The 72,089-nt window shown below is 37.8% G+C and overlaps 3 protein-coding genes across 4 annotated transcripts in view; 2 read left to right on the top strand and 1 right to left on the bottom strand.

Annotated features, from left to right (window-relative positions):
* Positions 1-4,493, bottom strand: part of DOCK8 (dedicator of cytokinesis 8) — a 92,425-nt gene extending 87,932 nt beyond the window's left edge. The window contains exon 1 of one of the 2 annotated variants that reach the window (XM_072404190.1): positions 3,919-4,493. In XM_072404190.1, the coding sequence (XP_072260291.1) occupies positions 3,919-3,971 (53 nt within the window). In that variant the 5' untranslated portion in view covers positions 3,972-4,493. The remainder of the gene's footprint in view (positions 1-3,918) is intronic. The other variant, XM_072404191.1, reaches the window with a different exon arrangement.
* An 8,508-nt stretch (positions 4,494-13,001) lies between these two features.
* On the top strand, positions 13,002-55,354 carry LOC140326011 (zinc-regulated GTPase metalloprotein activator 1A-like). Its single transcript, XM_072404189.1, is given in 15 exon segments — positions 13,002-13,150; positions 22,868-22,975; positions 25,714-25,800; positions 29,355-29,451; positions 30,893-30,984; positions 35,510-35,569; positions 39,899-39,983; positions 40,249-40,335; positions 40,886-40,930; positions 43,817-43,873; positions 46,239-46,287; positions 53,047-53,115; positions 53,198-53,263; positions 54,305-54,428; positions 55,136-55,354. Coding segments are annotated over 14 exon segments (1,071 nt in total). The 5' UTR covers positions 13,002-13,150; positions 22,868-22,881; the 3' UTR covers positions 55,195-55,354.
* An 11,461-nt stretch (positions 55,355-66,815) lies between these two features.
* Positions 66,816-70,669, top strand: LOC140327687 (probable G-protein coupled receptor 21). Its single transcript, XM_072407051.1, has 2 exons — positions 66,816-67,815; positions 69,406-70,669. The coding sequence occupies exons 1-2, from the start codon at positions 66,867-66,869 to the stop codon at positions 69,702-69,704; spliced, it is 1,248 nt and encodes a 415-aa protein (XP_072263152.1). The 5' UTR covers positions 66,816-66,866; the 3' UTR covers positions 69,705-70,669.
* The last annotated feature ends 1,420 nt before the right edge of the window (positions 70,670-72,089 follow it).

Here is a 72,089-nt window from a genome sequence, read left to right as displayed (position 1 = left end):
TCTAAGTGTATTCTTAGTATATTTGCCATAAAATGTTGCATAGCTCAAGCAGGGTGTAAAATAGTTACACACATGTCACTACCTGTCATGGAGTTACAACTCAGTAGTTAAGTCAATAAGAAATATCTGACAGACACATAAGCTGGCTTTCAGAGGCGGTGTCATATTAACCCTCGTCTGTTGATTTGTACCTCTATCATCTCCTGGGCTTGTAGATCACAATAAACAATTTCTAGCACCCAAAAAGATGGACAATTAGAATCAAGGGTAACTGCAGTGTCTTAAAATTATTAAAATGGTATAAATGTGGAAACACAGTAAAAAAGGAAACATAGTGTGGAAATTCTGTGTGTGCATTGCAACAAACAAGAAGGAAGGTTTCACAAATCTCTTTCCTCTGCTAACCACAATCCTTCCCAAAAGGACCCAGTTGTGAAATGTCCTGTAATATTACCTACCTTGGTGATGGACAAGCCTTAAAAATAAAGACTGTAATCTAATATACATTACTACCATTGGAAACTCTTGCAGGATCTGTAATATTACCTATTGGTAATGGGCAAGTCTTTAAAACATAGAGTGTGCCCCAATAAATATTACTACAATTGGAAATTCTTGCAGTATGATTGTAAGAAGCAGAAGGGTTATACTGTTTTATATTATGTTTGTTTAAAAATGTTGTGTTGATATTAATCTTACAACCTGATTGTATCACAATCATAATGTAAAAGTGTACCTAAACCTCAAAACATAGCCATAGAAAATCCTAATATGTAAATTGTAACCAGATTACAGAAAGAACCCTGCAAAGTGTTTTTTTTTTTTCATTTCCTGTTGTGCTTGTTGTGTTACTCTGATAACAAATAAAGGGCAAGGCTTTTTAGATATATCTTAAAGAAGAGCTGAACTCTAAAAGCTGTGTCCAAAAAGACAGACGGGGCAAAAGACTAGTCTTAGTATTCCCTGTGGTCTCCTTGCAATAATAATAAACATAAAAAGTATACAATATATTTAAGTATACTTGTATACAATGTATACAAGTTCTTTGGGCTAATTTAGATCATTGCAGATAATATTGCACTTTTGTGTGTAAATTTGTGTTGCATTACAGAGCTATAGACAGCCAATAGAAATGAATGGGCAGGCCAGGCATCCCAACATGTTTTTAGAAGTGTAAGGACAACAGACCACTTTGGACTACTGTGCTGCAGTCCATTGCCTTGATGAATTGAGGAGCATATTCGATAAATAAATGTACATTACTAAAATGCAATGATCTAAACAGGCCCAAAAATGATCTCAGGATTTGATTAGACCTAATTGGTTTGTTTAACATTTCCATGTTTGCTATGGCTTCCCTGAGGTAGTTAATAGTAATTACCACTGAAAGCTGCTTAGATGTTGTGTGCCTAAATATAGTCTTAGTTACTGATATAAAGTGCTCTCAGTGGTTTCAGCCCGCGGAATAGAAGTCTAGTGTCACACTGACACACTTTCAAATAACTTGTTTTTAGGGAGATCCTTTGTTGGCCACCATTGTCTTTTAACATGACTAAGGTAATGTAAAGATTGTAAAGTGAAACCCCAGATATAACATATTTTGTTTTGACTGGATGGCTACTTAAATTATATTGTATTGACATGGTGTTATGGTTTGACAAACATACCAGAAATATAGATTTTCCCAAAATTTTTCTCAAAAGAACTGTCACTAGCATTGCTGTGACACCTTATTTTGGATTAGGTGTGTATGGAACTATATTTGCATGGTATACCCTTGAAGATCTGGCATCAGGAAGGTGCTCAATAGAAGTGGGAAATGCCCAATAAAAACATTTTTAATGCATGTGTGAAAAATATGTTTGTCTCTGTGTAGGATCTGCAAACTATCTAGCTCTTATTCGAAATTAGAAATGTATTAGCATCATACTGCCCACTGTCATACCCTCTGCATTCCTTCTTAATCTACTACCTCCTTTCCTATACATGTGGCCCAATGTCATATCACCTGCACACCTGCCCTGCACACACTGTCCCTGTCAAACCTTCCACAATTTTCTCCTCCATAATCTACACTGCTCTCCTGCACATGATACCACGTACCATACCCCCACATTCTTCTCCAGCAAATAATGACTGTCCTAATAGTCTCCACACTGCTCTTCTGCAAGTAATGCCCCTGGCCATACTTTCTGCACTGTTCTCCTGCATGTAAGTTTCTGTCCTCAACTCTCCACACTCCTCTCCTGCACATAACACATCATTCCTCCTGTACTTCTCTCCCTCACATACTGCCAACCTGATACAAGCCCACACTCCTTCTCCTGCACATAATGCATGCTGCCATAGCCTCTACACTTCTCCCCTGTCCATAGTGCCCATTACCATTCCCTCCACGCACCTCATTCCCTCTGTACTTCTCTCCTTCACATACTGCCCACCTGATACCCTCCACACTCTTCTCCTGCACATAATGCATGCTGCCATAGCCTCTACACTTCTCCCCTGTCCATAGTGCCCATTACCATTTCCTTCACCTGCCTCTCCTGCACATATAAACTCATACCCTCTGTACTTCTCTCCTTCACATACTGCCCACCCGATACCCTCCATATTCCTCTCCTAACCATAATGTCCACCTGATACCCTCCACACTCTTCACATGCACATAATGCATGCTGCCATAGCCTCTTCACTCCTCTCCTAATTATAGTGTCCCCTACCATTCCCACTCCTCTCCTGCACATAGCACCTCATACCTTCTGCACTTCTCTCTTTCACATACTCCCCCCACCTAATACCCTACACACTTCTCTCCTAACCATAATGCCCCCCTGATACCCTCCACAATCTTCTCAAGCACATAATGCATGCTGCCATGGCCTCTGCACTCCTCTCCTGATTATAGTGTCCCCTACTATTCCCACTCCTCTCCTGCACATAGCACCTCATACCTTCTGTACCTCTCTCTTTCACATACTGCCCACCCAATACCCTACACACTCCTCTCCTAACCATAATGCCCGCCTGATACCCTCCACAATCTTCTCAAGCACATAATGCATGCTGCCATAGCCTCTGCACTCCTCTCCTGTCCATAGTGCCCATTACCATTCCCTGCACACTCCTCTCCTGTACATAAACATGCTATCTAACCTACTTACACACATGACTATGGAATGATTATGACATGTACTCCTGACTCGCTCATTATCCCTCCCTCCTCCATAGAACAGAACAGTGCTGTGTGTACATATTGGTTAGTTCTATTCTTGCTAGAAATGACCAGGAAAGATCTTTTCCCACTACATTATTCTAATGTGTGTACAGAAGCATGATCTTCATACTAAACTTCTGCACACTGCCCACTGTCATACCCCCTGCACTCCTCTCAAGCAGATAATAGAACAGATCTTCAGCTTTATTTGTTATATCAGCAATCCTAATGCAAGTATTCCCAGGCAGATAATAACTCATTATTTTATTTTCTATAGTATTTCTTTAGTAAGTGACAAAGCTGACAGTATGGATCAGAGCTTATATAGGAGGCTGTGCCCTATAGGTGAGCTCTGTGCTCCTTCATTCCTCCCTAACTTGTGCCCAGGGGCCACTAAAATCCACACCAAACACACTGCACATGGATTACATTCTCCAACCTGGAAAATCCAATAATAAAAAACTCTTATATAATATAAAGGAAATGTGTAGAAACAAAAACAGTTCCCTGCAAACTCTGATAAAGTAGTTGTGTTTTGGTTGAGGCACAGCAAATATACAAAACAATGCAGCATACTGATAATATTATTATATTATATCATATATTATATAAATACAGTGCTGATCCCCAGTATAATGACAATGTGTTGGCAGAGGAGCAATGAATACTAAAGAAGAAGAATAGTTAAGGTGAGCCTTTACCTGTTGAGTTTTAGAGCGAATGCCCTCCTTTCAGCGCTGGAGAGTGAAGCCATGGAGGGTGATGTTGTGCCAGTGCTGATGTCTCCTTCATAGCTGTGTGTGCTATCAGTGAGCTGTCATTTCTCACTTCCGTATTCCCCTCCCTGCCCTTCTGCCACCCTGCCTGCCTGAGACCAGGGCTGGGGGAGGGATGCACAGCCTGCACGACTTCTTACAATCTCTTCTACACTTTCATTGGGATCTCCTTTTTTTTATCTTGCTCAAAGGTTGTCAACAGGATGAGCTCCATTCAATGTTTAAAATAAACTTATTTCCGAGTTTTTGGACCATCAGTATAAGTCATATCCGCAGATGTCAGCTGTCATCAAGGTTTATATAGATGATACAAAATCAGATGAGGAACTTCACTGTCCCACGTTGTAGATTGAAGGAATTTGCTCACACAGGCTTGTTAGGCTTAATCATGGTGAAATGTGACCCTGCATTGACAGGGGGTTAATCTGCTCTTTCAAAGTCTTCTGTTCTCATTCCCACATTCATTTATTAGTATTACAGTGTGGATGCAGGATTATTCAATACTGTAGTCCTGATCTTTGTTGTATTATTGTATAGTCACATAGAGTTACATCACTCCTCAATTTCCTGCTTTTGTCTAGAAATCTTTATGTGGCTAAACATGCAAAATGTAACTTCTGCTTTCACAAGCTGATGCAGTGCTCTCATATTTTCATTTTTTGAAAGCACTAGCTCTAAGCATGCCTTCCCCAGAAAACAAAACACTCCCCTATTATGCTGAGCCAGCATGACACCCCAATTCTATTTCTGGCTTGCAGAAACCCCAACACCCTCCCTAGATAGTAAGACACCCCAAGCCCTTCTCACAAGCCAAACGGGAGTTTTATCCCATTTGAGTTCAATAGATAACTATTGTAGTAATTGCCAAGCCATGAGGAATTATAGTAGGCAGATAATGACAGATCCCGCCATTATCTGCCCTCTCACATGCCAGCAAGACAGCCCAATGCCCCTCCAGCCAGTAAGAAACCCCAATACCCTCCCAAACTAGTAAGACACCCCAAGCCCTTCTCACAAGCCAGCAAAATAGCCCAATGTCCCTCCAGCCAGTAAGAAACCCCAATACCCTCCCAAACTAGTAAGACACCCCAAGCCCTTCTCACAAGCCAGCAAAATAGCCCAATGTCCCTCCAGCCAGTAAGAAACCCCAATACCCTCCCAAACTATTAAGACACCCCAAGCCCCTCTCACTAGCCAGCAAGACAGCCCAATTCCTTTTCCATCCAGCAAGAAACCCCAATACCTTCACCAACTATTAAGTCACCCCAAGCCCCACTCACAAGCCAGCAAGACACCCTGATCTAGAGTTTCTCAAACTGGATTCCTTTAGAGGTTGCCAAATGGTTCCTTGATGAGCAATTAATGCCTCTCTGGTCAATTCAATTGACACCAATGATTTTTTTCAATGGTGACAATCATCCCACTGGCCAACAATGTAAGAGGCATTGTTCACAATGATCATCACCCTAATCTCCTGTGAGCTGTGGATACAGTAAATATAACCAGAGATTCACTGAAGACCTGAAAGTTATTTCAGGGGTTCCACCATGCTTAAAGGTCAAGAAACACTGTCCTGAAATATCCCTCCAGTCAGCAAGACACCAAATACCCTACCCTGCCAACTAGAAACCCTGATCCCCTTTCATGCCAGAAAGACACCTTAAGGCTGCATACACACATGCAATAATTGTCTTTCACGATCCTTTCCTATGACTAAGCACTGCTCCATGCAAGCACTGTTCTGCTCTATGGACAGGGGAGGGGAAGAACAACGGAGCGGCACACCGCTGCACGCACTCCCCTTTCACTTCCATTAAAATTGTTTGTCGTCCATCGTTTGTGGATCCACCAGGACAGTCGGCTTTTCCTGGGGGTCCCACTTTAACTATTACAGAAAGTTATATGGGTGGCTACTATGTAACTATCCCTTTAAAAACTTTTTTGCTTTGTGACTAACATTGCCAAATGCTTCATTGGATTAGCTGATAACCCGATAAATTCATAAATCTGTCTACAAATTGGTAAAACTACACAATCTGTCAAATGCCCGTTGCATGGCTACCAGCCAAGGCGGCCTGCCTTCCTTAAATGCATTCCAAGCAAATGAAACATTTGTCTGCTCTGCAGGTCGAAGGGTTAACATACAGCAATATATAGTTTGTTTACAAATACATACTTAGAGCTTGTGTACACTGTTTTGCATTGCACATGCCTATATAAGGGATCTAAAATGTAGGTTTTGAATTGAATGATGTGGAATATTGTTTACCTTAATTTATTGTGCCATTGAAACTTTGATTTATTTTTATAACTATATACAAATCAGTGTGACCATAAGTTAGACACATCTCAACCCATTTCTATTTAAAATAAACTAGAAGCTTATTTTAACTCTTGAGTTTATAGTAAATGACAGACTACTGAAGATGTTGTCCATTGAAACCTGAAATTAAGGAAGAACTGGAGCCCGCTGTGCCATGTCTTCGAGCTTCCTCACCAGCACCGACATCTTCACCTGGTCTTCTTATGGAATTGCCATTTTCAGTCATAAAAAAGGTCTTGCCTGTGATGCAAACAGATGACAATTCTTGCTGACCAAAAGGCATATTGAGAGTGTAACTTGTTTTAATGTCAAAAAATATACCAACCAGCAAAGTTTTCTTTACTCAGTCTTCTTCTGAATTTTCAAATATTGATTGGCTGGCCCACATATATATAAATATATATATATATTTGTAAAAAAGCCATGTAGATGTACAGAAAAATATTACTAAATGGCAGTAAACTTCCATCAAAGTTTCTTCCAGCACATTCCTAGGTGGTTTTTGGAAATATCTTTTGCAGTGTGGTGCTGTGTTAACCACATCAACTTTATCTTTGCACTGCTGTCTTCCTGGGAGTGTGTAGCTTTCATTCATCAAGAAAAGAAAGAAATATTCAGCTGGAGCAAAAGGCCTCCAAAAATAAGTTTTGGTCTTGGCAGAAAACATCGGTAGAGGTTATAACTGGCTCTCTGCACTTTCCACAGGGCTTAGCTACATTTATCTGGACAAGTAAATATTTTACAGAACTCTGCACTAAAAATAAGGCTTTATTCAAACATTTAGCAGATCTGGCAATGCTCTATGTGCAGGTATAAACTGTTGTAGTTCATTTGAAAAAAATGCACTATATAACTATACAATATACATACATATATATATATATATATATATATATATATATATAGATATATATATTTTTTTTTTAAACATTTTTTTAAAAGTCATCTATTATTTATATGTTTGTTTTTAAATCCCATATGAATTGTTCTTCTGTGTGATTTTTCTATCAGTGGGTAACTATGTTATATATATATTTATTAGAGCAAAAGCTACTGCAGAGTCATCTTCGCCACATACATGAATAATATATTTGGATATTTTGGATCTCGTAGCCATGTTTGTGCAGTGTGGCATTATATGGTGTCAAGCTATGGTGTGCCAAACACACCCTCAGCTGGCCTGCAGTCACATTTACTATGCTTGCACTAAGAATGCAAACAAAAATGATTCCATACACTTTTTGTGTGATTTCATGCAGCAGGAAGCTCATTTAAATAAATGGGGCAAATGTCTTTCCTCATCGCACTGTGGAACATATTACAACGCACATGCCTCAGCCATTGCAAATGGCATCCTAATCTATGAAAAAGGCAAAAGTGCTCAGTGGAGCTTAGAGATACAAAGGAATAGATATATTTATACTCGAAATGTGGGAAATAAATATTAAAAATAGCTGTGCTCGGAGCGGGGCTTTAAATCTGAACTCCTGCCTTGACTCTTGCATAGGCCCTTCTGTACTGAAATTGTTCACGGTGCATAACTATTACCCATGTGACATCTGCAGTCGCTGGTGGGCCCAGGAGGGAAGGGCCCTTAAAAGTGTTGCTCTTTTTAAGGGGATAATTGCTTCCTGTGCCCCTGCTGCTTCCACTTACTGATTTGATAACCAAGATGTCAATAGACAGGGTAGAAGACTGTGACTGGCCACAAGTAGAGGAGCCTGTGGCCCAGGAGCCTAAGAAGAGAGACCAGTGGGTGACACATCACCAAGAAGCATAGTGAGGAACATATACTGCCAGGAGTTCAGGGTTACAGATAGAGCTCAGGCAAATACACTCAAGACTGACTTCCACACATCAAGGCATTCTTATATTTGCATATTCTTCACATGAGCCAACCTACTGCATGCATCAGGGCTGAGAGACTGTTGGTCCTGGTCATCATCGGCTTGCATTGCATAAAGAAAAACAGAAAGGCTTTAAAAAAAAAAAATACTAATATGCCAATGAGAGGAAACAGTAAACCAGAATGCAAAATCTTGAATTAAACTTCAGCTTTAAATAATATTTGCTTGAATATTCTCTGCAAGTATATCTAAGAGTTTAATTAAAATATATGGACTACAATAAATGTGACGCTGCTATTAGGATCTAAACAGTGCCTTTGCACTGTTATAAACATATTTACCACACTTTTCATGCACATAACTGGGTCATGCTACATTCACAAACACTTGCCCTCATTATGTGCTTCATTTGTTTTTTTTTTTTGTTTTTTTTATAATGAAGCAAGTCTTTTTTGCTTGTTTGCATTTTTGCTTTTAATTTGGTCATCTGTTGAACATATCTTAAAAGTTTGGATGGTAAAAAGTAATGAAATGATTACTGAAGGCAATTTAATCTAAGTAGGTAATCTAAAGTAGGTGTAAACCCAAATCAGATTAAATGTTGTTTGTTGAAGTGTATCACACAAATGTCTTCTTGTTTCTCCACCTAAATTTCCTCCATTGCATTTCCTGTACTGGACCCTTATTCCACCATTTCCTCTCTGCATGCACTTGCTCCAGTGTTAGATGTACATTGTTGCTTTGGATTCGGGGAGGATTTATATTTTTTTTCTTCTCTAGGCCAGTTTTTTTAAATATATGTCCTATATACTAAACAAAGGATGTAATTACACACGGACTCAACCTGTGCGCGCACACCACAACCGCCACCCGCAGAGCGAACGCCGCCACCCAAAGCGTGCACGCCACCGCCGCTGAAACAGTTGTTATGGTGACATGTAAATTGCCAAAACAAAACAGCAGGTGACACTTTCAGTCAGTGTACCCAACTCCACAGTGCCAACACACTATTTATTGATTAAATGAAAACTTTCCCTGGACGCTCCACCCGCCATGATTGCAAGTGATTGCCATTCTTGGATTTACGATTCTTTTGAGAAGTCTAGAGGGTCACAATTAGAACCACAGTGACAAAGCTAAAACATTTCCAGATAGAATTAGTACTTTACTAACATAACCAGAAACATGTAAAGTGCGACACAATCAGTACCGTACTAACACACCACAAACATGTCTACATAATCACATTTAGTACCATACTGACACAACCAGAAACATGTCCAGGGAGACACAATTGGGAACACATTTACAAAGGCATAATCAATACTGTCTTAGCACAGCCAGAAATTAGTCTGCTTACAGTCATTTTTGCACTCGTACTGTACACAAGCAAAGAAGTAGAAACAGACAAATTTAGAACAGTAGATAAAACCAGCAACATATTTACACAGAAACAATTCGTACCATAACAAAATAACCAGAAATGTTTGTACCAGGACACAATGAGCAATGTGCTTACAAAACCAGTAATGTGTCTGAACAGATATACGGATAACCAGAAACATGAACTGTGGCACCAACCTGGGAAGGTGGAGGTGGTATTTATAGTATTATTAGTGGCATACCACTGAAACATATCACAGGTATTGCAGGAAAATGATGGAGCATGCAGGTATATGAAATTAAATTGCCATGTAGCCAAGAACAAAAACCAGCTGTGTTCTAACCAGCTTCTTTATAATGACATTGGAGGACCACGCTTTCCCACTTTGTGTTGCCCCAGCACCTTACAGTCTCCACCTGGGGTATAAGTAACATAACGCATAGCTTTCAACCTGTAATAGAAATTGACTAGACTAGGAACGATGGGAAATATTCAACGCTGCATAATTACAAGTGGTAAAAGAACATTACACAAGCATATTAAACTTGTATGAGGTATTAGAAAATAAGTTTATATATTGTTATATGAGTTTATATATATATAACTCCTGTTGGACTTTTCACCACAGAGCTTGAGTGGTTTCTTTGGATGAGTAACCTGATAAGGTGGTGCAGACTTTTGGTTCTCTTTTCTTGCCATCTATAAGCTTTTTTAGACTTAAAATAAAGAATATGTGGTTGCTGGCAACTAAGGATAAGGTGTTGTTTGTGATGTGCAAGCAGCTTATGGTTTTGCACTTTGCAGGTAATGCCATGTTCCAGCATGACACTGCATGCTTTATTGGTATGAATCAGCCCAGCATCTCCAGGATTCCAAGCAGGTGTTATTGTCAGTTCAGTAATATATGTACCGTTGTGCATTTTGGAAAATTATTAATTGAAATAGTTGAAGAAAACTGATACTTGCAGAATGTCTGAGTGCAAAAGAATACACTTACATTACATAGAATGGACTTGTTACAACCCTTGCACTGGACACAAAAGAACCCAAAGTTTTAGTGGATAAATGATTTCTAAAAAGCTTTACAACAGTACAGCTGTACTTTTTTTCCTAACTAGTTTATTCAACCAGCCTGAATGAAGTCTCCTAAGCATTATACTTGTCTTCAGGCCCAATTCAAAGATCTGAGTAATTCTTCTCTGCACAGCACTCCATATAAAAATGGCCATTTCATAATGCCTGTAGAGATTTCTTTGAGTATGGCTTTCAAAATAGGACTAAATACGAGTGAAGTAGGCATATGCAAGATGAAGTGCAGCAAGAAATGGCTGTGTGGCTCTGAGCAGAGCCAGAATTTGAAGATTACTGGATCAGGACTCAGGGTAAGTAAAACATCAAGTAAGGAGCCTTCAATGAAGTGGAAGAAAATTTGAGAAAAAAATATATGAATATACCCTCTTAGTCAAAGTTAGAATGCAATTAACTCCATAATACGCTCTGATATGTTTGCAGAGTAAGATAGCATAAGTGTATCAATACTGTGAGGATACAATTTTACAGTCTGGTCAAGGCTGTGTGCACAGAAGCTCCAGTAGCTCGGTTTATATTAAATTGGACAATTTATAGGACCTATGTACAACCTTTGTTGCCGAAATATAATCTCTGCAATTGTAATGCTGGGCATACACAAATTCACTTCACTTCCATTGATGTTCTATTTGATTGTTTAATAAAAATTTCAACTGTTGATTGAAAGTAAATTTATCATATTACGACACACTCCAATTGGTGCATGATCCAATAGGCTTCAAAATGCAATGTGCTACTTGGGGGGGGTTTAACCCTTTTCTTTTTTAAAAGGGTGGCAATAAAGACAGAATGGTAGCGCAGAGCCTCCAGGGATTCATACATCAGGCATGTGCAGTGAGATCCGCACTCTTTTCTTCCCCATCTACCGCAGGCTAAGTCACTCCTTTCTGCAGAGTGCGAGATTGGATGACGTGGGCACAAGGGAAAGAAGATGGTGGAGCCTGATCTTTTTCTGCTTTGGGAGGAAGGAGGATTCAAGAACGATGTGGGATTTGATCTCGGAAACCTCCAGAAGGATTTATAAATATGCAAAAGTAAAGGTGTTTTTTTTAGTTTACTTCTACTGCTTTAAATAACAGGTAAGTGGGTTATAAACAATCCTGTCACTAACATGAACTAAACCCACCTCTCCTCATGTTGACATCTTCACCTGGTCCGCTCCTCTGGGTTTCGGTTCTTAGCCATCTTGACTGGCCATGCTGGAATGACGTGCATTCATTCATTCCCAAGACCAGTTACCAGTCAGGATCATCCATAACTCTGCAAACATTTAAGAAATTATTGTGAGCAGGCAAGTAAGTTTTCTTTTTTGAAGAAGAAGAGACATAGCATGCTCCTTCTGTAATAAAGTAATGTAATTTTTTATTTAGTCCTGCTTCAGGTAACCTTGTTGCTAGTTAGCAGCAGGGGTGTAGTGGGACGGCAACGGGTGGGAGCGCCGTGCCCTCACTTTTTTTGTGAATGGGCACTCTCTTGCCCACTGGTGCCCACTCTTATTTTGCAAAAAAATCTTTGGTGGGCTGTGGCTCGGGCCGGTCCACCCCCAGCGGGGTCAGGAGAAGGGCTCTGCTGGGGTGGCGTACCGGCCAGAGCCGCAGACCATGTCTCCCGTAATGAATTGCAGGACGGTTAGTGGGTTGTCTCTCTGAACACAACCCCCCCTCCCATCGCAGGTCTGGGAGTGGGCAGGTTCTGGTATTATGACATCACTCTGGGGGAAGTTTCTTCCCCTTTGAGTGACACATAGGCAGGGGCGTAGTGGGGCGGGCATGTGTGCCCGTCATGGATAGTACTGTTCCCCCTCTTCTTTTTTACGAATACACCCCTGGTTAGCAGACATTACAAAATATTTGTGTAAAATAAGACATAAATGTATCAGGGAGTGGGGGTAGTCTTCATTCTTCTCATGAACTATTCAGAATCTGGTGCTTTGGGTGTTTTGGTTTCTAGATGGGAGTTGTGATTCTCTGGACAACTTCCATGTCACTATGAAAAGGGTAAAGGTGTCTTATCATCCACCAGCCAGCTATTATTATTACTAAACAGTATTTATATAGCACCAACATATTATGCAGCGCTGTACTTTAAATATAGGATATCCTCTGTAACCTGTATAGTAACTAATTTACAAATCTCTACATTTAACACAGGAGGACATATTTAACACAAAGTCCCACCAAACATTATTCAAGGTAAAAACTGTGAAAGTGAGTGCTGTTTAATAAAACTATCTGCAGTGTGTGAACACAACTTTTAGAACACAGCCTATTCCATGATTACAGCCCAGTAGTCATTGTGCTGTATACACATGGATGACTTCAGCCTGAGTACACTGAACTTCGCTCCTTGTAAACATTGTTTACTCCTATTACTTCTGGAGCTCTATGAACGCAGCACGTGTTTCAGGAGGAAGCATTTGACAACTGCACCGGAAGCAGCTGCATGAGCTTACAACACGTGATATGCAGTGTGCCATGTGAGCGGTGCAGCCAGAAGTGATCCGTGCAGGGTGATGTATGTAGCGTTGTGTTGGGGGAGGGGGTAATGGGGCGGCTGGGGGGAGCCAGGATAAGATATCAGCATTACAGACATTCGCAGCAGCTATATAGGTATCCTGTTGCTTTGCATGATGGGAGTTGTAGTTCTGAGCAGCATCAGGGCTTCTGGTTTGTTATGATTGTGTTGCAGAAAAAGTGTCTTCTGCTGATGCCCTTCTTAGGCTTAGTCTACACGGACTGTTTCCCCAGCATTTACCCTGAGTCTTTTAAAGCCCATGTTTGAAGTCTCCATGCGTTCCAATTGATTAATCTACACCAGGACGTTTCCTTCAGGCACGTTTTTGAGCGTTATCTTAAACGTTGCTTGCAACCTTTAAAAAATGAAAACGCTACCACTGAACTCAATGGAGGCTTTTTCAAGCGTTTTTAAGCTTTTTATGAAAGCTTTAATTGAAAACAACGTTGGCTTTTATAAACGTTTTTAGCAGGACTTTGGACTCTGGAAGCCCCCTTTATTAAGGAGACTCCCAAATCTCCACCACCTGGTTTCTCAGCCATTCAGCACTAGACATGAATGGGGAGACTTGTGCCCATTCATCTCTAGTGCTCTGTGATTGGCTGGGGAATAGGAAACCCTGATGACAGCTCAAGCATCATCAGGATTTCCCTTTCCTCAGACAATCAGGGAGCCGAGCAATCAGCGGAGCTTTACTATGCTGACAGCTCCGCTCCCGATTACTCCCGCAGCCCTAGAGGAGCTGTGACGTGTTCTGTATCTGTAGCACAAACTACAGCTCCTCTAGGGCTGCGGGAGCAATCGGGAGCGGAGCTGTCAGTCCGTTTCAGGGGTTTTATGTACCCATGTACTCGTTCTCTGAAAGGGTTAAAAGTAAAACTTAAACGCTTTTGTAAAATCGCGGCAATTCGCGGTAAAACATGTCATAGGCGTTTATAAAAGTTTTTTAGCGTTTTAAAGTTAAGCCTTAAAACGCTTGTAAAATTGCATGAAAACGCATGTAAACGTGGTAGGAACGTTTATATGCGTTTTTAAAACCGTTCATGTAAACTCAGCCTTAATGTTCAAATATTATTGTTAACATGTTAAGTCTGTAAAAGGAATGTTACATAGAAAACAAAAGTATTAAAAAAGCATTATAATTGTGTGCATTATATAGGCCAGGGTTGCCCAACAGATGGATCGCAATCTACGGGTAGATTGCAAAGGCAACGCGAGTAGATCTTGGAGCCCTGCCTTTCTAAATAAACTCCACCGCGCACAGGAGTTATCAAGTCCAAACTTTTATTGTTGGTAGATCATTTTGACTTGGTCATTTTAAAAGTAGCTCGCAAGCCAAAAAAATCTGGGCACCCCTGATGTAGACTATGATGTAGGTATATAATCAGAATACAGATTCAGTATAATAACCCCAGCCTTAGTATAAGCCCTGACTATACAAAGTGACAGGTTTGCAGGATAGCAGGCATGGCAAGAAGAGCCTTACTCTTGCACGCACCCTGTACTTCCAGGTATGGAGGGTCGTGTGATGTTCTCCATGCTTGCTGCATTGGATAACATAGAATTGGGAAAGCTTGTGTCCCCTGGAAATGATGGAGGATGGTCTATGAATATAATGTATGATCCTACCCATGGTATGATTGGAACCCGAATGCTGTAAATATGGCTGAGCTTTAATGATGGGAAGTTAATACAGGATCATTACCATTATTATTATTAAACAGGATTTATATAGCGCCAACATATTACGCAGCCCTGTACATTAAATAGAAGTTGCAAATGACAGACAGATACAGACAGTGACACAGGAGGAGGAGGAGGAGGAGGGAAGAACCCTGCCCCGAAGAGCTTACAATCATACATTCTATCCAGTGGTCCTATTGCCTTGTCCTGACTGTAGGTTTGTCATTCAAATGCTAAACTGCATAATTAGATAATCATATGCGTTAAATGTGTTTTTAGAATAATATTTTTGGTGTTTTTGACATACTTTGTCAAAATATTAATAATATTGTTCTGTTATTATTTTAGGACCAAGTAAAGGTTTACCAGAGAGCTCGCTTCCTCCTCAGATGATACTTACCTTCTATTTACTTACAGTGTTCTCAGTGTTCTCACCAGCTCCTTTTAGCTGGGCGCACCACCTGCACCTTTCAGTATCCACCCGGCAGTATTTGGTTACTGATGAGTTGGGTCACAATACAGGGGCTGCCACCCACCTACAATTTCTTCCCACCTGGCTTAAAAAAAAATTCTGGGTTAAACAGTAAATCTACTGAAGCCCTCCTTAATTTATCTATGTAAGTACTTGCTAGGTTCTGGTTACTTGGGGATATGGACCTTCCCTCTTCACATGACAGTGATTTGGGCTGACAAATGTACATTTAGGCACCTGCTGCTATAGGTAATAAAAACAGGGTCACCCATTTCTCCACACCTGGACTTTGGTGGATGAATGGGGTGATAAGGAGGAGCAGATGAACGTGGAGGGGGCCATTGGTGTGATGAGCGTGAAATAGCCAAACAGTGTTCTAGTTTTGGATGGGGATTAATAAAACCCCTGTCTGTTTTTTTACTGTTATTTTGTTTTCTACTAATTTCCTGTCTGTCCACCAAACAGGATGTGAAGGAACATCTGCAACAGGGACATAAACCGGTTTAAAAATCTGAGATTCTAGCCTTCTAATTAAACTGATGAAAACATTTATTTTCTGTCTGTTTTGCTGTTGACAAGTCCTATCCTTTCTTTACTGTGAAAAAAGTAAATTGCTTGACATATGTATTAAAGATGATCTCCAGGATGAAGGAGGCAGACCTGTAGGTCATGACAAGGGAGGTCTGTCCTCTCACCAAACCCCCATATTTGGGAAAAATGCTTCTGCTCCGCTCACATTTGCAGCAATATGAAAACTATACATTGGCATTCTGTTGGGTGAAATTCCATTGTGCTTAAATCTGGAGCTCACCAAGTCAGCTTTTCCAAAACACTTAGAAAACCCCTGTCCCAGTCCCCTTCTACCCTTTATATGCAGTTATCCAAGTGAGTGAGCAGGAGGCACCATTGTGACTCAGCCTAGGGACAAACCAAAGTATTCACCAGCTAGTTAGCCCCCACCTCCTAGATTGTAAGCTCTTCGGGGCAGGGTCCTCTTCTCTTCCTACATCATTGTCTGTATCTGTCTGTAATTTACAAAACCTATTTAATGCACAGCGCTGCATAATATGTTGTCACTATATAAATCCTGTTTATTAATAATAATAAGTGTATACCCTAACCGAATGTCTGGTCATGGCCAATATGGGTCAAGCTTCTATAAAAGAAAATTATTACTGCTTCAAAAATTCAAAGTACATTCTCTAGCAATAAAATGTAATTTTATAGCTGTGAAATAGGTAATTTTAAAAATGCAAAATTTTTGGATACTGTAAAATTATTCAAAACCATTGTTTATTTGGATAGAGTAGGGGACAGTTAAACACAGTTAAAATGTTTTTATTTATTTATTTTATTTTTGCAATTTGTTGCGTTTCCCTGAAATTCTGTCCCACTGACTTAATGACAGGAAATGAGGATATTTTTCCAGTGTGAAGGATCCCTCTTTTACAGTTTCCATATGAATATCTACTATTGGAGCATCTCCTCTCTATCGTGCTGCAGTTCAAAATTGTGTACCTACCCTGACTTTCATTCCCTATTAGAGAGGGTGAATCTAATAGGAACACTGGTAGTAATATAATGTAGGTTTTTGTCTATGAAACATTTAAGATTGTAAAGTTTTTCATATGCTTATTCTTTATGTAATTATTTTTGCAGCTTTCACCCAAAAATAGTTTACATAATTTAAATTTATACAGAAAATTTCAACTTGTCCCACTCTGATATTAACCAGGTTATATTTTGATATCTTTCTATGACCCAAAATTTTGTCCAGTAGGAACTACTGATGATACCACAACATGGGGACCTTGACCATTTCATCATGTGTTCTAGGTGAAGTGGCCAGATAAAGCTGCACTGTTTATGGATGATACAGTTTGTAGCTAATGTAACATTGTGATTGTTGCTGCAATGTATCTATGAAAACATAACAGAAGTTTATTCATGATTTCCTACAGGACAGGGATAGTATGAAACTGCATCTGCTGTGTATGAAAGCTGTTTTTTTATATACATTGCACAACAATAAACATGTGCTTTGTTATCACCCTAACCACCTTGGTGGAAAACACATTGACCACAATGGGGAGTGTCTTTTTGCTCAAGTTATTTTTTTCTCAGTAAATTATGTGCTATCATGCACCAAACATTTATATGATGTTTCTATAGTAAGCTGTGCTGAAAGAATGTTTATATAACTGTACAAAATATATATTTTATTCAAGATATCTTCTTTAAAAATAGAAAAAAGTTACTTGGGGTAAACATCCAAAATATGTTTCCTTGCAAAATTCTGCTCTACAAGTTTTGTGCTTGTGGAAGAAAAAGATTCCTCTCTGCAACTCAGTCCTGTCCAGTTCCAAGTTTGTTATTTCAAAGTAGTTATTTTACTGGAAATAGTTCAGTCTAGTGGAGTATGATGTGCAGTAGAAAAAACCTCTCAATAAGGGTCTTAGAAGGGTCCAACATCTTTTTTACCCTGTTCAGTCTGCTGTTCCTTGACCATATGCAGTGCCTTGTTTGGGGCATAAAGGGGAAGTTTGCTAATAATTTGCTTGCCCTGGTTACCTCTTTCCCCGTCATCAGTATTCTAATAATAATTTTTGTTAAAACTCAATCGTGACTGATTTTGTGTCTGTGCCTCTGTTCAACAGATAAATATGGGCAGCAGAAGCAGCAGACAGGGTGCTGTGCATAGCCTCCTGAAAACATCATAACACTCTGCCTCATGAAGACTGCTGTAGATAACGCCCACATGTGATGATTATGATGAGGATCAGCTTAAAAATGAGGCTTTGTCTAACTTAGGCTGTGTACACACGTCAGATGATTCTCTTTTAATAATCGTCTCAGGGCTGATATTGTACGAGAATCTGGCATGTGTATAGCGCAGGTCGTTCATGGATTCGTCCTGGCAGATCCACCAACGGTGAGCGACAAACGATCGTAATGAAAGTGAAGGGGAGAGGGTGCAGCAAGGTGATGCTCTGTCGTTGTCCTCCTGCCCTATCCATAGAGCAGAATAGTGCTGTATGTACAGCGTTTTTTTATGCATCGTTCAGTCTTTTGTCATTGGAAAGGATCTTTCATGACAATTATTGCACGTTTGTACCCAGCCTTACTGCTATTTACAAAAAACACTTTAGGAATGACTGTGTGCAAGAAGTTGTGAAGACTGGTGAAAATCGGCATACATTTTGTAGCATTATCATGTTTCTGGAAAGTTTCTATATTACTAAGCCAGTGTCCCCCATTATAGGGACCTTCCCAACACTATAGTCCAGAAGACTTATGTAATCATTTTGGGCTTTTGGGAATTTTTTTTAATTGCTGCAACTATCAGCAAATTTGGAATTGTAAACCCAAGTCCAATAACTCTAATCTCATTCCTTGTGATTAATGGGTCAAGTCATCGAAAAATTATACTTGGATAAAATGAAGACTGGTGCACAAATCAAACTTTTGCTTTCTGTATGTCTTAAATATCCTGTAACCTAATCCCCAAATTAATTTGTAAACACTTCAGGCAAATCTTTTTTTTTAACTGAATCACATCAGTTTTAATCCCAATCACTAAAATCTCATATAACCTTTAACGCCTTATAATAACTTATAATATAAAAAGTTATTTTGAATCTACAGTTTTCATGAAATATTAGCAGATGATGAAGCCTTGTTCAGGCCCATCATGCTATACGATGATAATACCTAGTCCCTTTTACACAATTGCTTTTGCTTTGTCGCCTTGTCACAAAGGTGCTACTGGTAAAAACTTAGCCACTGCGGTAACACTATAGTACAGGCTTGTTCCACTGTTGTCGCCAAGAAGTCTGTTTTAAGCATACTCATTCAGCCATTACTGGACTAAGGTAATGTAAACAGGAGGTGGCCCCAAGATATCAGCAGTGATAAGATGCGAAAAGGATGGCGAAATATGTGAACACCTTATTTCAAAGTGTAGGTTTGTCTGACCAATTCAGAAGAGTAGAAGGGAAACCTCCACAGATTTTGTATATGGCTGGTGAGTTAATGAAGGCAATGCAGTGTACAAGGACAGGAAGCTTACTGGCATCAATATTTACATATCACTATTGTGGTTTTAAATGCAACTCACACATTAGTTACAGCCTACATAGCTCTTACTGCTGATCTTCAGCCAACGTTTAATTTTGAATATTTTGAGAACATTTGTGCCAGGTGTTTATTTCTGCTAGTGAACACTAGTTGGTGATTTTTCCTGCCCTTGTGATTCTGATAACGAGTATAGTGTGAGAGAAATACTGGGAATGAAGTACAAGTTCTAACCTTTCCTTACTGTATCCAAAATTAAGTTATATGTTGGCTGAAGTTAGGCTTCGAACAGGTCACTAGAGGTGAGGTTCTCATTCCCATTCCAATCATTCCAATACATTATAAAATAATACAATGTATGCTCCAAATCCTTCTGTATGGAGGCTACCACAAACATCTAATACAACAGAATGGATAATGTATATCTAGACAACAGCAAGAACATTGTATCAAACTATGACCTTGTATGCTCATTTTGAAGGTAAATTAACAAATAGCATAATTGTAATTTCACCATTTGTACTTTAGGCTAATGAATACTTTCTATAGTTATATATTTCTGTACCACTGTGTCAGAGGTGACCTTCCCCAAGATTTCTACCCAAAAACTGCTTGTAGGGCTGGAGCTGCTTTGACTTGTTTCCTAGAGTAATCAAAGCTGCCTGTGAAAATGTAATCAGGTTGAGAACAATGGTTGATGTTGTTTGTGGGTCTTCCTAATTCCAGTAATAGGCACAACATAGACATGAATGATATGAAGCTTCCTAGTTAGAATAAAGGGTTCATTCACATGATTTCTCTTGTCAGTTTACTCATGGGTCATTGCACTGTTTTCTAAACTTCTGTTTTATTTTTTTTTTTCTGCAAAGAACCCTTGTTACTTTTTTACTTGGGTCTGATGACGGGTGTTTGCTTGGTTTAGATTTACCTAGTTTACACCCCTTGGAAGGAAGATATTTGTTCACCTACTTCCACCTATTAAAAAGATTTTTCTCTTCTATAACCAGTTAAGGGCCCTTTAAGCTGTAATAGTCCTGTCTGTATTGTTCTTTTCAACGTAGCAAGTCAAGGAATTGACCTCATCTCCAGGGTGGGCATTTAGAAATTCAAATTTTACCCACAGTGCCACTTGTTGGTGAAATTTGGTGTTGCCATACAAGCCAAATTTGCACCTGTGGACCACTTACATTCACATAACTTGCTGCAGCAGGGACAACATAGTATAGTTTAAGTGTACCTAAACGTAGACAACCCTTTTATGTAAGGTAAAAATTCTGTATTTTTAGATTTTTGTTTAAGTGCAACACCGTGCAGCACCGCCCCCCATAAAGAATGAATAGGTACGCAAAGCCTCCGGGGATACCTACGTCACGCATACCGGGAGGCTCTTGGGTGCTCCTTCTGCGCATGCCCGACAATGCGCAGAAGGAGCCTTTTTGTAAAAAGAGAAAAATTTGCAGATCTGGCGCATAAGCAGTGGGACTGGCAAGTTTTTTTTTTTTTTTTTTACAAACTACATCACCCGATCTTGTTCCTGTGTCGGGTGACGTAGGAAGAAGAACCAGGAAGAAAAAGTGAAGATGGCGCCACCCAGCGCTGGCACCGAGGCTGATACCGGGACCACGCGAGAGCCGATGGAAGACACCTCCGGACCGATTGACTGCCCTGCGGGATTAAAGGTAAATGTATTTTTTTTTTGTTTTAGGCACTTTTAAGTTTACATCCAGCAAGTACCTAGCTGTATATGCCTTCTACAACTACCAGTAATTACCTGCTTTTGCAGAACAACTGCAGTCTAACAGATTCAGATCTCCTAAAGCAGACATATCGCCATTTTTAACAGAAAAAAGTGTCGATCTTACGCATGAGCAGGTGACATACATGCGCAGATACATTTTCAGGTAGATAGGGCACCCAATCTCGCACTTGCACAGATCAGAAGACATCAGCTGAAGATAGATGGATAATAGATAGATAAATGTCACACATTCCAGGAGAGAGGCAGTGTGATTCTGAACAGGCTGCTGCTGGAAGCTCTTGTTCTGTGCAAGATCAGAAGCTTGGTCATTTACACTTATATAATGCCCACTGATGATGCAGCACCCAGTCTTGCAAGTGTGCAGAACGAGATTGTGGTTACCCATCAATCTTTCCCACTGTAACAATGACCCCCAGAAATTAAGGGAAGATATTTTAAATAATTATTTAAAAAAATCTTTATCTAGCAGTCATATTACCCAAATCTGCTGTGATGATAGGTCTGCTTTAGTTTCAGACATACCTAAACAACACAAATTTGGCCTGCATATTCCTTTATAAGTATTTAAATATTATTTTACATACAAAAAGCCAAAGCACATGAAAGTCATGATATTGGTCTCATTATCTTCTGCACAGACAAAAAGGGAGAGGCAGTCCTAGGACTCAATCTGTTCTACATATGCTGATAAGAAAAATACTAATATACTCATCAGAATGAGCAGACTTGTTGGGTTGTCAGTGTGCTACTGCTTCTTCATTGTCCATCTGAGCTACAGGCAGGAATGTAACACTGCTGTATTTATTAAGGCTACATACACGAGCAATAATTGTTGTTGAAAACGAACAATTAACGACTAACCCGATGTATCTGTTTGGCGACGATCGTTCACTTTTGTGTGTACAGTCGTTCAGTGATCGCAGATTGTTCTGTGATACACATTCTCTGGTACACGTCACTTCCTGCATTGTTCAAACGATGGTATCTAGTGTGTGTACATTATTGGTGGATTATATTTTAACAATCATATTGTTACAGCATGTTCAAAATAATTGTGAATCGTTGGTCTGTTGTTAATCGTTTGTTTTCAAACGATGATTATTGCACGTGTGTACCTAGCCTAAGTCTAACTGAGCAATGCGGTGTCACCTTCTAGGCTGCACAGGCTTTAGCCACATGTGCACACATGTGCAATAATGGTCGTTGGAAAGGATCTTCCATGATCCTTTCCAACGAATATTATCACATGATGCATGAACGAGTGCTGTACATACAGCGCCATTCTGCTCTATGCAGAGAGGAGGGGGAGAGCGATGGAGCGGCACCCTGCTGCGAGCTCTCCCCCTTCACTTGCATTACGATCGTTCATATTCCATGTATCCACCAGGACGGTCGTTCAGACGATGAACGACGCGCGCTGTACACACTTCAGATTTTGTCCGATATCAGCCTTGAGCCGATTATTGGGCGAGAACCATTAGAAGTGTAGTGTGTACGTAGCTTTAGAGAGATTTATCAATCTCAAAAATGGCTTGACAGGTTTCAAGTGATTTGGTAGATAAGACAATTGGCATGCAGCATACTGTTTTTTATACAGCTATACAAGTACATTGCAGTCAAAATGAGTGAAAAAAGAGTCTTGCATCGCATGAAAGGAAGACGGCCTACTTGAAAGTGGAAGGCCAATATTATATTTCTGTTACTAATTACCTTTTTTTTTTTTTTGCAGTACCTGTTGAACTAATGGAGGAAGATGAAGATTGCCCAGAGCTTGTCCCAATTACTGATGATCAGACACAATCTAAGATCCCAGTCACTATAATCACAGGCTATTTAGGTGAGCACAGAAAACATGTGTAAGGGTATTTACATACAAGTGTCTTTTGTCATCTTTCTTTTTTGTCAAGTAAAAGGTTAAAGGCAGAACTGAAAATCTGTAACACTGTTATTAGGATGAAAGCAGTGCAGAGTCACATCAGGCAAAAGTGCTTCATTTAGCAGCAATGGAGACACTGTTCCCTGTTTCACTGTTACTGTTTACTGCATCATTGCTTTTCCAATCTTCTCTGTAGCAAAAAGCTTGGCAAATGATGGACAAGAGAAGGGTTAAGCAAATTATATTTATACTTTAGTCTAAATATATAATCATTTTCCTTGTACAACACAATACAGACAACAGGTGTTTTAACTCTTTCCTAAGCTATTCAAAATTAAACAAAAATAGACAGCTTTAGATACATTTTAGAGCGAGCCTGTGGTCATGCGGTAGACATTCAAGTACTTACAAATTCTTAACAAGAACATTTACAGCAAATACTCACAAACCTCTGTAGTTGCGGGTACTGTGGAGCAGAGTAAGCATGGTGAATTAGGGGCCTGAAGAAAATGACTCCTTAGTGCCTTTATCCACTAACTTCACTTTTCTGATTTTAAAATTTAAAAATAAGAAGTTGCAAGTACCTACCAGTTCCCACCTGTCCTGTGAAGGAGGCAGTTTATTGCAGAAGGGACACCCTCCCCTGTCTCTTAAGCCAGTGGTCCCCAACCTTTTGGACGTCACAGACCACTAAATTTATGGACTCTGGGCCGCGCATGTGCGGGGAGCCGTGTGTCCCTCAAAGGGGAAGAAATTTCCCCCAGAGTGACGTCATGTTGCCAGAACCTGCCCACTGTCCCATTGCAGGCTTAGACCAGAGACACAAACGGCCCTGAGCCTGCAAAGCATTGGGGAGACATGGTCCGCGTCTCTGGCCGCTGGAGGATGCATCGGCCAGAGCCGCAGACCACCAAAATTGGACCACTGGTTGGGGACCACTGTCTAAAGATGTTGCCTTGGTAAGGTGAAATTTCTTCTGCAATTGTAACATACTTACCTGCCTTTTCGCAATCTTTTTGAAATGTACACTGAGCTGTGCTTGCGAAGCTTAGTGTGTGTTTCCAGCATACCCCTGTCTGCCAGAAAAAAAAAATTAACTCTCACTATCATGTGTGGGAGTTATATCATTCTGGTCTGGCCAACCAATATAACTGAAGACCTGAATCTGGAAGGGGACTGGGAGAAGATGATAATGTCCAAGACAGTGCAAAGTCAGTTTACCTAAAGCAAAAAAAGCAAACAGACTGGTAAGTTTATTTTATCTCACAATTTTTTATCTTTAAACTTTAGTTCCGCTTTAAAGCTCATGTACTGTTTCCTAAGAATCTGTAGATCATTAAGGGTCAATAGCATGGCCACTAGTTCACTGTAAATAGTTTCTGTGTATTTAGTTAAGATTTACTTTGATCCAAATTCTGCCCTGTTTTGAAAACAATATGCACCTATTTAATGGTGAACTTTAGGCAAGCAGTTGAATACAAAGTTGAACTATATGAACTGATTTCCTGACTAAATGGTTTGTAATTTTATTCAGTCGGTTAAATCTAGGTGCACTAACCACAGAGAACAGCCAGATCATAGATCTATTTCTAGATTGCCTTATAGTTAAGCAACACAACCTAGTCCAGTACCCACCCATCCTGTGAAGGAGTACGCATGGCAGTTTATATCTGCATGGAGAACTTTAAAGTATTTGACTTCAAGTTTTGTATTTTGCTTGGGCAGAGTTCCAACACTTCTCATAGTGTTACAACTTTTCTGCTTCCTACTCTTCTGTTCCTGGATAGTCCATTATTTTGATGGCTTATCCTATAGGGCCAATAGGAATTTTATATGAGACAGGATGGGACAGGCAAGCTATGAGAGAGCAGAGGAGGTTGTTTATTTGGGATTCACTTTATAATATCTTTAGAGTTCATTAAATACAAATACAATCAAATACCCGCTGAATGGAAATGAAAAAGTTTAATGATTCTGAGGATAATGAACTTTAATTGCCCTGCCTTTATTTCTGTCTTGTATGTAAATATTTGACACAGTGCTGACATCTAATGAAGCTATGTGATATAGCTAGCCAAGCCACCCAGCATTATTTCACAAATACCAAAATTATTATTATTACACAGTATTTTATATAGTGCTGACATATTACGCATAGTTATGTCACTAGCTGTCCCTCAAAGGAGCTCACAATCTAATGTCCCTACCATAGTCATATGTCTTTAATACAGTCTAAGGTCAATTTAGGGGGGAAGACAATTAACCTAAATGTATGTATTTGAAATGTGGAAGGAAACCGGAGTACCCGGCAAAAACCCATGCATCACAGGGAAAACCTGCAAACTCCATGCAGATAGTGTCCTGGCCGAGATTCAAACCTAGGACCCAGCGCCTAAAAGGCACCTTGCTGCCCATGATAGTGTTATGTAACATTACTATTCAGCTACGTCCTAAAGGATGTTTTTTATTGATTTCATTTAATTGAGTGCATTTCTTGCTTAAACACTGATTGCAGTCTATATAATGGAGTTTAGAAGAGGTTTTTTATACTTTTCCTTCCTATATATGTTTCTGTGGATGCTCAACCTACACCGAACTAACAGTAAAGAAAAAGCTCCTTATCCAAACACTGTTAAGTAATGTTGAAGTACTTTATTTGTAGATATTTGTCTTGACTGTGCTTTTTTTTAATCTTTTAGGTGCTGGAAAGTCAACTCTTTTGAATTATATTCTTACTGAGCAGCACAACAAAAGAATTGCAGTCATTGTTAATGAGTTTGGTGAAGGTAAATATGGTGTTGGACATAGTCCTCAGAAGCAGATTGTGTGGTCTGAATATGTGCTTTCCTGTAATGCTGATGGTACAGCTCTGCCATCTAGTGGAGCTGCTTTAGGATTGCAGCTGTTTCTTCCTTAAGTTGAATGTGCAGTGGAATCATAATTATAAAACATAAAGCTGATTTATAGGGATTTTTTTTTATAATTTTATTTTTTATTCAGTGAACAGTCATACATACTGGTATTAAACATGAAAACATACAAATCACCAACTGTGTTATCATCTTCCGCATTGCAAACAGATTATGAACAAACAAGCAGAATGACTGAGCACAGGCAATTTTCAAAGTATTAACAAAAATAACCAAAGAAAGAAATATAGAAATAGAAAGCAAAATAGAGGAAGAGGGGGAGGGGGAGGGGCACGCATTGCAGGCCACATTGAAGAAAGGCCAGATTTAACACAGTAGGGAACACATAATAATAATTCAATGATATCCTCTGCACTCAAAACAGATCGTCAGTACAAGCGTACTGAAAGGTACGCTTGAGTAGTGGTATACTGTATCCAATAGAACCAAGTATTTCGGAATTTATTCGTTCTACCGTCCTGGCTGGTAATAAGGTCTTCCATTGCCATAATGTCATTTACTCTTCTAAACCATTGTAACAAGGTGGGAGGAGAGGATTGTTTCCACAGGGCCGGAATACAGGCCTTAGCAGCATTTAAAAGATGTTTGAGTTAAGAAGCATGGTATTTCTTTTTAGACCAATCATTCAAATGTAAAAGGGCTAGCTCAGGTCTGTTGGGTATATCTACTTCTGTCAATTCTTCAAAAACCGCCTCCACCCCTGACCAAAAAGATTGCAATTTAGAGCACTCCCAGAATATATGAAACAGGCTGCCAGCAGCCACTTCACAACACCAGCATCTATCATCTACTCCCGGATACATTTTGGCTAACACAGTCGGGACTCTGTACCACCGCGTGAGCAATTTATAGTTCAGTTCCTGGTAAGATTTGCTGAGAGCGGCTTTATGACCCGTGTACAGGAGAGGATCCTGCTGTTCTGGGGAGAATGTGGTGTCAAGGTGATTTATAGGGATTTAAGCAAAAGTAATCTGTTTCGTACTTCAGTTTCCGGTGAACTGAGGACCTCTGCTGGTGTTTATGAATGGCATTAATGAAAGACACCAGTCAGATCCCAACCCTCATTTAGCAGCTGACTGATTGGTTTTACGTATTGCCCGGATTTGTTATTTAATATAATACGACAATATATTAAACATAATTGCAGAATAATTACTGTACACGTTATTTTGTATATAAAATTGTTATTTTTATTACACAGTATTTATATAGCACCAACATATTGCGCAGCGTTGTACAAAGTCCATAGTCATGTCACTAGCTGTCCCATTAAAGGAGCTCACAATCTAATGTCCCTACCATCATGTGTCTTTAATCAGCTCAATTTTCAGGGGGAAGCCCTTTAACCTATCTGCATATTTTTGGAATGTGGGAGGAAACCTACACAAACACGGGGAGAACCTGCAAACTCCATGCATATAGTGCCCTGGCCAAGATTAGAACCTGGGACCCAACGCTGCAAAGGCCATAGTTCTACCTCTGAGCCATTCCCGGGCAACTGGTAAAATGTCATTTCTATTTAATCTAGAAGAATATTATATTTTAGATTTTAAAAAAGGTTCTTTATTAGTAACCCTGTCATTATGCCCTTCAAAGTATCTCATCTACTTGCTTTTGATTGTCTCACTGTTTCCATGGCCGTCTATATAGTGATTTTTGTCATATTACAAGGGATCCCTATTGCATTGTGGTGATTGACTTTTACCAGGACCACATTCACAGAGATGAATCCTATCGAATACAGCTGAAAGGAATGTAATAGGGCTTATTTCAGTATTTCAGAACAAAAACAGACAAAAATCTTCAATTGAGCTTGCTTAACACATTACAATACATATGAACTACATACAACTAAATACATATGAATAGTTATATGAACATCAGCTGGACTTCACACTTGTAAAACAACTACACTCTGAGCTTTAATCTAATGGCAGGAGAGTATTTTATTTTGACTATTATCTGTGAAATGGGAAAATAACATATTGTATTAGTTAATTACAATTTATTTTGATTAGAACACAGAACATCTTTGCCAAATGTGATTTTAGGTACCCAGAAATTGCTTTATGTTCTCCCTTTACAACTCCAACTTCACAGCCCTGTGCTTTTGTCTCACATCCTGCATGTGTTCTGTTTCCATTAGCTTTAACTCTTATTAGTAGGAAATGTTGATGCTACACCATAATCCTATGTTGCTATATTTTAAAGCCACTCTGTACAAATGTAGGTATGTTGTACTTGCAATTAGAATCTAAAATCAGGGCAAATAAACAAATAGTGGCTACTGGGAAGAGTGCAGATACTATGAAGCTGCAGATAGGCTGAACATTGCAGTAAATCCAAGGCTGCACAGATGCATGATTTTTGTTAGCTCCCATAATCTGCCCCCAATTAAGCGCTAGCTATTGCTACATGTAAAGTTGCGTGCAGAAGGGTCGGCAAAGATTTGGAACATTGTCCTACTGTTGGTGATTTAACAACACTAGATGCTACACTTCATTGCTCCCTTTGTGTAGGTATTTATTGTAGGGGGAACATGGACAATCATCACTCTGGCATCCAACCAAAGCCTAATAAGTACTTGCAGCTGATTTGTTAAAAAATCTATTTATTTCTGTACTGTTCTTGCCAGTATTTACTTGTTACTTGTGTGGTTATTGTGGTTAAAGATCATTACAAGGTTGTCATTTTCTTTTATTGGTAATCTGTTTGACTTGTGGTGATCCCCCTCATATTTTTTAAAGTTTTAAAAGTTGTCTGTTATGTTTGACATTGTTTCCATGGCTTCAAAACACTATAATCCACTTCGGTCATCAGTTAACTTATTATTTTGCATAGCGCTCTAGATTTACCTATCCTTTACCAAGTTAATATTTAGTTGTAGTAACAATCTATAGTATATATGACAAATAAAACATAAAGTTAAATAACACAAAAAAAGGAACAATAGCTTAAAGTGTAGAGAGCTGTTATCTCTGAGTTTCTTTTTTTTACCCAATATAATATTCTTTTTCAAAGGTAGTTAATAAAAAAAAGTGTTCTAAAAATAATCTCCAGTCAATGCTTTGTATTTATTTATTTGTATAGTGAGCAGAATGACTAAGGGTTACAATCATTTTCTGGTTTCTTTATATGTGGTCAGGCAGGAGATGAGCAGAATCTTTTCAGATTGAAATAAAAGCCATTTTGGAGGTTTTAGATTAGTGGAAACCTTTTTATTAGGTTAATTCAGTTTTTGTCCTCACCCCGTGTAGTTACTGACACAGGATAGGAGGAAATCTCACCAGCAGTGATGAAGAAAACATTAAAAACCCTTCACCAAAATTCTGAAAGCTAATAAAATTGTCTGAAGATGAAATGTATTTGTCTTTTGCTTCATCAGTTAAAATGTCCTGTGTTTGTTGTAGGCAGTGCTGTAGAAAAGTCTTTATCCATCAGTCAAGCTGGCGAGCTGTATGAGGAATGGTTGGAACTTAGAAATGGCTGTCTGTGCTGCTCAGTAAAGTAAGTATGACTTGATGTTGGTGGGTGTGCATCTATAGGAAGGGATAAAGTACATGTAGTCCCCGGGTTACATACGAGATAGAGACTGTAGGTTTGTTCCTAAGTTGAATTTATATGTAATTTAGAACAGGTACGTTATTTTGATAAATGGAACTAGGACAGATGTTTCTCTCAACATATTATTAGGCAGCATAGTGTCAGTTACTGTATAATATCCTCAATGTGAGTTAATCACAAACAAAATCTTTACAAAGAAAAATCTTTATAGAGCCTAGACATTCCTTAACTTCTGGAGCAAGCTCTGGATGCAAAATTCCTGTCAAATCAAAATTATTAGAACAATGTCTAATATCATACTTTGCTGACTCTTAAACCTCATCGCACATTACAGTCTGCCTGGATAAAGATTGTAACATGCATGGTTAGCTTAAGCAGTGTTGCTTTTTTTACCCTGATATCTGTGTGTCTGAGTTACAAAAACCAGTAGTAGATTTATTATATTTTTATACAATTGTGATGGCTTTGTCTAAAGCTGTAGAGGAATGTAAAGCTTTTGATTTAGATTCAACAACTGCTTCACTTTCTGCCCACGATTTTGTGATTTTCTCAAGTTTCTTCTCTTACTGAAATAGATTGTTCTGTCTGTGAACCTTGAGGCTACCTAAACACCTTCCCCTTCCTACTCTGAATGTTTGAAATGTTTCAGCTTTGTTCTCACTAATATTTTTCTTTTTATTATTTGGTGCACTCAATCATGATATGATCAGAAATAGCATAACCTACATTTCAGCTACTTCTTCAGCAGTCTCCTTTAAGTATTACCTTGGACTGCCGTATTACTTCCTAGTTGCAGTGGCCAGGCAAGTGGATGAGGTGACTAAGCATCAATAATCTGGGTTTGGATTGTGGAAGAGGTAGGGGAAATTAGGGAAAAAGTTGCACATACACCTCTGGCAGCAGTTCCCTAGGATTGCCACCCTTGAGCGGGTTGCAGCTGCTCTGGAAGTCAGGTGTAGGTACTTTTGGAGGCAGAACTGTCATTGGGTGCCTTTGCTTAGATCTTTAAAGATCCATAAAGGAGGGTTAATGGCAGATGTGGTAAGTTTGCAGATATGTAGCAGCACGGCAGCATGTGTATATGCAGCTTTTTGGCAGGGCTAAGATAATAAAATCAAGAATGTAATAGAATAGGTATTGTAGATTGGAGCAAGTGGGGAGGGTCAAAGGAAGAGAACAATAGAATTTGCTTGGGGTAGAATTTCCCCAAACTCTGTGGGCTGAAAACACAAAACTTTTATCAGGTTCCCCTTATACCTCAAGCTCCATCTCACCTGGAAAAACATAAATCAATGTAGGTTTAACACTGCTGCTGAACATTATATTTTGACTGTGGACATTGTACTCTCTCGTTGTCGGTAAATTGTGTACAATTTTATTTCAGGGACAACGGTTTGAAAGCAATTGAAAACCTGATGCAAAAAAGAGGAAAGTTTGATTACATACTACTGGAAACAACAGGCTTGGCAGATCCAGGTAATGTACTTTGTATGGAAATCTTACCCTCGTTCTTTCTAAATCAGGTACACCAGTGGTACATGATTGGGTATTGCAGGAGTTAACATATGTCAGATAATAAGCAAGATATCTGTAACTTTAACTGGGAAATCTTTACAACGGAAGTTTTGATCATATACCTTTTATTTTGAGTATGTAAAATAAACTTTTTTTTACTCAAGAAGATAAAACCATGTATAATTCAGAGTTTATCTAAAGTCATTGGGTATTGGGTTGAGTTGGAAAGGTTTGGAGCAACTATAGGATTTAAATACTATTTGTGTTCCCTTTGAGATTTCCTCCTTCCCCACTCTGTTCTACACCAAGTAAATAGCAAAATAGGTAGAAATCTATGAACATGTACAGTTGCTAAAGCTTATTCTGCCTTTTTCCATTTTACCCTTCTCATCAACATACTAAGAAAATGTTTAAATAAACCCTGTCAATTTTTACTAGCTATCCCAATTTAGACCCAAATTTGTGATCACTGAATCTCTGTGCTTTTTTATGCCATGCATGCAGATTATGGCTGGATGGAGGAGCTGACAGTACTGGTGTATATAACATTTTGAAAACATCAAAGTGTACCTTACCCCTGCTTTAACACCAGCATTAGGAACTACAACATAAGGCTCACCCAGTGACCTAAATCCCTTTTATAACTAATAGAACTGAATAGCACTTTAGGACTGTAATGAGATAAACAGTAAGGTAAAGTGAAAGCGTGTGGGCATGAGAATGGCTTTACTACAGCTTAGTCCAGTGTTTCTTGACATATTTAACATAGGGTAGCCCCTTGCTATGATTACTATATCCACAGATCACATTAGTGTGGTTGTCAGTGGGAAGAATGTCACTCTTACAGACAGCCAAAAAGATCATCGGTGTCAATTAAAGGGATTTAAGAGGTGAAGATTGCTCATTGATTAAGGAACTTCTGGCAACTTCTGGATGAACTCCAGGGTTCCAAGAAACACTGGGTTAGACTGCTTTGCTTGTCCTGTTAGGTATATAATCTGTTGTGATTGTGCACACTAAACTAGCTCTAGTTTTAGCGTTAGTTTTAGTTCATCTGTATTCTTTATAGTTTGTAACTTTTTAAACCATTAATACAAAAAAAGCAGCATCTAACTTGTTTTTACACATGTTATTAGTTTTCCTTGATAAAGGAAAATGTTAAGGTTCAAAATCATTCTTAAAATAAATCGAACCCCAAGATAAATGATATATAGTTTAATAAAGCATTGATTATCTCAAGCAAATGTCAAATTTGTTCCATGAAATACCGCTGCCACTCTTTTCTTTTTTTCTTTTTTTTTGTAATTTCTTTTTGATTTTTCCATTCATCTCGGACAAACTCTTTGTAGTCATTTTTTGTCTACATTCACTTTTCCCAGCTTCTAAGACACTAGTTATTGCTCTGTTCAACTTCCTTATAGTGACAACAGCAGGCCAGTGTTTGTAGTTGCAGCTCTAATTAGGGAAGGGACAGGGTAGCAAGCCAAGAGCTCATTTGGGAGATGAGACAGAGCGTTGTCATCCTCTAACTGGAACTACCAATGCAATGACCCTCAGAGCCACACAGCCATTCAAAAATTATTAAAACTCAAAATGGCTTCTTTCAGCGTACAGGAAAATCAAACTTTTGTTCAGCAGAAATATTAATGGGCAATACAAATTTCCAGCAGCAAACCTAAAGTCCAAACTGGCAAAGGTCACTCATGTTAAGAGTCCAAACTTGGGGTTTGTAGGGGATGCTTTCCGTTGTGCCAAACCAAGGCAGGGTTCTCCCCAGGTCCTTTTAGCTGGGTGCACCACCCGGCACTTTTCAGCACCCACCAGGCTGTTTTTGGGTGGTTACTAAAGGTTTCTGGTCACAATACAGGGGCTGCCACCCACCTACAATTTCTTCCCACCCCGGTTAAAAAAATTTCTGGGTTGAGCACTGCAAGTATTTCTAAATCTGAGTACTCACATTCATCTATGTTACTCTGGGCCTCTCCTCATGCTTATCTGCCTGAGCCACACCTGACCTGGGGTATGGGGTATTTGTGGTAGAGATTATTTGTGGTTTGTGGTACATGATTATTTTGGGGTAGGCTGCTTTTGATTAAGGATGAAGGACCAGTCCCCCCTTAACCTCTCCCTCATTGTATGGGGTGTTTGGACCATCCATTCCATCTAATACACTCCAGACCTCAAATCTGCAGCACCACAGTTATTAACACTTTTTTTAGTCCCTTCAATTCCTCTCACAGGTAAACTGCTGCCAAATACCCACTAAATTTGGCTCCACGTACCTGTAATGCTACACTGCACATTTAAAAATAATCAGGAAAACATTTGTAATTACATATTAAAGCCTATTTAAGTTGCTCCTGATTGGGCTTAGATGTACTTTAATTGTACATTTATAGATATTTATTCTGAAAAGTAAGGAGCGTGTATTCACTTTGTCACACATAAACAACCTGTATTGACACTTCAGTTATTTCTCATTCATCAGCCTGACACACATGGCTTCCTAGCCAAATAATTGTCATGCTAAGGTAATCTTCTTTAACGGATACGACATTGATTCAGCCCCTGTTACCTGAACCCCATCTAAGCCAAATTGGAAAACGATTAAGCTTTTTGGGAAAGAAATCAATTTGTATCAAGAAGCTATCAGATCCTGCAGCCCTTCCTATACCGTGCATGGTTAAGCACCTCAAGCTGCTGCCAAGTATTACAATGCTGACATAAAGTGATGCTTCAAGAACCAAATCAGATCATGTCAGTAGACGGCTCCTGATGCCTCGGCAAGCCTTGTTACTACTGCTTCTCATTCATTTGGACAGCTCTGCCATGGTGATGCTTTGCAGAAAGTGTAATAGATACCTGTGCTGTCATTGTTTCTTTCTGTTTGATGTTGCTGCAAAGAGACATTCTAATGCAGGTTATTTAAAAACATAAGACCTACTTTTAGTATTTACAGCAATCCAAAAGAGACAGCTGTCACTCAGAGATTGGAAAGTGAAGCTTTAATAAATTGTGCCAAAGGCTCAGATGTTTTGTATCTAGGTATCTGTTTTTCCTAAATGTAAAATGTCCTGTTATGATGACAGCAATTATTTTTCTGCAGGGTTATGGCAACAGTGTTTGATTTATAAAAACAAATTCATACTTTTGTTATTGTTTTATCAGTTTTATTTTTATTTGTAGAATTTTTTGCTGTATAGCACTTGTTTAATGTTTTATGTAAGATAGCAAGATAATTGTTATGTAGGACATTTAATTACCTGGTAAGTTTGTGGATTTCTGTTGGCTTGACTGTTGTCTAACCAACACCAGTAGCAATATAAAAGTTTACTATGAATAGTTTACTAAGAATAGCATAAAAAAGGCTACACTACAGTTGCAGACCTACCAACATTTATTACATTGATGGATCAATAAAAATTGGCTCAAATTAACCATTTCTACAATAATACATTGATTTCTGATGTAGGTATGTCTACAAAATTGTGGTTCTGGTTACAAAACCCTACAATTTTTAAAAAGGGAATCTCCTTTTACTATAATTTTCTACAAGATAAGGACCTATGGGTTAAGTCTGCAATAGTTTCTATTTGGGAAAAAGATTTGAAACAAAATTTTACTTCTGAACAATGGCAAAAAGCTAATATCACTAATTGCCAAGCATCTAAATGCACTGCACATTGGGAATGTTCTCAGCAAATTTTCTTGCAATGGTATTGTACCCCCTATAAATTCTCTGGGGATATTTCACCTAAGTGCTAGAGACGATGTAATGAAATTGGCATATTTGTACACATGTTCTGGAGTTGCAAGAGTTTGACCAGTTTTTGGCATTCAGTATTTGCACTTATATCCAAAACAACGGGTTATCCAATAAGGCCGAATCCTGCTCTAACGATATTGAGCCTTGGTATTGACAAATTTTCTCCAAATTTTAGAATAATTGTGATTCCTATTTGCTGCAAGATTAGCTATAGCAAGGACATGGCGAAGTTATAAAATCCTGCAACATGTCAGATATATTAGAGAAAGTTTCAAATAATTATCAATACGAGAAAGCGGTAACATGGAATTCTCACTCTTTTAGAAAGTTTGAAAAATCCTGGGAAGTTTGGTTGAAACATTATTCCTATTGAAATAATTTTAGTACGAACACTATTAGACGCTTTAGCCTATTGTTTTCAGATGGGTTTAAAAATGTTGATTGAAGATCAATGCACAGGTTTGCATAGATTTTTGAAAATTACATGGTGCAATGTATAAAACAGAACTATTGTTATTGTTAGGACTACTCCCCTTGTTTTCTGTCTCTGTCTATTTTATCTTAATAGTTTTTATTATAATTGTACACTTTTCCCAATTTTTTGTTATAGAGTATTGATGTACATATGCCTTTATATTTAATCTCAGCAGTTATTTGTTTGTACGTGATCAGTTAAAAAAATGAAAGTTTACTATGTTTTTTTAACTGTTTTATTTTTAGGTGCTGTGGCCTCCATGTTTTGGGTTGATGCTGAACTGGGAAGTGACATATATCTGGATGGTAGGGACAGAGTGAAAACTGTGTATATACTGTATATGTAATCATGCACAAACCAGAAAAGATACACCTACATTATATGTCAGTGAATGACATAATAACTGCTGTAATAAATGCTATTAAAGGCATTGTCTTGTATCTTTGTAAGCCTATAATACTAAATCAGTTATTAAAACAGGTGGATACATTTTTTCATATTTAAATAAATGCCCCACCTGAGTTTTAAAGCAGCACACAGCCTTTACTGTACCATGGTGCCTAAAGTTGGTAATTCTGTTAGAGTGACCAAACTAGACTGCAAAGTAAATTTAAATATGCTTTATTATGTAATTACAAATGTTTTCCTCTATATTTTTAAATGTGCAGTGTTATTCGGCCCTTCCTTTAGGCACATTGTCTTAGCGTCACCTTCGATTCTGCCCTCTCATTTACCCCTCATATTCAGAATATTCCAGGTCCTGTCACTTTCACCTGTGCAACATCTCCAAAATCCGCCCCTACCTGTCCCCTGAGACCACCAAACTCCTTGTACATGCTCTTATCATCTCTCGTCTGGACTACTGTAACCTCCTCCTCGCTGGTATTCCACTAACCCGACTCTCTCCTCTACAATCTATTATGAATGCTGCAGCCAGACTCATCCATCCTTCCCACCGCTCATCTTATGCTGCATCCCTTTGTAGTTCTCTTCATTGGCTTCCATTTCACCTTAGAATCAAATTCAAGCTCCTGTGTTTTGCCATCACATCCCTCCACAGTGTTTGTCTCACTTACCTTTCTGACCTGGTAGAAAAATACTCCCCTAGTCGCTCTCTTCGCTCCTCCAATGACCTACTAAAGGCTTTCCCTCCTATAACCTCGTCACGCGCACGGCTCCAAGACTTTTTTTAGAGCTGCCCCCGACTCTCTGGAATCTTCCTCGTCTTACTCGGCTTGCTCCTACTTTCTGCTCATTTTAAAGAGCACTCAAAATCCATTTTTTTCAAACTGGCCTACCCATCTTCTTCTGTGTTTTGAAACTCCTACTACTTCCCACCATTCCATATCTCCCCTCCTATTGTTTATTAATAATTTATTATTGTTTATTATTATTATTAACCTCCTTGCCGTTAAGCCCGACCTTCGTACGGGCAAAAAAAAATGGCTACGATGGTTAACCCCGAGTTTTTTCCCATCCTTTGATACGGTACATTTTTTGCACTGTTATTCATCTTTGGATTTATGTGACCTTTAAAATGACTGTTGTCTGTATTCTTTTATGGATTTACAGGATGGGTTCTAAACGAACACACAATCTTGACTATCAATATTAATAATAAGTTCTGAAAATCTCCTAAAACATGAAATGTATTTATAAGTGTAATATAGAACCACTGTGTGTAATATAAATTATGTTTATCTGTTTAACAACCCTTTGTATTTTTGCCTCTCTTTTTCTCCCATATGTTTCTTTCATCTAACCTTCAACCCGCTTTTTAAATCTATTTTCTTTGTCATTTCTCTGTCATGGAAAACAAAATGATTCTTATTGCTGTTTGGTAAATAATGACATACAGAAAAACAATATAAATAGCAAATAAGTTTCAAAAGTTGAACATCTTTGTCGGCTTCTAAAACCCTTCAGATTCTATAATGGTCCATCAGCACCAAATTGAAATCCTGTCATTGTAGTGGTCGTCTTGAAAGCCCTGTGATAGACAGAAGTAACTTTTCACTTCCATGTAGTTGATTTGCTTGCTTGTTCAATTCCCTCGCCTGCGAGCCTTGACCTCAATAGCTGAATATTGCTGGCTTTGTTTCTGGCTAATACAAGCAGTGACAGTAGAACAAAAGACAGCAATTTAAAGAGTGTCATGCTTCACAGACTTGGATCAGCATAGGTCACTGAAAGCAATGCTGCTCTATGACCACACTGCTAAATTGAAACTGAAGTGGTAATTGATATCATGGCCCATCACACTAATGGGATTGTCACCCAGAAATCAGATTTTTTTTATTTTTATGGACGAATAATTGGACAGAATGACGTGACAGTTGTCTTCTAACTTGTTCTGAAAGGTCTGTTCCTAACATATACATATACAATTTCCTCAATCCAGTGGATAAATACCACAGAATCACTTACATACAGAGCAGCTTTAGGCAGTAAGCAAAAGTTATGGTTAAAATTTAGTGTAATGTTCCAAAATTATTAGGAGGATTTTTTAAATGTCTGGTCAATATTCTTTTATTAACGAACAACCACAATAATGGAATTCAAAGGCACTTTGGTCACTTCTAATCACACCTTAGTTTTGTAAGAAATTTAAAATCATATTCACTTTGATGCGTTTAGAATCTACTTCAGGAACAATGAGACTGAAACATCTTAGTTCAGCTACAAGTAGTAATACATCACAGTTATACATCTAATTATGACAGAGCATACATTTTTTATACAAATGAAAAATAAACTTACAAGGTATATTTGGTGTTTAAAAACAAATATTACAGGCTATCACATAATCCTTCAGCGATGGGTTATCAGTTGATATTAAATGGATAGCGCCAAAGTCCACAGGCAGCCCCACAATTTTTTTTTTATATATACAGGTAGTCCCTGGTTTACATACGAGATAGGGACTGTAGGTTTGTTCCTAAGTTGAATTTGTATGTAAGGCGGAACAGGTACATTCATTTGTTAAATGCAATTAGAACAGATGTTTGTCCTAACATATTATTAGGCAGCACTGTGATTTATTCACAAACAAAGCAAGGAAAAAAACTTTATGGTGCCTAGACTAACTTCTGGTGCAAGCTGTGCTTTGATTCGCAAAAAGAAACAACTGCAGAGTTTGTCTTGGTCATTAAAGAGTTACAAGAGGTTGCAGGAGAGATCACCAACAACCTCAGCTGTGTTTAGCAAAAGATTTCTTCTGCAAGTAATGCAAACCCCCAACAACCCCCCCCCCCCCATCAAGCCTCCCTCTTGCACATGAGCAAGCATTGAAGTCCGTTCGTATTCAGGAGTCGTCCGTATGTCGGATGTCCTTAACTCGGGGTTCACATGTAGTTCATCAAATGTATCACAGAAGCACCTCCGAACTATTCTCTGTCATGACTGGGTAATATTGGATACTTGTATTACTACTTGTAGCTGAACTAAGATACGCCAGTCTCATTGTTTCTGAAAAAGCTGATTTTTGCGAAATATATGTCAATCTATCAAAGAGACTAAATGTGCACATGTGGAATTACATTTATACTTTTTTTTACTTATTTATGGTTTTACACTTATTAAAAAAATAAGGTGCCTTTTAAGTCCATCATTTTTTGTGTTTTGTTTTTTGAACTTTAGTGATTTTAATAATGAGTTTCTACTCAAATAGTGAAAAAGAAACTTGACATTTTTTAATACACTCATTTACAGCATGCTTGTTCTGAGTCTTTGACTTGAACGTTTTAAAAGGAGACGAAGAGGGACAACCCACATAAATGTTTCTATAAAAAAGTGTAGAAATCTGTCTCAGTGCTCATTGATGACATAATACAAAGAAAGAATGCCATTTGGAATCTAGACATCTATTCGGACAGTTATACATTGTTAGACGGTCACCATCCATTGACAGTGATCAGCAAAAAGACCCCTTAGAATCTAATATCAACCACTTGATTGTAACCAGAGCTGTAATATATGCATACTATCATTGTGTGTACCACTAAACAGTCTTTTAGCTTACATGGATGTCAAATTGGCTTTTAATGTATTCACTTTCCTAAAGTACAAAATTTATTTTATGGTCATTGTAGCTCAGCACGCTAACACAGGCAAATTAAAGTAAAAAGTAGGGAGAATCCAGCGTGATACTGTTATAAATGTTCCTGTAAACTAAAAGTAGTTAAATCAAATGCCCTTAAATAATGTAAATAAATGTGAATATAAATGTACATAAAGGCAAACATTTTTGTTTTAGTTTTGGACAACGCAAGGAGGGGTTAGACCTTCTTTTAAGTTTTTATCAACTATTTTATTACTGCACAAACTGTTTCCCTGCTAGTTACATTCACTTATTTGGTGATCATTTGGTGATCATTAAAACCAAGTCGGAATGTGAAGGGGCAATCCAAAATTTTGAGATGTCATCAGAGTGATAGTTGTGGGGAAATCCTCCAATACAGAACACTTGTTCTGATAACAACTCTCTAGGATGAAGATTTTGTTCCGTTTAAAGAGATTTCCTTTCATTTTCCTGACCTTTAGAACAGGAATAAAGGGAAATATGCAAACAGCAAACATGCTTTTTAACCCTTTCTTGCTCCATGTAAAACTTAAAACTTGTATAATTTGATAAGACTGCATTTATGTTATTTCAAGTTTTTGTTTCATTTAGCATCTAACAGAGGAAAAACCTGATGGTCTTATTAATGAAGCTGCCAGGTACAGTGTTGTCTTTTGTTATATTATGTTTTTTGTGTGCATTCTGCTGGTTCACAAACTGTTATGTATGTAATATGAAGATTTTTCTTTGTGCTCTTTAGAGACACCAGTATATGTTTTTTTTAACCCTAGTATTATATTAAAAATGAATAAAGATATATGTAATTTAGCCAGTGAACTTCTTGTTTAAAATGTGTCAGAATGTTGTTTTTCTGCTACTTTTGTGCACTGCTGCTGCTTTATAAAACCCATTTTTATTCGGCAGACAGGTAGCACTTGCTGATGTGATACTCGTTAACAAAACTGACCTTGTTTCTATTGAAGACCTGGACAAAGTGCGTTCAGTTGTCAGGTAAATATAGTCCCTTGTTCTTAGTTCTTTGTCTAAGAGTTAAAGTAACTTAGAGTTGTTACATATTAAACTGCCAGAAAATATGAAACAGAGGCATGTACTGTACTTAGGAGTAGGTTTGGAAAACACGAAATATGGGGCCGTCTGTTATTTCAATTAGTTCCTGAAGTCAAGCTTGGGAAAACTCCAGCATGTCCTCTTTTATTATTTAAAAATGAGGGAGGGGTGATACAGGGTTTGATTTTAGGCACTGCAACCTTTTTTAGCTTCCTATGTGGATAATTTAGCTGCCTGGATTTCACATTTTGTACGGTGCTGTGCAAGCTTTATGTAAGCACATGTAGACGGGACTAATGGATTGCCAGGTGCCTGCTTTTCATGTCTTCTGGCAGTTTAGAATTCAAATAAAGGTTCACTTAAAGTCATTTTTACCTACTGAATCTCAATGTAGATGTACAAAAAGTTACTTTAGACCATAAGCATGTGAATGGTGTTTTTTAATATGTCTTTTTGTCACATTTTATAACCTGTCTCTGCTTGTATTTTATAGGTCAATAAATGGACTTGTAAAAATTCTGCCAACACAAAGATCAAGGTTTGTACAATGTCTGAACATGCTGAACTGTAAAGCAGCTGTTTGCTTTTAGTTGTTTTTTTCACCTAATAGTTATTAGTTTTATTTTATTCATTGTTATAACAGATAATTAGCAAGCACCTGTCAGACTGTCTGTTATCTGTCCCAGCAAAGAGCTGCCATTGCCGATCATTGGAAGTGGTGTTACTTCCAGGGCAGGATCACATTCAGTAACATGTCTGTCACATCTGCATCCAGAATTCTGTCAATCTGTGCTGTCATTCTTATATGCATGTGCAGGTACACATGCATGCCGGTTCATATATGTATGCTAGAAAGACAGCATAGATCTTCTTACATAGATGTTCTTCTTTTCCTATGTGCTAACAATTTGTGTTAGTGGAATTCTGTTCGCTACCAGTTCCATACACTCAGGGTAGAAAACTAAACAATGGCCTGAAAATAATATGTTTCAAAATGCAGTGATTCAAAACCTTACTCTTTATGTGAAAGCATTATTTATCGTACATTGTGCTTTTTGCAGAACCAATTAAAATATGCCATACTCCTGCTTTGTTTTTTACAAACTTTAAATCCAGAAAATTTCTGCATTTTTTATATTGGTAACCTATCAGTGACTGGTAAACCAGAACCCTACTTGGATGGGCTTTTTGGAGTTTGTGTTGCTTTCTAGGCTTGTTGTCAAGTCAGTTTACATGGCGTAGTTCTCTGCTGTTTTAGTGACTTTTGTATAACCTGAAATCAATGTATTTGCTGCTTCATTATAGTACTGTGTCAATAAAATCCTCCCTCCATTTTAAAGGTGCAAACTGTGTAAAGAGCAATTTTCTAATTATATAAACTGCAATTTAAAGGCTGAACACAGACAATGACACTACAAGTATAACAAATGATATGCCAATTATTTTAGGTTTACATATTACATCATTTTACAGAGTACATAGAACTGTTTGCATCTGTCCCTTCCTTCACACCAGTGCATCAGACTATGCAAAAATGAATAAAACACTCAGCAGCACCAATAACCATTAAGATCATTTTCTGTTTGAAACTTGAAGGAAATACTTTTTTGAAATGCTTTTAGAGGCAGCCAGGAGACCACACAATTTCCATTCTCCTCGGATTTGGGAGGCTGGGAAAAAAGACTGCGCAGGGATAAGGGATCTGGGTAGGCTGTAAGCTGTATTCTGATTCATACACCGTGAGTTGTCACAGCATTCTGTAGCTCCCAGTTAAACAGAGATGTACACTGACCAACTTACAAAGCTTCCTTGCCTAGCATAGTCAGTAACAAGGATTCTTTGCTAAGGGGGACTGGCAGCATCTCTGGATAAGCTATGCAGATACAGCATTTCTTAGAAATCAGACAATGAGTTTTCCAGAAAGTTAAGAAGTTCCCAAATTTCTTATTTAAAATTACCGTGAATGTTAGGATTGGCCACGAAATGCTATAGTGACGGTTTCCCATTATTACCCCATGACTAATTGCTACACCTAGGGTACAATGAAGTAATGAATAATCACTATTTCCAATACGTACAGCTGCATATCTGTATTAATGTGTAGTGTCTTCTCAATAATTTTTAAGATATGCAGAGTAAAAGAGATCCGTTTAATGCAGACAATCTTTTCCCTGTTTTACAGTAATTTGCTTTAGGGCTGCATTCTACAGTTATAAAACAAAAGTTTTATCCTGCTTTAAACATAGCTACGTACGTGATTGATTAACTTTATGACCCAATACTAGTAATATGTGATTGGAATGTATGTTTTTAATATACAGGCATTTTGTAATGACGTTATTACAAACTGTTTTCCCAAAAAGTTGAAAGTTGACCTTGTAACTGCAGCACTGTTTATGTCCACTAGATGGCACTACATATACTGTCTATATTTGTACTTTACACTGTATTCTGTAAATCAATGGTTCACAATTTTTCTGACAGCATGGCCCAGTAACATATAATGAAATTTTGCTGCAGCCCGGTATATGTACAGCTTACACTGCTATTCTCAGCAGCTCAGCCTCCTATCAGCACACTGGTGTGCTATCAGGTGTTAGAGCTGCTGGGAATGGCAGAGAAGTGTAAGCCGTACATACATTGCTCTGCAATTCTCAGAAGTTCCTGTGTAAGCAGTGTGAAGCGGCTACCGCTGCCGGTCTTCCTCCTGTCATTTGCGGCCCCCAACTCACCAGCCACGGACCGGCACCAGTCGGCAGCCCAGGGGTTGGGAACCACTGCTGTAAATGATAATATGGCTGGGATTTTATATACAATGTGTGTAAATACATATAGTACATGAGTAAAGTTTTTGTAAAGTAATATGTTTGAATGCTGTTCACAAACTGTAATATATAGGTTTTTCAGTTCTAACATTGCATTTAAAACCTCACTCCAAATATACCAAACCCTATGCCTACTTTTAACATTGTGTTTATTGCTTTATGTGTCCTAAGTATAATACAGCTTACACCTTCTGATATTTGTCCTTGGTTCTGACTGCATGTCTGAATTATTCTTAAATATAGTTGGTTGCTGGTAACACTTTGTTGCTAAACAGTTGCTTATGTCACATTCAGATTACTGTACATTGTTCTGTTAAAGATGATACATCAGGGGCTCTAATTTATAAAACATAGTAAATCTTAGTTTCCCTCGTGGGAATTTTGCAAGTCCATGTGTTTCAAGTGTTTTTAGGCAATATTTTATTCCCAACAGGGAATTTCCTCAGAGCCCTGTATTATCTGCCTGGAGTATCTGTAAAAACATGCTGCATTAAAAGATAAATAATTCTTGTATGAGATAAAAGAGCTCTACATGTTTCATGTCAAAACTTTTATTAATAATTTTTATTTCTGATAGCATAATTTCCTTGTTTTTGTAGGGTGGATTTATCTGAGATCTTGGATTTGCATTCATTTGACAGTTTGTCTGGAAAAAGGTACTGTATGTTCCGTTGTGAATCTGTGTTTATGTTCTTAGTTGCCCATGTAAACCTAAAAAAGTTTATCAGGTAAGCAAGTAATTAGGAAAATATTGTATTAGAAAGTTTCTATTTCCAGTTGTCCTCTCAGTCTGTGGTCCTGCAGAGGTACAGCTTACAGCTACTATTAAAACCATTAGATCAAGTATGGTTGACTGGCAATTATTTGGAGCCCTCAGCAAAGAAGTCATGTCTGTGTAGATACCCCTGGTGATGGTGTTTTCTCTGGGGATCATTAGGAATCAGCTGAGTAAATTATAGTCTGCTCCACTTTCTGCATCATTAGCTGTCATTTAAAACCAATGAAGAAAACACAGTGGCTTTGTATGGCCACAAAAGGTGGGAAGTCCTGGGTTTTCAGATACAAATAGTTTGCAGCTGCAATAGTACAGTACATATGATATGACCTGTGATAAGCATTTCAGTCTGTTTTATGTGTAAAGATTAGGAATGGGGTCCTGTTCAGTTGATAAATGTTGAAGCATTTATTTAATATTGATTCTGACCTATTTAATCAGCTATTTAATAATGGTGCTTTGATTCCCTCTTTAGCAGGGATTTGCCCTAACTGCAGGTACTAAATAGCTAAAGCAATCCATTCAAGAAGAAGCAGCTGCGAGGGATTAAACTTGACACCGCTGCTGCTACATTTCCTGCAGGGCCCCATACTCTCCAGCAGCTTGTCTACACATACACTTTCCCTCCCTGCTTTTATGTTCACTGTTACCAATTTACCCCTGACTGATCTGCTTAGACCTTGCAGATGTTTTGTTTTGAAGTCTCTTCCAGCCCCCTGGAGCTGAGAGTATTCTGCAATTCACGAGGATGTGATCTGGTAGACAATATTGAACTGCATCTCCCACCAGGAAGGCCTTATATTGTCTGTTTAGCAATTTAATTTGGAGATTTTGTTAAAGAGCTGAATGTTTGTATGCACTTCCGTGGAATCTCATTCACACAGTCTTAGTTTCTAGAAATTTACTGCAAAGTAAACTGGTTCTGCCATACTCCTCTTATATAATATTGTGACTTTCTCACCCGGGTATTACCTTTGTTTCAGGAGATCTTCCCATTACTGTTTGTATCAATTTCTTCGATTAGTAGTATGTAGGACAAAATATACCAACCCACGGATATCTTGTGACCCTGGTTGTCCATCAGCGTGATCGTTTGTCCTACAAATTTAGGGAAATATTATAGCTGGAAATATTTGTCAATGAATGTCAGACAATAAACCTGCTAGTGATGAGCTCCTTCGGAAAATGGTGGTTGACTGGAACCTATGTTGATGGAGAACAGTTATAGAACAATCGAAAAGGGTCAGAAATTCTCAGGTGTATGTTCCAAGTCAATAGCCTAAAGTATTGAAAGAAAAGGTTCAATACGAAAGATGGGTAACCTTTTTGTTAGGAGAGCACAGCAATGGTTGCCTGCATGTTTATGTTATACCAGGCTCCTATTCAACTCCATCGCTTCCCTATCACATTTTATCAAAAGTGACAGAATGTAGATACCTAAATATAACGGCATAGAGACATACTTTTTTTGTATGTACTGGTATATTTTCCTCACATACACAGTCTGATTTATTAAAGTGTCCAAGAGTGGATAACATAGAATGACATGGGAGTACCTTGGCAATCAAGCAAACCTGGAATGAATCAAATCCAGGAGCAAAAATATTTAATAGCATAATACTAACTAATAGCAAAACATTTCCAGGTTTGCTCGATCACCCAGGTTATTCCATGATAGTCTTCCCCAGTCAATTTTTTGGGATTTGGTAGTGAGGGGTTTGAGCCTGTGTTAGGTTTATATTGCTGTTGGTGTCCACATTAGAGGTTCATTCTCTCTGTTTGTCCTGGGTACCATTGTAATCACAAGATATAAACGAAAACCCAAAATGATGTGTTATCCCCAGAATATTGGGTGACATGATATTGGGAAATGGTTTTGGGTGACAACTCACTTTGGAGAGACCCTTTCACAATTGTCTCTGTTGGACTCGGAGTAGGGGGAGATCTCCACAATGGAACATACAGGGCAAAAAATTCCCTGTGTATAACATTCTCACATCCAAAAGTTAAACATTTTTGCCTTTAGATAAACTTTAAATACAATTTGTCTCCAAAAGTATTGTTTATAAAGTTATAACACAAGTTAAAGTTATAAATCAAGCTTATTTGTGAATGCTGGTGAGGTGTTTGTGTTTGTGACATAGTAGCAGTAGCTGCTAAAGTTTAGTACGTATCCTATTATTGTTAACAGTCCATAACATTTGTGTTAATGTTTTGTTGCTTCTTTATGACTTACTTCTTCACAGTTTGCAGGACAAATTTATCGCCAGCACACCTCATCATCATCTTGATAAGGTAAGACTCACCCCAACCACAAATGACCTACTGCAGTTATTCCTGATTTCCCAGTGTTTTTATACATCCAAGACATGCAGTTAGATATGCACTTATTGACTGTGCCAGTTCAGTGATAGTTATGTCTTCTGCATAGAAAAGATGTGAGACCTCCATGCTTGAAAAGTCAAGTCAAGCCAGTTTGGATGTGCAATACCAGAACCTGCAGCTTCCATCATTCTTAAAAAAATATTGCTTGTGCATGCCAACACTTTATTTTACTGCTTTTAACAGCAGATTATATATTGGATATATAGGGCTTGATTGATGAAAGCTCCCCAAAGACTGGAGAGGATACACTTTCATCAGTGAAACTGGGTGATCCAGAAAACCTTAAATTGATTTCTTAAAAGTAATTTGCTTGTTGTTAGCAAATGTTTTCAATCCTTTACCATATTCATTTCAGGTTTCCTGGTGAAAGTGGAATCCTCTCTGGCTTTTGATAGCTTTTATAAATCGGGCCCTCAGTGTGGAATTTAATACAAAAACATTTTTATATAAAGGTATTAAATTACCAAGAAACAGACATACCTCACCCACAGACCTAAAACTAAAATCTGTTTTAGTTATTCTTTTGCTTATAACCACAAAAACAGTAACAGATATAACTAACACTGTAAAAGTGCAATTCCTGCAGCTAGTTTTGTGACCAATGCTGGGCTTTTGGAGCAGACCCTGGGCACAAAATATAGACCTTGGCCCTGTTTTTTAAAGGTTCTCCAAGGCTGGAGAGAATACACTTTCATCAGTGAAGCTGCGTAATCCAGCAAACCTGGAATGAATTTCCTAAAAGTCATTAGCTATTTGTTAGCAAATGTTTTCAATCCTGGACCAGATCTATTCCAGCTGTGCTGGATCACCCAGCTTCACTGATGAAAGTGTATTCCCTCCAGCCTTAGAGAACTTTAATAAATCAGGGCCAGTAAGTTTACATGTTAAAGGCACACACCAAACAATTGTATTAAAATCCGCTATTCTAACACAGTGCTGCTACACTAAATCTCAGCCTGACCTCATATGTAGCTGAACTACATATGTGTTGCTAAAACTAATTCTTATGATTTTCAGAATCCCAATTTTGTGATTGGCCATATATATGAGTCAGGAAAATGCAGGTCAAGTTCTTAGAGAAGAAAGTTGTATATCTCAGGATTGTAAATAGTGGATGCATCCCACCTAGAAGCTCTTGGGTAGGTTACTGTAGGTTATTGGACAAAAAGGCACAGGGCTACATAGGAAGGATACGTGCACTTTAACGTCATAGCAGTATGTTCTGGATAGTTCTGATTTATGTTTTATGCTGGTCTTTATTACCAAGTTAATGTTGACAAAATTGGAAAGGTTCTGTTGAAAACTGAACTGCACCATACATAACACATTTGTATCCAGCTGCTGTTTTGCCTGTGGTGCAATACTTTTAAAAGCAGCCTACTGCATTCCACCACAGCCACATGCACAAAATGGTTTGAACATGAATGGGGGGATTTGGGACTGTGGTAGAACTGGGTCTGTGGAAGAACCCTGTGGTTGCCTTGTATATGTTGTAGAACAGAAAAATTGTTAGTACAGTTAGTTGCTTTGAAGGGATTTATTGAAGTTCAGACGTATCGGTTGTTTCAGTTGTCTCAGGTCAGGCTTTGTAAGCTTGTCCTTCCTTCCTTTTAGATCCTTACCAGTTGTTGTCTTGGGTCATTACATAAAACAGGCTTTTTTCTTTTTACATTTCCTTCCTTTCCTTGAGATCCTTACCACCTATCAACCTGCAAACAAACCATGTAAAGAGGTTCCATAGCCTGTAGATGAGTTTTCACACACAGAGTACACACAATTCTAGCTGAAGGGACCCTTGCTGAGTAATGACACTTTTTCTTTTTTAATTGTAATGACCTTTTATTCAGAAAAAAAAGACTGCACCATACAACACTACATGTGCAGAATCAGCTCCTGTACAATGTGGACCACAATAAAGAGCTCTCGGTAAATATCACTGTTAGCATCTCAATGTACCAGCAAGCAGTGAATGGCCACAGTGTGAACCTTCTTAATAAGTTCCTGCTTCCCAGTGATTTATGTTGTGCTGAATTAGTTTTATATACTTTTAACATTATAATTATTACTCTTAACAAGCAACTTCTAACTAGATGATAAATGTAGTCATTTATGTTTAAAATGAAAAGTTACCTGTGGATGCTTTTTTTTTCCAGATATACAAAATATGTAATTTAAAACTCATAAATGTTCAATAACTCTATACCGTATATACTTAAGTTTAAAGCAATCCGAATAAAAGCCGAGGTACCTAATTTTACCAAAGAAACCAGGAAAAACTGATTGACTTAAGTATAAGCCTAGGGTAGAAACGCAGCAGCTACTGGTGAGATCCAATATTCAAAATAAATGGCAATATATTTGCATCAGCTTATACTTGAGTATATACAGTAAGTCTGGACAGACAGGGAATAAAGCGTGTATTGGAAAAAGTATAAAGAGGCACACAAAATAATTATACACACACTCTGTACACACTCTTTTTTGTCAAAGATTCCATTTAGAATTCATTGCTGTTTGGTGGTCATATTGACTCAATGACTGTCCAATCAAAGTAATAGTGAGTATGGTTGAGACAAACTACAATAATGTGGCCAGAGTTTTTGAGCAGTTACAAAAAAAGGTGACTGTTTTAAGCACTCTGACAATGTTGTAGTTTGTACTGCTCCTAGTGCTTTACCTGCTGCTGTCCGGTGTCCCTGTTATTATTTTTACACAGTATTTTTATAGTGCTGACATATTGTGCAGTGCTTTAACCACCTGGGCGTTACACTGATGTCTAGATTTCTGTACCAAAAGCGTTACAGGTTTTCATGAAATTTTTTTTTTTTAAATTGTTGACCTGTAACTTACAGAAATATGTCCGAATAGGGGTCTAGTAGATATAATGAGTATACTGTATAGTAATATATTTTTCTAAAACACCTCCCTAGTGTCCGTCACATACCTATAGACAAAACCACATAAATACATTTTCTATTATTTTGTATTGGATTGGATACAGGACTTTGTATTCAATCCAATACAAAATGAGAACAAAATTCAAACTCTCATTGTAAATTCCTGTATCCAATCTAATACAAAATACATACTTTGTATTTATTTTTAATTGAAACTCATTCATTAATTTTGTATTGGATTGAATACAAACTCCTGTATCCAATCCAATACAAAATGAATGCATGAGTTTCAATTTGAATTTCCCGCACACGCACCGACGTCATCGCGCACGCACGCACAAGAAGCCGACCGGCTTTTTTGTTTTCCTCCGCCGGCCGGCTTCTTGTTTCAGAGAGCACCCGGCGCTGGAAGGAGAACGACGCGGGACGATCAGCGGGACCAGGTAAGAAGCCGGCCGGCATCTTACCGGTCCTGCTGGTATAGGAGACGGCACCCGACGCTGGAGAGGGAGATCGATGCTGGAACACGGACCCGACGCTGAATGAGCACAGCGGGACCAGGTAAGTGAGATTTTAATATAGTGAGAAAAGTACGGGGTTAACGATAATTGCAACTTTTTGTTTTAGCACAGAAAAGTACAGGCTTAACGGTTGGGAGGTTAAAAAGCCCATAGTCATGTCACTATCAGTGTCTCACAATTGAATGTCCCCACCTCAGTCATATGTCTTTTAATACAGTGTAAAGTCAAGTTTGGGGGGAAGCCAGCATTTTGGTATGTGGAAACCGGAGTTCCCGGAGGAAACCCATGCAAACACAGGGAGAACCTGCAAACTTCATGCTGGTAGCGTCCGGGCTGAGACTTGAACCTGGGATCTAGTGCTGCACAGACCAGAGTGCTAACCTCTGAGCCACCGTGCTGCCCATAGTATGAACACAAACTGAGTGTTGGCTTGATTTTTGTATGTGAGCCTGGTGCAATAACCAACAATTTCCTGAATGTCGCTGTATGCACTCCTTTGCACTAATTTTTTTTTTTACAGTTCTTTAATTTGATGTGTTCTCTTGGCCCCGTCCATTTGCCATACTGGTTGTTTTGTTTTTTGTTTTTTATGGGTGAGCTGGAGCCCCTGCTTCAACAGATACAAAAGCTGCAGGAATAGCTATGGCATTATTTTAACTGGCAATCGTGTATGGTCTTATGTCACCTAAAACAGGGGAAAAGAATTAATGCATGCATTGTTTTTTCAAAGTCCAAACAAAGTTATGAATAAATTACAGTCTACGTGCACATATATTTTATTACAGAAAATTATTTATTATTTGTATAGGAGAAAGGGAGAACAGTACAGTTCTGTTTCTGTATAAAATTTTTGGACCTAGCAAACATCTGCCATGGTCCTAGTGGCATCATGTGAATGACTCTTCAGCTTGTTCAAAAGCCAACAACTATTTGTCATTTGCATTTGGGTACCTTGCCTTTCTGTACCATTAGTTTATTTTGGGCAGATGTGTCCTGTTTTACAATGTGCGGTGTCAAAAGGGATTAGCAGCAGTTTGCTGCTGATAGTATCTACATGGATGTGATGTGTGGTTAATCATTGAGGTGTTTAGGTCTTTAAATATCTTGTCTGGTCAATATTTATTTAGTTTAATCTGCACAGCACAGGTGGTATCCACCTAACCCCAACCAGTAATTTCTCAATAGTTGATGTTTTAAAAGCATGCAATAGTAATGAATGCTAACTATACATATAGAAATTGCATAGGAGGTACATTGGTCTCTCAAGCGCCAATCTCTATATTATAGGGGATATGTGTTGTGCTACTTTCTAAAAATTGTTTTTTTTTTCTCCGGTATCAGGTCAAAGAGGTGATTTCGGTTATACACTGTGACCATTGCTTTGCCTTTTTTTTCCATATTGCAGGTTCATTTTAGGACCCAGTTCCTGCTAATTTATGTTTTCTATTTAATGAAAAAACCCAGGCCCAAAAGTGTGAATCTTTGTTTTTTTACCATATCCATGGCTTCTTGGCCAGTGCTTGCGATTTCTTGTGTCTCTTGCCATAGCAGATCAAAAACCTTCTATTGGCCCCAGAAATGTGTGGCTACACATTATTTTATGCAGGGTGCAGTAGTAGTTGGCAAATGGATACAAAAAATTGGTACATACTCTGAAAAACTTTATACATTTGCTATAAAGGCAACTATATCTCTGTGTAACTAGAAATTTGCTTTTCAGACTGTGACAGGTGACCCTTTAATAGTTTTTCTATGGAGCATATACACACATGCTAACACTTATAATTGGTTGAATCAGCGGCTAGGACTCTGGCTTATGCAGCTCTGGGTTCCCAGGTTTGAATCTTTGCCAGGACACTGCGTAAAGTTTGTAAGTTCTCCATGTGTTTGCGTTCATTTCCCCTTTCCCCAAAACTTGCAGTTAGTTTAATTTACTTGCCCCCCAAATTGAACATAGATTGTGTGGATGATGTGATTTTTGTAGGGACATTAAATTTATAGCTGTGTTTTCCTTGTATCTATATATTTGAATATTATGGTTCTGATTTATTAAAAGTCTCCAAGACTACAGAAGATAGACTACTAGGGTGATCCAGCAAACTTGGGATGGATTTTGTCAAGGACATTTGCCATATAGTAAACTATTTTAGTAAATCCAATCCAGGTTTGCTGGATCATCAAGGTTCACCAATGATAGTCTACCTTCTCAGTCTTGGGGAGCTTTAATAAATTAGACTCAATTTATATACAAAGGTGTTATGCTTTTTTATTATTTGCACATAAAAGTATAATTATCAGATTACATTGGTATATATTCATTGTATATTTGCTATGGCTTGAAAATATAAAGAGAGAACACGGAACAGTTTTGTTATTTGGTTTCTGTTTAGTTTAAAGAAAAACATGAAACCAAAAGGGAGTGCTGTAAAATTAGCATTTGTGTTTTCTTGAGGAAGAGATTTTTGTTTTTTTAACAGAAACCTATTTAGATAGGATTGCGTTTGTCACTTAGGAATGGGTTTGTGAGTACACGTTAGTGTTTACCTTAGCACCAAACAGATTAAAGAACATTATTGCCATGGATGAGCTGTAATGAGGGCAATATTTTTTCTCAAGAAGAAGGCTTACTGTAATATGGTCTAAGGAGGAGACCGTGAGAAGGTGTGAACTATTGTCCAAACCCCCATTGATCTTGCATTTCCAAAAGTGAACGTCACATTGTACTAAAAACAACAGGTTTACTTCCTTACATTACATTAACATGCACACTAGAAGAAGCAGAGAAACAGCTGCTTCTTCATGGGGGTTCTAGGAAGCAGCCACTTTAATTTGAAAGTAGTATCTTTTCATCTTGTATTGTGTTGTAGAGTCAAAGGTATTTTAGAATTAGAAGGGGAAAGAGGATCTCCCATAAAAAAACTCCAATATTTCCTACGACCCCACCCAGTAAAGTTTATTTTAGAAGAAAAAAATAAAAATTTGACCACTGTTAAGTCTCTTTGCCCTGTCACTGGCGACGGCACTCTCGCTTTAACATGCGTTCCAAATATCATGAAATTGCCCTCTTCTACATTGTACATAATAGGTTTCAACGTGGTTCATGTCTTTATTCATCAGTTAAAAGGTTGTAAGTACCCTAATCACAAAACTAAGTTCCTAGTACTTTATCAGCTTACACATTTTTAAAGGCTAGTATGTGACACCATGGATTGTAGGGATCTCTATTTATTACCTACTGATCTTCTTCACAGAGCATTGTCACCGTTACATTTGAGGCCATTGGAAATGTGATTGAAGAGAATCTCCATTTATTTATTCAGGTAACAAGAAACGATCTCCCAAAATGCATTGATTGTGTGTTTTTATAAGCTATTATTATTCATATTTTTTTTCACTTTTCAGAATTTGCTTTGGGAAAAAAATGTGAAAAACTGTAACGGAATTCCCATGGAGGTTATAAGATTAAAGGTGGGTTGTGCTAATGTTAAAGGGTATGTTAGGCTAAACTGGTCTCCGCTCATATTTGTTTATAGTATACATTTAATCAGTATATAGTGTAGTTTTATGAATTTTATGGTCTTATGATGCAATTTTTTGGGTTGAATTTGAAATGTAGTAGTGATACATAATTGGTATTCCATATTGTTTGGTATCATCAGTAAAATAGGAGTAATCGATAGAAAATATCAGATAAAGTATGTATCTGCTGCCTTTCCGCTGCCAATCAGCAACTGCTTCTGGGAATGGCTTTTAGATATAGGATATAGGTGCTGCTAGTCAGGGGCAAAATGCATAGCCTGGCCTCTACCAAGAGTTGACATATAGAATGAACCAGTCTTTAAGAGCAGGTTGGGATCATTGAGGAAGGGAAAGAGTGTGGGAACAGGCATAAAGAAAGCTATAAAAACTGATGGATAGTGGAGTAGAGCAGTGGTCGCCAACTTTTTGCAGCTCACGGACCACCAAATTTACGGACTAAGGACAGCGCATGCGCCGGGAGCCGTGTGTCACTCAAAGAGGAAGAAACTTCCCCCATAGTGACGTCATGATGCCAGGACCCGCCTCCTCTTCCATTGCACCGGCCAGAGCCGCGGACCACTAACATTTTCACACGGACCACTGGTGTGTGGCTTGGCGACCGCTGGAGGAGAGGATGACATATCATCCATCTCTTCCAGAGAAAAGGGAGCAGGGTCAAGATATACCTTATGTACTGGGTTTGTATGTATCACAAGAGGGTGTTGCTAAAATACCATTCTACTGGCAATTAAAGGAGTATGCAATTAGTTGAACTTATACACTTTATATATTCCCTGTTTGAAAAAAATAAAATGCTTACTGTAGCATGCATTTTTTAGATTTTTTTTAGATTCTTCTTTTTAGTTTTATTAGTTTAACATATTTTAAAATAAAATAATGTCCTGCTTTATGTATTTATACTTTCCCCCTTGTAATTATTTTGTGACTTTTGTTCAACATTAGTAACTTTTATCTTCTTTGTCTAAGCAGGGCCTGCTGTCAATAAATGAGAAATCAAACCAAGTGATTATACAGGGAGTTCATGAGCTGTATGATCTAGAAGATACACAAGTGAACTGGCAGGGGGAAAGACTGAATCGCATGGTGTTTATAGGTAACTCAATTTTCTGGTCTTCTTCATATTGTAGAATAGAGGTAGTACAAGATATGGGAACCATGGCTCCTGTGGAGCAAGGCAAGATATATTTACCATGGCTGGGTGTGCTCATGTGTTTTCATGTATGTGTGTATAGAGATGTAATAGAGAAAATCATGAATATTCAGTATTATTAAAACTAACATATTACCTGTACATATAAAACAGGACTGAAGTAACAGGAGGTATTTTTAACCCCCCTTAGGAACCCAGTACAAACTATAATATGGAAAGTGATAAGCACCCTGCCAAACCAGCTTTATCATCTAAAAAAGTAGGGAATGTAGAATATGATAGGTAGGAGAATTAGAATTGGTTATGACAGAGAAAGATGGCTAAGGGATTTTGAAAAGGTTGGTTTTTGAGGCTCTTTGTCATTGTGTCAAAAGTGAGGGTAAACCTAAACAGAATGAGGAAAAAAAAGTAAGTGTGTGACTGAGCACAAAATAAAAAATGCATTTGCAACTCTTTTGCCATCTGGGAAGTTTGGGTGAAAAATACCAGCGCTTTCACTGGGCATCTGAAAAACAACAAGATTGGGAAACCATGGCCAAAAGGGAATGTTTTTCTGATCATTTTTTTTAAACCTAACATTTAACTTTTTTACTTTAATGTAGCTTTTACTTTCCTGAAAAAATAAAATGCCTTTTTTTTATTATTTACAGGGAGACATCTGGATAAAGAAATACTCAAACAACTGTTTTTATCTGCACTGGAAAATTGATGACCATTTTTATGATTATGTCAGTTTTGCATTTAAATGGTAGAAGCAAAGGCAATATATGGATATATAGGTATTGATGCTTAAAAGCAGTGCTATAAAATGTACTGATCCACTTAAGAGAAATTGAAAATAAAGAAGAATAAACATTTGTTTTGTAAGACCCCTGAGATGTAATCATTACTTCTCTATGATATAACTGCTTGCATTATCATTTTCAACTGTCACTAGGGTGTACAAAAGATGAATTTTATTTTTTTTATGAAAGTATAGTATTCCAAATTTAGCATTTATTAACCTTCTGACTCAGTCTTCACTTTAAAGTTTAGTATCGAGTGTGGAAAAAATGCATAATGATCAGATAATTGTGGATACAAAAGCTGTACTTTTTCTGTGCCTACCCTTGACATGACTTGACTGATGGTCATTTATGCCTGAAGCTTGCGTCTAATTTCATCAAATATACTTGTTTGCATACCAGGTGTAGTTTACAGTTGGCCTAAAGTGTAATGGTGGCAGGACTATGACCATGTAAATATTTATTTTTACAAGACATAAATGAGCTTTTAAACAGGCACCCACTGACCTCTGTAGCTGCATGTATTGTGGGGCAAATAATCCTTAAAGTTCAAAGTTGGTAAAGTAGATAAAGTAGATAAAGCATAGCTTTGTTTTCTCCCTCCTCCCAGCAGTTACTTGGAAACCTTTCAGTTATAACATTTCTAATTTAGAGCAGTTGTATTTGCAGTTACATGTTGCCAATATGTACATACTTAAATGTCCATAGCCTGAATACATGTTAATTTTAACATGTGTTAGGATATTAGATTGTTAGCTCCTTTGGGGTAGGTGTTGAAGAGTCTAGTTACATTTTATTTGTAAAGCACTGCAAAAGAATCATCATTGTTAAAGAAGGAAGATAAATTACAACTTTGCCTGAACTGTTTTACTTTCCGTATTAGCTTCTCTTAACAAAGTTTATTACATTATTAATATATTAGCCTGTATTCAAATAAAAAAGGCCAATATAACATACATTGATTCATAAGGTTTGAAAGGAGAAAAGTATTACTGGAAAAGATTTCAGGAGGTAAGTAAACGATAATAATTGCACTCCTCTGTGATGTTGAGTGACTCGATGCATAGTATTCCAGTATTTGCCACTTTTTTAATAGAATTCACTTCACCAAATATAGATTCTGTGTGTGTGTGTGTGTGTGTGTGTTTGTTTACAATGTAATACAAACTCTTCTTCTGCATACCTGTCGTAATGATCTGATTTGTGGAGAGCTTTTAGCTTTATGTAGTTGTCCATAATTGCATCGTAGGTTTAAAATGATTCATTGATCTTCACTGTCTTGTCATATCGGCATCATATAGACATATTCCTAAAGATGTTCTTGCTGGGTCCATTCATTCTGGGCCGCTTTGAGTACAGATGTTTAAAACAATGGATGAAGCAAGAGTTTGCATGTGCAGCACGAAAAAAGATCTTTTCAGAAGTAAGGCTATGCATTGCCTTGTTTGCGGGCACAAATATGGGACTGCTGGCCATTAATTCATTCAGTTAGGCATTTCTGGCTCAGAGAGTGACTAACATTGAACAAGCATGCAGGATAGGAGTTACAATTTTATTATTTATGATTTACTGGCCTATAAAACTGAAATTAGGGAGAGGTTGCCTCGGGTCCCGAATTTTTTAATACCAAGTCAGGAGTGCCCACTCCAGTATTGCGGTGCTCGGGTTCCTTTGTGTATGTTAATGTTAAATTTTGAAACAAGATCATTTTTTTCATACATTAATGTTTTGGGTACAGATAAAAATATTAAACCTACAAAATCGAATGATTCAGTTACAAGGACAGAGAATGGGAGACCCAAAGTAATAAATGTTAAAATTTTAGCTTCTCTTTGTCTGTAATATTTTATGGATTGAATCAAATTAAATGGTTATCAGAACAAGCATGCATCCTTTCATTATTCTGACTTTCCTGTTGTTCAAATATGTTCCACCTTAGTAACCTAAAGTGCTAAAATCTGCAGGCCAGGTAATCAACTAACACTTTCAGAACAAGGTCAAGAAGAGCAGCTTTTTCATAAAAAAATAATCTATACCTAATAATACAATTGGGATCAGTATTAGAAAAAAGTGCTTGTATTTACTGACATCATAAAAAGTCGGTCATATTCAAAACTTATATGATTTCATGAGTCAAATATTCCATATGTTTCAATCATTTTAATATGCTGTCATTAGAAAGTCATGGATTGTTTTTGAGCATATAAGAAGAAGGTAACATAAGAATTTATAAAGGCCTGGGGCACCTTCGAAGGCATCTCTTGCACTTGATGTCTTTGTTTAAGTCTACCATATGAAAAGCACTATTTGAGAATAGTTATCATACGAAGTTACTGTGGAGGAAATTTAATTTTTGTTTTGATAACTGCACACAGCAAAATAAGAAGACTGAAAATCTCAGACAAACAACAACTCAATTCCAGGACAGGTCACATTTTAGTTATGGTAGTAATATGAGCAAGTGACTTAATGGTGGCCAATGTGACTTAAAACACAAGTTCTCAACCAGTAAACCGTGTACCTCCAAAGACACTTCTGCTGTTTAATACATATTTATCCTACCTGGATTGATATTTATTACCAAATATAAACATTTTTTATTAGATAAAAATCCCAAGAAGCTTTTTAAAAAACTTGGGCCAATTGGCAATTAATACAAGCAGTTCTTGGGATTATGTAAACTGCATCAGAAAGCACCTTGTAAACACAAACTTTGAAAATGGCTTCTGGGCTTGTAGCTGTAAAGCAGCAATCTAAAAGCCCAATAAACTAGGGAAAGGAATCACATTAATCCACAATGCAGAACTAAGTCAACAACAAAGCAAGGTTAATTTATTAGAACTGTTAGGTGTGTTCACTTTCAAAGTAAATTTTCACTTAGTGATTACGCTGCAACCAATTAATAAAAAACCTTTGAAAGGGATACCTAATCCTAAGGATTTTAGTTGCTTGCACACAATTAGATAATTGAAGTTTGCACAGCATTTCCTCATTCACTAAGCCTAAGTAAATTTTCTCCTGGCAAAGTAAATTTTCACATAGCTTAGTAAATGAGGTGACGTTAAGCTGACTTTCAATTTTCAAAAAAGTTACCCTTCCAAATGCTTGTGTAATCTTAGAAATAGTGAATTTTCACTCAGTTTCACCTTATTTAGAATGAAAGTGAAAATTAATCTTGAAAAATAAACAAATATCTTTAATAAGTGAACATGCTTTACTGAATAAGGTTCAGGGGCTTAAACAGAAAAATGTACATTTTCGCAATAGTCAGATCCCAACCTCAGTTCCATTGAAAAGATGTTGCATAATCTAAAACTAAACATTTAAGCAATATATTAAGAAAATATCCTTTCTCTGAAACATTTTGTATATGACGTAAAGTTACCAATTATACAACCACTCACATCATCTTCCATTACTGCACATTTTAATTTTGTTGTTCACTTCTAACTTGATGAATATTAATTTGTTATTATGCAACACACATTTCAAGTTTACTGTACACAATAAAGTCACTGCATGTTAACTGTATAATAAGCGCTTCCCATTCAAAAAAGCCCAAATTATTTTTCTTGGTTTTGGATAGCGTGGGATTAAACTTTTTGGCATGACTTACACTTTAACCCTTTTGTGATCATGGCCACCCCATTCAATATAAATAAAGTGTATGCATGGGCAAAATGAATGTTGCATATACAGAACTGATGATCATCCAGAATTCCAATGTACTCATAACATCATGTTTGGGCTGAGAACACTGAAAATCATTGTTAGTCCTACCTGATGGATTGCAATTCTTCACCCATCGCTCTCTCTCCCTTTCCACGTGGATACATTGATTTTTTTTTCCAGGAAAACAATGCTGCTGTCTACAATACAAGAGCTTTGCTACACTGAGGCTGATTTATTACAAGAGTTGAAAAAAATAGCATAAATAAGTGAAGATTCCCATAAATTATCCAACTATGTAAAATACAAAATGATCTCTCAGCAGCTGCCATGGCAGGAATTATACAAGCCCAGCAATAAAATAATAAAAACAAGGTAAAAAAACATATTTTAGGATATGTTGGGAAGGGGGATATATTTGCATAGCGGTTAGACATGCAATTTACAAAATACAAAGCCTTTACTAATAAATCCCCAGTCACTGATTCATAGCCCTTTATTGTATTATTTATCTAGTACTTTAATCTATTAGGGCCCATTAACACATGCTTTATGCAAAACTACTATATTGGCTGTTGATGCCTATTGTGGTGCCCATGCCTATACATTTTCTCCTTAATACACACCCAGTCCACACTGCTAAAACCTGACACTTTACCAATGTAAAACAACAAGGCTTACATAATTTCACATTCACTGTACATTTTCAAGCCAGGTCAATTTATTTTTCCATTTATTTTGGTGTACATGAATCACATAAATTACACTTGACATATATCATTATACCACTATATACAATATATACCACTTTACGTGCCGAGCTTACAATCTTATATTCTTAACTGCTTGGCTGTGAAGACTGTGCTGTTCTTTATACCGTATACTCCACACTGTATGTACACAATATGCTGTGTGTAATATATTTCACACTGCTCGGCATTATATACTGGTCTGTAAAAAAACACCACACATTTTGTCTGTATTCCTTTTACTGTTTTTTTATATTCATTATTTCTTTGTATTATATTTATTACTTATTATATTTATGCCAAACATATGGGACATTGTACACTTTAAGCTACTCACTTATACAATGTGCATTAGTAGGCTGTATACATAGTGTTGTCTAATATATACTACATTCTGCTCCACTAACATAGTACTTCTGGGTTCCTACTATTATTTGGTTTGCCCCCTCAAAGACCATCATCCACAGTCCCTCTCTGCTGTCCTCTTCATTGCACCCCCAGCTACCCCCATCTGCACTGAATTTATTGGATGCTCAAGCTATTTATTTAATAAATCAATTGTAACCAATAAAGTTAAATATAGTTTTCTATTTGTTGCATATTCATTTTTGATACCTATAAAATGAGTGACTTGGATGTGTCATTTGCCTACATACTTTAAGCTAAAAAAAAGTTTCTATAATTTAAAAGACAATTTAAAAGACCTTTCTATATTTTAAAAGACATATTTGGTAATACAGTTTTTAAATACCACAAATATAATTAAACATATGTCATATGTGTTCAATTCTACCTAAATATGTGATACATTGTATGTCACAAACTGTTGAATAACTGTAGGCTAGATCAGCGGTCGTCAACCGGTGGTCCGCAAGAAAATTTTGATGGTTCGCAGCGCTGTCCGGTGCAACCCCCAGAGGGGTCAGAAGAAGGACCCCGATGGGGGGAAGCCCACCAGGCAGAGCTGCGGACCCTGTCTTCCGTATCCATCACAGGCTCAGGGCGGTGGGCAGTTTGTTTACCTGGACACAACCCACCCACACTTCCATTGCAGGCTTGGACATCATTACATCACAATAGGGAAAGTTTCTTCCCCTTTTAGTGACACACGGCACCTGGTACATGCATGGTCTGGAGCCCGAAAATGTAGTGCTCCATAGGTCCGAAACGGTTGGCGACCACCGGGCTACATCTTTAAGGGCCCCATCATACCTGTACAGTGAGCTGCAGTATTCCACACATTCATTAAATTAGGACAGCCTAAAAATTTTTAACTGGACGTGTTTTTTCAATGCACATTACACATTCTTATCTTTGCAGTGATATGTGCTGCAACAATTTTAGGATGCATTAACAAGGTGCATTGGGATGCAATTCAAAACGATCTTGCACCATGCACTGTGGTGTGAAACTGGGCTTAAGCATTAAAGCTTGGGAATGTTAAGGTTTAACACATTTATTTGTATATTTGTGAGTAATTCATGCCACATTGAGCCCATGGATTTGGTTCCACCCTACAACATTTCCCTTTGCTAAAATATCACCAAGCCCACCAATAAATGGGACAGCAAATGTCCCAGTATCACCAGCAGATCAGATTTGGCCTAAAGCTCATTAAGTTCTTTGTGTTGCAGTAAAATATGCCACGCATTGCAGTGAAACATTACATGAACTGCACTGTTGTTGGTATTAACTAGTGTTTATATAGCACCGGCATATTACACGGCACTTTACAAAGTCCATGTGCATATCTGACCCTCAAGGGGCTCACAATCTTAATGTCCCTAATGTCTTTAATGCAGTCTAAGGGCAAATTGGGAGGCAGCCAATTAACCTAACTGCATGTTTTTGGGATGTGGTAGGAAACCAGAGTACCTGGAGGAAATCCACACAAACATGGTGAGAACATGCAAACTCCATGCAGAAAGTCCTGGCTGAGATTCAAACCTGGAACTCTTCGATGCAAAGGCCAGAGTACTAACATCTGAGTCAACCGTGCTGCAAGAAAGTCCACCATGAATTTTGCATAATGTAATCCCACAAGGGCACAAGATTTCTCACAAGATTTCTTCCACACCTATTTTGTGCCCGACTATATTACTAAATGGGAAAGGGATCTACGGCTCACATTCTCTTGGGGACAAATAACCCACTATGAACCTCGTTGTTCATAAATATTCAAATAGCAATATCAGGAGATGGCCTTTGAACTTCCTATGCTTTGGTACGCATTCTACACACCATCTATCCCAGGGACTCGGATCGCTGTTGGCACTGTGACACAGGCCTTGGAGATTTCAATATTTTTTGGGAGTAAGTAAAAAAAAAAAAACTGATCTCACAGAAATTTGCAGAAGTACACATTCCCTTTGAACCAGGTTTCCTTCTGAATCAGAATCAGCTGGATGCATCTAAAGCATGTATCCCTGAATAATGGTGTCAGTTGAGTTCTCCCATGATGGCACAATGGTTTTTCCCAGATCCAAAATATACAGTTGAAGGAAGGATCTCACATCTACTTTGAGAGGGGTCTTTCACAACTATTGTTTTACTGGACCTCCTTTTCCTTCTCTATAAATTCTCCGGATGCCTTGTCCATTGACCTTTCTTGTCTTAACTGGCTATGGTTTTTCAGGAAAAGTCTTTGGAGATTTTAGCCAGGATATTTTTTTTTTTTATCTATTTCTTTTTCCTGACCTATTCTGTCTTTTCGCCATCTCCCCTACCTCTTTCCCTCAAATCCCTCCGCTCCCTCCCTCAAATCCCTCCACCCTCCTTTCTAATTCTAGATTATTTATTAAAAATCTAGACCAGGGGTCATCAAACATTTGTGGCCACTAGGCCATTTCAGGGGTGGGCAGGAGCTCGAGTCCTGCCCTAATGGCTCTGCCCCCCACTTGGAACACCCCCTTAAGGGAATTGCCTCTCCTCCGCAATGCATACGGAAGAGAGCTAATGTTTCCAATTTACCCCAGTCAGCATTATTACTTCTGCTGCCTGGGTAAATAGGGAACATTCCCTCTCCTCCGTAAAGGGGCCTTAAAGTGTCGTTAGGTTTATTCTATAACCATTAAAAATAGCAAAATGGAAGCACAGAGAATTGAAATTCACAAGATGTTTGCACAATGAAATCCTTTAACATCAGTTTTCTGGTTGCTATGGGTGACTGCATGCAGCACCAAATCATTTACCCAAGCTCCCATATGACTTCTTTTTAGCTAGATGAAAAGGTTCAGGAAGGCAGGATGGATTATCTTTTGATACACCCTTCCAGAAATAAATATATCACATTACATGAGAGTTTCTCAACCAGGGTTCCCCAGAGGTTACTAGGAGCTCCCTAAGCAAAGAGCAATCTGTGCCTCTCAGGTCAGTTTATGATGTTATAAGTAAGTTATAACTTACAGTGTTCATTTTTTTAAACTTGGTAATTATTTCACTGGTCAACAAACCTTTTTTTCCCAAACAAATTAAAGTTATTTTAAGTTATGTTTGATGCACAGATTCCAAATATGGTATTGTTTTGCTAGATTGGCTCTAGTTTTTGAAACATGAAAATTAAACAAAATTAAACTACATATGCATACGTATACAAAATTAAATTTTTGAAACAGGTAATGTCAATATATTCTATATTCACTTTATTTACAGAACTAATCACAATGAAGTCATTGAAAAACTCTGTTTGTATGATTTCTTTTTATGCTGATGATCAGGACAATCACGTTGAAGGCTCCAGCAGTAGTCTGCCACCATAACACCCATTGACTCGTTAATGATGTTCGCTGCACATTTTTTTATGTTTTCCTTTGGAGGCCATGTCACTTTTTTTCCAGTGATCCTGCTTTGCTCTACTATCCCACAAGCAGATGAAACATGGGTACTTTGTGTATTCACTTTGCTGTCCAAGTAGGAAGTTCACCATTTTTAAATCAACACATTTAGACCATTGGTGTTCATGATAGCAAAGCTTTGGTAAGACCATTTGAATATTTTCATATTCTTCTTTAAGTTTTGTTGAGTGACCAATTGGAATTCATGCAAAGCTGTTCCCATTATGCAGTAAAACAGATTTCAAACTTCGAGTGGCACTGTCTATGAAAAGCCGCCAGTCTTCTGCTCGGGATTCTGGTACTCCTATATGGGCTAGTAGTCCAGGGATGTTACAACAGTACACGAAGTCTCCATCTTCACTGAAATATGGTAGGAGTGTCACCTCTCCAGTCCTATAAACCGTTATTTTAACTTCTGGTCTTAGACAGTTCTTTTTTTTTGCCTGGATGCTAAAAGTTCAGATGCTTGTTTTGACAGACTTAGGTCACATATTAAACCATTGAGCTCTTCTTGGGAGAACTGCTGGTTTGATGAAACACTTCCTTAATATTATATTCCACTGCTAACTCCTAGATTACACTCCAAACCCTTTATATATATTCTCCATGTTGTATACAGGAATATCAGGGAGTGTACTGAACACTGGTATGGGAACATCAGCACCATGCGGCAGAGGTCATCTTGCTGATTCCAAATCAGGGTACTCCCACTTGTTTTCTTTTAACAATTGAAACCTTTTACATTCACGGCACAAAAATAACAATCATTATGATGATTTGTGGGTTCTCGCCATACCATAGGTGCACCAAGTTTCAAACTTTTCAGTTTTCCATTTTTCCACTGACGTAGACACTCTACACAAGTTTTGCATACCCTATGGGGAGCCCAATACTTATCTTGGTCCCCCAGTTTAATGCCAAAATATGCAAGATATGCTTGTTTCACAAATTCTGTAATGTTTCCTCTCTGTTTTTGCTGGGAATATTCACCACAAATGTAGCAAAATACATTAGGGTCATTTAAAAAACTTCTTCTTGTAGAACTCATATTTATGTAAAAAAAATGTATGAATAAAAAGAAGGCAAATAAAAGGTACATGAAAATAATGCTACAATTAATATAAAAATGCAAAATATCAGTGTAAATAAAGATTGATAATAATATGCTGTGTTAACTTTTTGTTGGTAAAATCGTCTATTCTGATTCCTGTATAACAAGAACTAGAGCCAATTCAATGAAACTGATGTTTCTGGATTCAGCAGACCTGATATACACTAAATATATTGAAAAATTCTTGGCAAGTGAAAATTGTTGAGCTGTGTTTTAAAAATTTTACTAATACTCCTGTATGTATTTCATGTATACATTTCATAAAACTACTACCTTTTTGTAAACTAACACTGGTCTAAGGAGAATCAAACACACTTTTTAACATTCTATGTCTATCATGTTTAGCAAACATTAATGCCAATTGTTGCCAATATTATTGTTTTTTAAGTAGTAGTCAAAATTGCTCTGGTCCATAAGGAGTAAGCAATATGAAAGCTGAAATAGACATTAATTTTAATAACACAATTATTTAAAATGATTACAAAAATTAGAAAAGAATCATTTTTTTGGTTTTGGTCAGTAGACATTGGACACCTTGCTGGCCCAGCTGCCTTGTATATTCTATAAAAGGAAATGAAATGCAGCTGGAAGCCTTTTAGTAAACAGACACCCAGGTTTCAGGTAAGACCATTGTTGGTAACACAAAGCACACATCTTTCCTTAACATTGTATACTGAGAAATGAGAACTAGAACTTTGGCATCCATTGGGTAATATTTTATTTAGACTAAAAAATCTCATGGCAGTTTTGTATGAAATTATTGGGAAATTCCAGCACGTGAAGGTGGATTTTCTAAAGTTGACTATTATTTGTATAGTACTATTGACAACGTATGGAAATACTAAGTTACTTCAAAAGTTACACCTGTACCCAACAAATTGTAGCTAGTGAAGCTTTCTATTAAAGTTCACTTGATTGGATTCTAGTGGGCAAAACAATTCTTTTTGAATCCCAGGTTTTGAATCATAAATGTAAGTGTTTACCCACTTCCTCTGGCTGTGTTCCATTACAACCATGACTGTTTTTGGTGCATTTCTCTGTATAAGAAAATAGTCATTCAGGATAGGGGTATATTTACACCTTGGCAGTAAGAGCCTGGTATACATTGACCCCAGCTTGTGTCTTGAACAAGTTGTTGATATTCAACATCCTAAAAAGTGATGACTGTCTTTAAAACAACCTGACCGCTGGATTTATTGGGGTTTACCACACTTTTTTTTATTTATTATTTATTACAGAAAATAGCGAGCCTGCAATGTGCTTTAAGGGCTTACAAACCCTTTCTATTGGCAAAACAATTAAATATGCCACATATTACTTCTAGGTAAGTGATTTAGAATGCATGGTAGTCAAATGATCACCGCTGCAGGCACAAAACTAGCATTTCTTAGGAGGCCAAGATGGCAGCATCCCATTAGAGGGAATGCTGTTAAATCTTTGAAAAAGCTGACTGCTCACATAGCTTGTGGCTAATTTACCAGCTGCAGCCTATGCTTACAAAACCTTTGGCCAGTAACTTTTGAGCAATACGTTGGTATATGATTGCTGTCAAAACAACTGAAAAACCGATGTCTTTCGGAGCCTAGCAAAATTTTGTTTGGGATAACACACATGCATAGAATAAGGTGGTTGGTTTGTTGCATAAAAATATCTGCCTTGATATAAATGGCTTCAAAATGTGACAATGTTTGGCCTCTTCATTTTGTTGGGCTTGTCTAGTACACTAAGCCATGCCAGATGCTAAAATGTATCTTGCTTGGCCTCTGTTGCCTTCAAAAACAATGGCAAAAGGACTTTGAACACTAGAACTGGTAAGTCTAAACACTTTTGTAGTCAAATAATAAAAAATCACCACTGTAGTACTAAACATAATAAAGAGAAATCTAGCATACTGAGGATGGGGAAAATGACTTTTAAAGAAATGGTAATCAATGTGAGTAATGGTGAAGACAGGGAAATGCACCCTGGAAAATAGCAAGCATGTGCTCCTGCATGGGTTTTGTAGGTGTGCTGACAAAATCACTTTTTTATTGCTTGTACACAAGAAAAACATGTGGGAGCCCATCATTCCAGCATTAAATGTGCTGCTTGGTAACATTCAGCCCTCAAAACTGGCCTTGCTGTAATCTCCAATCATGATTTAATCACTAATACATTTCAATACATCTTCTTTGCAGGTTGAAAGTCCATCTCCTAATAAGTTTACGCCACAAGACTCCTTTGCTGCTTCAAATATGCTGTCCCATTTACTTAGAGCTCTGACAAATTTCTCTACCTGGAACATAAGCACCATGGAGATGGACCAGAAGCGCATGGAAGCGAGATGGTATACAGATGACCATACACTGAAGATTGGCATCATCACCACGTTAGGGTGTCTGATTATCTTGGGGAATTTATTTGTACTGCTAGTCATTGCCTCATCTGTTTCTGGATGGTCATGTAACAGCCGCTATATCCTTATCTCTTTGACTGGCACGGATGTCACGTTGGCTTTGGTTGTGGTCCCACTCAACCTATATGGAAGCCTTGTGTTAGAGCCAGGCAATGAAGATGATGCAGATTCTGCTCTTGGATCTTATTGTCACATAGTGGCTTTTCTAAATTCCTCTGTGTTTGCTTCTTCTATCTATTCCTTGGCCATCATTAGCCTGGAACGATATGTGGCTGTATTTTATCCCTTGCATTATAACCGAGTAATGAGTCGCCGCCGTGTCAAGTTATTAATTGCAGCAGCCTGGTTGCTACCTCCTGTCTTTCTGATTCCCATTTCCATCCCAGGAGGCACAGTGATTCATGTCTATTTTTCCAGGGCCTCTCTTATCTGTAACCCAGACTATGCCAGTAATGTGGCTTACTCTCTTCTACTAACCACCGTCATATTTTTTCCTTGCTCTGCAATAGTCACGTTTGCCAACTTGCGATTATGGAGAGTTGCAAGGAAGCAAAGCAGAAGGATGAGTGTGTGCTGGTCTGGCAGAAACAAGATACAGAGCATCACCACAGTGTGCGAGAATTTGGAGGGCAGCAGGCCAGTTCAAATAATCAAAAGCAGGCGTTCAACCAATGAAATAGGGGACAGAGGGCCACGTAGAGGAGATGCTGCATCCAGGGTGCTAATTCCTGTGGTTTGCGTGTTCTACATTTGTTGGGCCCCATGCATGGTCACTATCCTATATAATGGTAAGACCCTTATAAAAAGCAATAATGTATGTATTTAGGATTTATGTATATTATGTATATTAGGATATAATGACTTTATGTATTTGTGTACAAGGGTTAGAGCTCCTGTTGAATCTTTACTGTTATCTGAGGCTCCAATAAATAGGTTTACCCCCTACTTCCTGTCCCACTGATGTTTTACCAAAGTAAATGAGACATTTTCAAATGTTAACGGACAAATAATTTTTTTTTATTAGGTGAATTAGGGGGGTTTTCAGATTTTTCTTACTTCGGTCTCATAAAACCATTATTAGCAGGACAGAAAATGAAGGCTACTGTCCAGCCCTGGATAGCCATAAAAAACAGATGTAAACCTTTCCCACTTTATTAAAAACCACAATGATGTTTTCAAAAATGTTTTTGACTTTGCATGGGAATTCATTTCAAACAGCTGTCTTTTTGTTTTAAATATTTTAAAATTATAGTATATAGTAAAATATAGTAAGTTTCTGGACTGTAAGTAGCAGTTTCTGGACTTATAGTTTAGTTGTGATTGATAACACTTGGCTATTCATTGGCAACCCCGGCACTTTTGGAGTGCCTACAATATCAGAAAACTCAAATTTCCTTTAAGCCAGAAACTCAAAGGATATTTGCCCAAAAGCAAAACCCCTATGGAACCCTATATTTGCATGTTATGCTATTAAAAATGACAGGCTTGGCCTTATACCAGTGCTCCCATCTACCAAAATTGTTAGACCATGCAGAAATGCATATGTACATCCTTTTCTTTGTGGGTTTAATAAGTAAGTAGTTGGGCCTATCTATGACTTGGGGTAGAGATGGGGGTATAATTAGGGATGATTTGGTTAGAAGTGTTTACTAAATTTAAGATTTAAGATTTTTTCAGTCTATTTTGTTGCACAATAAAATCCATGATGAATGAATGGGAAAATTAGTTGGGAAATGTCTCAGCAAATAAGAGAATAAAAGAAAACTTCTGTAGAATTAAAAGGGTGACAATTACTAATCTTGTTCAGAAAATGCTAGTTGCTGGCTATCTCTGACTAGACATCTGGAAAGTAAAAAAAAAAAAAAAAAAAGCGCTCAAAAAGAGATGAAACCATTGGACCAGCAAACCAGCCTGGGGATTTGATAAGATTTTTTTTTTTTTTTTTTTTTTTTTTTTTTATTAGAAATAAACTTATGTCAAATTAAATTACTTCTGTTGAAATGAAACGGATGTGGTTTCTTCCCCCTGGGTTTGCATGCAACAGTCATCAGCAGGGATGGACACTTTAGTCAGACTTCTCAAGTAAGTGATTTATGAATTTAAAAAGTGTATTTAAAAGCCAAACTTTTTTTGTAATTTGCAAAATTGGAAGGGGATGGATTTGAAACTCACCAAGGCTTGCCTTGCTATCAGTGTCTTGATGACCTTTGTCACCAGGAATGAACAATATCCTAAGAAAAGAGTTTTATTCCCTCAAATTTTATCCAAAACAAAATTTGATGATTTACAGTTAATGAATGTATAATTTGTTGGTTTTGAAAAGAGGAATCTGCCAATTTTTTGATTATATATATTAATTGCTCTCTAATGTTTCTCAGCTATTACACAGGAAAGAGTTCCAGAGTGGGTGGAATTTGTAGCCTTGTGGCTTCCAAGTGGAAATGGCTTCCTTAACTGCTTTGTATATTTCTGGATCAACAAGAGCTTTCGACACAAATTCAGACAACTAGGAAGAAAGCTGTGTTGGCCTGGCTTCTGGCCGCATCAGAAAAGTTGTAAAAAGACTCCGTGTCTCATAATGACCAACAATAATGCTGTAACTGTTTTACAGGAAAGGTCCTGCAGTGTGTCATCAACATGCATGCTTCTTCCTGATTCAGCAAATGCTCTTCTATAATATCAGAGATGGCTCCTAACTCTTCTTAACCTATCAATACCATCTATCCTAACCAGTGGTGTCTGCTTTTCCAACTGTTCTGTAACTTGGTATGCATATAGAGTTTTAAGGCTCAACTAAAAAAAAAAAAAAAACAAGCATTACAAGCATGAATGTTTTCCAGATTCCACAAGGAATACTTTCCTTAATGTAATTTTACTAAGTTATGGCCATTAGGATTTTGGAATGTGACCTTCTGGTATTTTAAATATTAGGCATTATTTGTAGTTGTACTCTGACATGTGGTGCAGAGGATGCTATATTTAGGAAACCCAAAAGAAAATAATTTATGAAAAATCCTACAAGCAGTAAGAATATTTTTGCTGCTGGATTGGGGCTATGGAAGTTTTTATATTTATTTTATTAATATTGTAGAATGCCACCCAACACAAATTGTTTGGTTATTACATTTCACCCTTTTGCTCTCCTGCAATGAATTATACTGCATAATCTGAACCGGCAGTGGAGCATTCTAGTCAGGTTTTTAGGTGCCATTCTGCTTGTGTTTGGATTCAGGAGAAACTGGCCTTTGGAATGGTCATCCTGGTATTCCAACTGAATAAAGCCTGATGGCTCTGTAGGCATTACAGTAAGAGTAGAGTGGAGACTGAGAAGAGGTCAGCATGGCGCTTCACTGGTGGTAATGTACTGTTGGGGACAGGCCAGGGAAGAAATGTTAGCTCCATATTGGGCATTGTTGGGCAGGCTCATTCTAAATGGGACCCTTACATTTGAATTGACAGTTACATTTGTTTTGTACTCTTTCTATAGTGGATGACATTTTGCTTGCAATGTTCCATTCATTTGCAGAAGCATACCATAACAAATACAATTAAAATATTTGTATTGCTCGTGGAGCACTGGTAAAAAAAAAAAAAACAAAAAACAAAAAAATCTCCTGGGGTAATGTGTTGTCATTTATGCCCAAAGTACATGTTTAGCATACATGTTGTCCAGTGCCTTAGTTCAACCCCATTGGGTGATATTAAATTGGAATGGCCAATGCAAGTATCACTGGTACAACCACAGAAAATACAGAAAAAAGGATCTATCTTTGTGTATTTTTAGGAAATTGCAAGTATGTGAACACGTAATTTCCTAAATTACTTTCACATATATTACTGATGTTACAAGGTATTCCATAATTGACCACAGCCAAATGTCATTCACCAGAAGCAGTAAGTTTTTCTTCTATTGTGTATATATGTTGACATTGTGAGTGCTGGACATTACATACCTATATTAACTAAATTTTGTATGCGAAAAGGCTTTAAAGAATAAAAAGACTGGAAAAAATAAAACAAATACACACGGAAGCCATGTATATATGTTTTATTTATGCACAGCATTCTTTTGTTAGAGTTGCTGGTTTGTAAGATAAAACAAATAAAAAAAAAAAAAATTTAAATAAGATTTTCTAAAAAAAACATCTCATACATGTGTTCTAATAAAGAACCAGAAAAAATGATGCAGGTCTTATACATATACCCTTCTATTAGATGTTTAGCCATCTTTATTTTGTCTATATCCAGCAGATGCCCTGTGTTACATGGGGTGAATCTTTTTTACCCACTGCAGCCAATCAAAAATAAATCCCTTCCCTTTACCTATGAATTGTCCTCAATCCACCCACATAGTCCAGTGAGTCATTTGCTGTCACAGCTTCCCTCCTCATTCAAGCACTTATTGTTCCATCCAGCGCCACCATCTTCTTTCTTCCAGGTTTCTTCTCACGTCACTTGAACTTGCACTGCGCAAGTGCAAAATCAGGTGATGTGTCTTCCTCTATATATAAAAAAAAGTGCCAATCTCACTGTGCATGCGTAAGATCAAGCACTTTTCTTTTACATTCCACGTAAACCCTTTGATGCCCCTTGATGTCCCCTGATAATGCATACCCAATCTCAATCATAGAAGGAGCAGCCCACAGTCTCCTGGGATATGTGACACAAGTATCCCAGGAGGCTGCGGGTTTCCCTTTTAGTCTTTACCACCACAGTTTCTATTACATAAAAGGGATAGCCATGACTCTTTTATATAATGTTGAAAATGTGATGATAGGTCCGCTTGAAGATTGTGGTCTACATGGAGACATTATTAATTAAACTTAGGGTACGTGGGTGTCATTTAAATCTGGTGCTGTTACCAAAGAACTTACAGAGGTGCGATGTGTAGTAAATGCAATTGGGAGATGGAACAGGGTCAGGACGACAGTGTGCAGCTGCCATACTAAAGTGACTAAACTAAAAGGCAGACATGTTTTTCTCTGGTCTGGAACTTGAAGACAAGATGTAATTATGCTGAAGAAGATATGTTCGTGCCCACTACTATAAAGGAGACCGTAAA

Source organism: Pyxicephalus adspersus, chromosome 3, assembly GCF_032062135.1.
Source record: "Pyxicephalus adspersus chromosome 3, UCB_Pads_2.0, whole genome shotgun sequence".
Taxonomy (NCBI): Eukaryota; Metazoa; Chordata; class Amphibia; order Anura; family Pyxicephalidae; genus Pyxicephalus; species Pyxicephalus adspersus.
Note: the sequence above shows the minus strand (reverse complement) of the source record. Positions and strands in the feature narration are given on the sequence as shown.

Bases quoted from the DNA above. Each gene is read 5' to 3' on its own strand.
- LOC140327687 (XM_072407051.1), top strand. From the start codon at position 66,867: ATGCTGTCCCATTTACTTAGAGCTCTGACAAATTTCTCTACCTGGAAC. The intron at 67,816-69,405 runs GTAAGACCCTTA...AATGTTTCTCAG, and splicing joins GGTCACTATCCTATATAATG to CTATTACACAGGAAAGAGTT.